This window comes from Gracilinanus agilis, chromosome 1 (genome assembly GCF_016433145.1).
Source record: "Gracilinanus agilis isolate LMUSP501 chromosome 1, AgileGrace, whole genome shotgun sequence".
Lineage (NCBI taxonomy): Eukaryota > Metazoa > Chordata > Mammalia > Didelphimorphia > Didelphidae > Gracilinanus > Gracilinanus agilis.
In genome coordinates, this window is record NC_058130.1 from 36029174 (window position 1) to 36101262 (window position 72089).

Here is a 72089-nt window from a genome sequence, read left to right on the forward strand (position 1 = left end):
TACACTATTTTATAGGGTGGAAACTTCTCAGAGGAGCTTAACAAAGGACAAATAAGAGCCATATTTGAGGTAGTTAAAAATTTGGCAACATGATCCTGAAATACTCTTCTGTTGTATATGTGTTAGGAGTTAGCACTATGTCTACATGCCAGAGGGAAATGGAAGAAAGAAATTCAGAATTTTAGAAATGAGTACCAAATCATATACATTGAAAATCCAGATAATTAATGGTTGAAAGGGTCAAAATCACCATCCTATTTGGGTGTCATATAGATATAGTTGTTTTCAGCCTTGTTTCATGTTATCACCATTTACACCCTATCCCTCCAGCCCAACTAATCTGCAAACTGTCCTCCATGCGTGGAATTCTCTCTCCTTCCTCCTTGCTTTGGCACAAGGTATCTCTAATGTCTGAGACGCCCTCTTTCCTTACGTCTTGCCTCTATGAATTCTTCCATTCAGGCATTGACTTCACTTTGTATGTGTCTAATATATATATATATATATATATATATACATATATATATATATGTATATATATATATATATCACTAACTCCCCTGTCCCAACTGTCTGAAGGCCACATATGTTTATATCTCACCCCTCTCCTAGGGTTCTCTGGAACCCTTAAAGGTTTTTTGAAGTATCTAGGCTCTCTGAAAGTGACTCCAGCCGCCATTAATGTTATTTCCCCAAATGTCAGAGGGTGTCTTCTGTTGCCAGTGCCACTTAACCACTAAACAGTCAAGGTTCATTTTTACAAAGGAATATTTACTTGAAAGGTATAATCATGTATATATAAACCTATTCCCCACAATACATAGAAGGCAAAATCCTCCTCTCCATTACCCATATAGCACCTCAATCTCTGGCCAGAAGAAAAAGGATTAGATTCATATGTTACCTACATTTCTATATAGCACAGTCCCAGTTCCAAGTCCAAAAGCCACTTCAGCTCAACTTCCAAGCCCCTTGGCTTCTCTATGTTTCTCTGATGGGTTGGATCTAGGCTCCAAAGTCGCCATAGTTTAAACTCTGTGTTATAAAAAGGAGGAATATAGGGAATTGGAGGGTAGCTATAATATATTGACATCTAATGATTGCCCTACCTATATGCCACCATTTGCATCTAAAAAGGAGAAGAACAAATAAATTGAAAAAGACAAAAGAACAAGGGAGGGTAGTTATTCCTCCTCTTGGCTCAGTTGATCATGCCTGCTCTAAGAGTGAACTATGATCTTCAGCCCTTGGGCACAGCTGGAAAAAGCTCACAGGAAAGAGAGAGACTGTCCCAGTCCAGCCACTTTTAAAGATGTTTACAATCAATCTGTTTATAATCTGTTTACAATAAATCAAAGAGGCTACTCTCATCTAGATGGTGGGAAAACATAGACTTCAAGGTGTCTCCATATGAGGTGATTCTGAAATCATGCATAGGAGACATTCCATCCTGTGCACAAAAGTCTTGTTTATTTTCCTGTATATATTTGACAGCCTTCCTTGAGGGCAAGGGCCACTTCGTTTTTGTTTTGTTTTTAGTGTATCCTCAACATTTAGTATGATGCTAGGTATATAATAGTAGGTACATAATAAGTATTCATTGAAGTGAATTAAATTGAAAATAAAAGCATAAAAAGATAAAACCACTGCTGGGATGAATAGACATTATATTTCCATTGGTGTTGTTTTCACCTCCTGGATCTGGTGGTAACCTAATTTTTCATAAAGATTAAAATTTATCTCCAGCATATAGAGTCACCATTTTCCAGAATGTCATCTCATTTCATAGTCTTCATTTTCCTTCTTTTCTTCATATTTGGAGAGGAAGGAAAATTAGAGTATATTCTTATTTAAGAAGACCTTAAAATTCTATTGGTGGAGCATCTGGTCCATGACTATAACAGCTTCAGTTGCTTCCAGCAACAGTAGAAGATTTTAGGTACAGAATATAGGAACTAACTGCTGCTAGAAAGCCAACAGAGGGAGCACAAACCATTGGTGGTATTGTTGTTTTGCTTTTTGGCAACTCACAAAAATGTCATTAAAAAAGAGCTTCCTCATTGAGATAGCATAATATTTTTTAAAAATCAAATCCATATATTTTAGATTCTTAAAAGTATTAATCATGTAATAATGACATAGATTTCTATTTTTAAATTTTGATAGATGTAAAGTCATGCTTTAAGAAATAACATTTTCATTATTAGGACAGGGCACGTTGACCTAATAGCTTTTCTAGGCTTATCTGCTCATATTTACTGTGAGCTTCTTGCAAACACACCCTTAGACATTCCTCTTGCTCTTTCCATTCCCATACATGACTTTTCTCTCCTGTGCCCTTGTCATAAACGACAGAATAATCTATTTATATGAAAAAATAATTCTCCACTCACATTCCTTTCTGGCTTAGAGTCTAACCCTGAATTTAGGATGATAGATATTCATAGCTGGAAAAGACCTCAGAGATTATGTAAACCATCTCGCTCATTTTACAGATGATGACACTGAGGCTGAGAATTAAGTGACTTTCCACTGCTCGTGTGGGTAGTTAAGTAGCAGAGTTAGTGTTTGAACCAATGTCTTGAACTCAAAATCCTCTTCTCTTTTCCCTGAACCACTTTATTTATCTGCCCCAAGAATCAAGCAAGGATGTTAGGAGAAATATGAAATTATTTCATTCCCAACCTCAAACTATTATTTGATTTTTGGATTTTTGAAAAATTCACATCTAGCTTTCTCCGGGGAGGTGTAATGTTGCCTTAGTTGCTTATTTAAAGAACTTTGTTGCTTTTAGCTCTTTTTTGATGAGCAATCCAAAATGGACCATCCTAGGCACAAAACAGTTTTCTTCTGTTCATTTTTACCCTCACCAACCTATTGCCAGTTCTCTTTGTCTCCAGTAAATCCTCCCCAGTGACCTATAAAACAATTTAAAAGTTTATACTAACCACAGCAGTAACACTGCTTCAGAGAGGCATGGTAACTGTAGAGGTGGAGATGTGGGAAGATGAGGGAGAAGGATCCTGACCCACCAGATCGATAAACAGAATCAAGACCCAGGTAATCTGATTGTAGTTCAATGGGGTGCCTTTTCTTAGGTATCTTGGTCAAAATGTTCATGATCACCATTAAATGTAGTCAACACATGCTTTCTGACAAAAATGAAAAACAATACAGTGCTGTGAACAGATATTGGTTTTAATATTTCCCCCCTCATTCTGGAATTCCTCTATTGCCTCATGAGTTTGTGAGCAATAGATTCTCAGATACCCTTTCAGATACTTTTTGGTTGTATGTTATTTTTTTTGGTTGGGGGGGGGTGTTTGTTTGTTTTTAATTTGCAGCTGGCATTTTCACTATAGCAAACCTCCTAACACCCTTGATTCATTTTCACAATTACTTTCATTGCAGGATTATTGGCTGTTCAAAAATTTAAAACAAGTGACCAGATGCCAAACTCTACAAAAGCACTATACATTACCAGCTGTGCCATATAAATCCCAGTTGTTGCCTTTTTTTTTTAATCAGCTAGCTGTGGTTGGTTTGTGATGTCTTATTTTTCCACCATCCAGACGTGTCTGTCCATGCTCCCCATTGATTTGTTGGGGATAACTTATAAATATGATCTTATTTATATCTCTCCCTTAATCCAAACCATAAACTCTTTCAGCCACTCATCATGTATCATTTGGGGGTGGAGAAGGAAGGGGCAGAGGGGCACGGGAAGAAAATGCATGTCGTAAAGAACACATCTAAATAATTTGGTGTATGTTGTCACTAGTTGTTCCTTATATAGAAAGAAGTCATTCGAACTGGGTGACTGGTTTGGACCATCTGTTGTTAAAGATAGCCTTTACAGTTGATTCTTAGGATGCTGGGTTCCATTACTTTCCTACCTAACTTCAAAACAATTTTGTGTTTTGACCCCAAGATATCAGCATTAAAGCTTATGCTCATACATATGGCAGCCAGAATGTAGCAAAGGGAAATAGTTAAGTGATTTAAATTCTTTACCATTGAAAGCTCTCAGATCATTGAAGTTCAAGAAGTAGAGGAATCAAGCATGCACTTCTGCGATGCCCCTAAAACAATATGCCATTCACTCATAAAGCACAACGGGCCCATTCTCGGCTCCACCGTCATCAGTGATCAATGGGGTCTTCAGTCTAAAAAGAGAACTCAACTCAGGGTGAGTGCTGTATATCTTCAGATTGCTCATTGGTTAAAACTTTTAAAAAAGGAAGTGGAGTTAATAATTCTTCTTGATTATTTGAGCTATCTAAAAACTATCTAAGGTGGCAGACAAACTGGGGGGAAAAGGCACCTGATGGGTAGACCAATATAAATACACTCCAAGCTTCTTTACCACCCTTTTTCATGAGTCAGTGCCCTGGCATCTGCTCCCAAACTGTTCCCATCCTGTTCAAAAACTGACCTGCATATAGATTGGGCTTAATGACCAAATGTTTAAAAATTCATTGCACAAGAACAGCTGAAAGCAGTTGATTGGTTTGAACTTTATTGTGTGCACCTTGGTTCCCAGACCTGCAGTAAAGGGGAAGGTCAGCTGGTAAACATTTGGGCATTTAAAAATAAAAAGGGATAGATTTCCCAATGCCCATGTCTGTTTCATTTATCCATAGCACTATCCCCAATGAACTGAATACATTGGGGTGGGGGGGGTTTCTTCAGAGTTGGGATTGGGATCAGATCTTTAAGAAATGCTTACTTGGAAACACTCTCTATTCTTTGATATACCCCTGTGTCAAACATTTATTTCTTGGAGCATCATCTTTGGTTGTTTTTGTTTTGTTTTGTTCCTCCCAGTGTCCGGCACTTCCTGGCACATATGAATGAATGAATTGGTTCGTAAATAAATAAATCCATCTCAGTGTAAGGAAAAGCATTTCTTTGGGTAGGAGATGGATTTGCTCTCCATTTCTGTCTTCCAATTTAAGAAGAACATCTAGTAGTTAATATTCTCCAAAACAAAAAAGAAATGACAACAAGAAAATGGATACCACCATATTATCTTTACATCAGAATATAATAATCTTACTTTAACCTCACAAGCATCCTATCAAATAATCCCAACATTTATTACATTCTTCATTTTATAAATAGGAAAACTGAAGCCAATTGACTTGCCCCAGAACATCCATGTTACAAGTGCTGGAGATATTTGAACCCAGGTTTTTCTGATGCTAATTCTAGTTCTCTACCTACTATGCCACATAAATAGGGTATGTGTGGGGCAGCTGGGTAGCTCAGTGGATTGAGATTCAGGCCTAGAGAAGGGAGGTCCTAGGTTCAATTCCGACCTCAGACACTTCCCAGCTGTGTGACCCTGGGCAGGTCACTTGACCCCCATTTCCCACCCTTACCACTCTTCCACCTAGGAGCCAATACGCAGAATTAAGGGTTTAAAAAAATAAAATAATTAAATAAAGAGGGTATATGTGTGTGTACATTTTATGTATAACTAGGTGGTACAATGGATAAAGCATTGGGTCCAGAGTCAGGGAGACCCTAGTTCAAATATGGCCTCAGATACTTCCTAGCTGTTTGATCCTGGGAAAGTCACTTAACTTCTGGTTGCCTCAATTTCTTCTTCTATAAAAATAGTACCTATCTCCCAGAGTTTTTATGAAGCTCTCATGAAATAATAATCATAAATGATTTATTACATATGACACATAATAAAAGTAGAATTTCATCCATTATATATTGTACCCCCCTCCACCAAGATGTTCAAAAGTTTAACCAGATTTCCCTCATTTTCATGATGGCTCTGTGTTATAAAAAGGAGGAATATAGGGAATTGGAGGGTAGCTATAATATATTGACATCTAATTATTGCCTTACCTATATGCTGACAAATACACAAGTGACTTATGAATTGCAAACCATGCTATCATCCTTAAGTGTTTTTTAATTCACTGAAAAGAAATAGTTATTAATTGATCAAATGAAACCATGCAATATTTGTTAAGGAGGAAGGACATAAGAGAAGAGTCTCCAACTCAAATCTTAGGAGAATGATGATGAGTAAGTGTTATTTCATCCATTTCACGTAAAATGTTCTAAAAATTCTTTCTCCTAGGAATCTTGGAAGGCTCACCACCTTCCTAAATAGCATAATGCTTATATCTTCTCTTGTATAGACAAACTCACAGAAGAATCCTTCCTCTTCTGTGCGAGTGGGAGGGAAAAGCTTCCAGAGGACAGGCACTGTCTTTTCTTAAGTGAGTCTATTCCCAGTACCTGCCCCAGAACATAATAAATGATGATGGGTCAATTGGATCTATGTGCATTCATTCTCTATATTTCCACTATAAGGCTCCTGGACCAACACCGGGTATTTATTTGTTCATCTGGTTTGATTAGATCATTAATGATTTAAAAATCACCTAATGAAAATAACACCGTGGGGGAGAGCTGAGAGATGGGAAGGGGAGAAAAATGTCGCCGTTTGGTCTTTCTACATATTAAAGGTACCTGATGCATCTCATCCTGCTTTGGGCATATACTGGCTATATGATTCTAGACCAGTCATGTAAGTTTTCATTAATCAAGGCATCTCTCTAAAATGATAATCTTGGTAGCAACCTCCATTGTTAGATGGAATTTCCAGACCTGGGAGCTCTCTACATTGATGAAATCACAGGTTCCCAGTCCCTAGCCTCCTCCCTGTTCCACACAGACCAGACAGTTTATTAGTTGATATCATTTCCACTACCGATCTCAGATCTGTTAAATAGATGTGTGCTTTGGATCTATTCAAGTCTGAATTGGGGGACTATAGGAATTGGGGTACATACAAGTATCCAGGCATTTATTTAACTCATTATCCCGTTTAACTAATTCCTCCCTTATAATTTTTTCCTTTTCTCACTAGGCAGTCCTTTGTTATTACAATTATAATCATAATAATAGCAGGGATGTAATTTCACATAATGCTAATAGTAACTCTTTGCACATATACACCCAGTTTATTTTTAGATTCATTTACTCATCAACTGGTTCATTTCATCTTAAATACAGAATATGTTTTTCTTCATCCAGAAGTGTTTGTCACCCCCTAGGAGGCAGGTCCTGGGATCTGGGCTTTAAAGAATATAGAATAAAGGATAAGAGATGTCATTTTTTGACATATGATTAGTTTTATATTTTGATTTCTTTAAATGTGTAGAGCTCCAGAACCTTTATGAAAGGTTCATAAAAGGCACCTGAAGTATGCCCTGGTACAAATCTCTAATTTTATAGGTGAAGAAACTGGCAAATGTAGAATCCTACAGAGCTAGGATCAGAATTCAAATCCACCAAACTCTTATCCCGCTCCTGTTTAGCCACAGTTTTGTTTTTGTTTCCTTTTAGCCTCATTTGCGAAGGCACAAAGAATACTCTTCTACAAGAGCAAAAAAGACCATGTAGTTGCCTCAAAACCTGATAATTTCCTCCATTTTGATCCTGCCCTTTGGCATAATACATCAAAAGTGACTGAATGTCTTCCACTGTAATTTCAAATGTAAAAATGAATGGCAACATATAAGCCATTAAGAAATACTGTGTTTTTTCTCTAAGATCTTCAAAGGTTTCATCAGATGTCATGATTAATTTTCATGTTGGTTCTGTGATTACACAGAAGATTGGAATGTAGACATCCATTCATTTAGCAAATAATTGTTAAGTCCCTACTATGTGCTAGACCATGTGCTAGGTTCTAGGAATAAAATGACAAAAAAACAAAAACAACAACAACAACAAAGTCCAGACCTCAAGGAGCTTCTATAAGGCTTACTCCCAAACCAGAACTGGCCCTATATCAATAGAAATGTAAATTACATATTTCAAGATCTTGGTTGCATAGAATATAAGGTTTAAGAGTCAGTTATGTTAAGATCCCTCTTCCCAATCTATTTTGCACAACATTATTGTTGTCTTCTCAAAGTATGAAACACCATACCATATTAAACAGAGGCAGCCGGTGGAGACAAAACTATGTAGAAAAGAAGAGGAATGAAATATGCCCCATCTATATCCTTGTAAAGTCAGGCCAGGTATGCTTAAAACAGTAATTTGTTGCTCAGCTATTCTTCACTCCAATAGCAGTTCTCTTTCTATTGCAATATGCTGTGTCTCATGCAATTTTCATAGAGAAAAGAGAGATGCCTTTAACATGAGAAAGATCTGGCCTTAGTACATACTGACTAGATGACCTTAGGGAAGTCCCTTAACTTCTCAGTGTTTCAGGCAATTCTCTTATTGTAAAAGATTCAGGAAAGATGTCAGTCTAAATTGATAAAGAGTGGTCTTCCCTGGGCACAATTAAATCATATATGTATTCCAAAAAAATTTCCAGAAATCTATACAGAAAAACAAAAAGCATCCAATCAATTTTCCAGATGTCCCTAAATATTTGAATGTCCACATAGCTGAGTTTTAAGCATATATAATCAGATATGTTGGCATTAGTAAGCCTGGCTTTAGAAAATTTATAAAAGTACACAGGTAAAGACTTGGTCATTTGTACCACTGGCAGGTTTTTTGATACTTTAATGGGTATAATCTTATCAATGTGGGAAATAATCTTATCAAGTGACAACCAACCAGTCAATGGCTTTCCAATTAAAAAGGGAGTAGAACAAATAATACCAAATAATAGGACATCTAGGTAGGACAGTGAATAGAGTGCTGGGCTTGGAATTAGGGAGACTTATCTTCATGATTTCAAATCTGGTCTGAAGACATTTACTAGCTGTGTGACCCTGGGCAAGTCACTTAACTCTCTGCCTTAGTTCCTCACCTATAAAAGTGTGATAGAGAAGGTAATGGCAAACCAGTCTGGTATCCTTACCAAGAAAACTCCAATGTGGAGTCAGAGAGAAGTAGGACACAAGGGAAATAATTAAAAGACAGCAAATAATACTCTCAAACAAGAAAAGCTTCACCAAAACATATTTAAAAAGATGGTCCTCCCAGGGGATTAGAAGTTAAATAAAGAATTCCAGCTCAATCCCCAAGATTTCTGCATCAAACCTGGAAGTGGGTTTTATGTTCAAAATGGCAGGATGGAAGAACTGCATTTAATGGTGTGTGTATATTTCCATTTGTACTTTCATCAAGACTCTTCCTCCACCCTCTTACTCATCCTATTGTCCAGTTCTTCCATTAAAGCCAATTCCTGAGGACTTAAGGTCAGGTCTCACAAATGGGAGCTCCAGGATTTATGATTGCAGCCTCCTAGAAAATACATGAAATTCACTTTAGTTCAAACCACCCAAGCGTGACAGCTCTAATAATGATGTTTTAATAGTGTCTACTGTGTTAAAGTTTTCTGAAATCTGATATCTGACACAAGCTAATATAAGCAGTATCACCCCCCTCCTTATTTTTAATAAAACAGTTGCTTAAATGAGGAATCCAGTTGTACTGAACTGATAAAACCTAAATGATTTTTAAAATGATGTTTTACTCCTTTATTTATAATTTCACTGCAAATCAAGATTATGTGCTTGTATTACAGAATATAAGCAGCCACGTGCCTCCTTTTAAGGGAAGCATATTCATCTCTGAAAATTTAGGTAACTAATTATCCAAAACTACTGAAGCAGTTATTGTTTACTTCCAGGATAGTTGCTCTGGACTAGAAGTATATATTTGTGTGAGTATATATATATATATATATATACTCACACAAATATATATATTTATATTTATATATACTCACACAAACATATATATGTTTGTATATTATATATATAAATTATATATCTATTACATATTTTATATATGTGAGTATATATTACATATATGTAAAATATGTACATATATACAATTATATATAATTTATAAATTATTTGTATATCAAATAATGTCTATTATTGTATTTAATTGTATTGTAATTCATTAATGTTAGATAATTATATAGTATTTATTATTATATATTATTATTATATTATATTAATTATATATTATTATATTATTTATATTATACACTTGATTTATATTTATTTATATAGTAAAGTTCTCTACATGATAAAATACAATTATATGTGATATGTACACACATGTATCTAAATATATTTGTATGTAACATATAAATGTAATGTGAATGTATGTATAGATGAATAAAAATTATCCAAATTCTTTGCTCTGGATTCTAACAGACTACTCTTTTTTAATTGCCTGCAAATTTTTGTGTAATGAGTGTGCGGACTCAGCTCAACAAAGTTGACATTGTTGGGGGGTTGGGAATGAGGTTAGAGATGTGTGCTTACATGGTTTTTAATAAAATCAAACCCCAAAGAGGCTCGATAAACAAATGACAATGTTTGGAAAAGAGAGGAACTCATTTCCTTTGATAGGGTGCAGGGAATTCAAGCAACCTGTGTTTATAATGACCGTCTGCTTTGGTTAGTGCTAAAGAATCTACTTGTTACCCACTTACAAATAAACAAAAATGATCCACTCTCCCTTTCGACAGCAGGCCTGGTGAAGTTTATTTTAATTTTTCTATAAAATTGGAATACAGAGCACTTATTCTATATCCAAATTCTATTGTGGCCGTTAAGACATATTTTCCCAGCTGTTTTCTTCTCTCTTTGGGAGACAAGTTGGCACTTTAGTCTGTATTTTAAAATTCCTTTGCTTTGCTCAAAAATGTGAATTTCCTCAAACTTAAAAAAAAACCCTATCTGTTGTCCATGTTTGGATACTTGGTTAAATACCAAAGGTCTCCTGTTTCTTGGCAGTCAATTTTAGAGCAAGTTACTACTACCGAATTAATTGAAAACCCAAGTCAAATTAGCCGTCCTTGCAGGATTGGCTGCTACAAATGTAAAATCTTATGTAATGTCTGAAGTCATTGTTTGGACTTCTGGGGCAGGCACATTCTCTCTGATGAGCAATTCAACATTATTTTCAAACATATAAATAATTCGTGCTGTGGCATTTGGTGAAGTGGAGATGCGGATTAGCCATTTTGAAATCTTCCTTTGGAAATCATTTCATCCATTGTGAAGTAATTTGGGGACCCATGAAAAAAGGGGGAAAAAAACGAAATCAGACCATCAGTAAATTTGCTAGTCTTCTTTCAAAGTCTGTTTCTAGTTAAATGGAGTAGGTAAGTCCATTTGAACTTTGCATTGGCATTACACAGTGTCTTTTCCCTTCATTGTCAACTTAGGAATTAATTGTGCTGACATAAAGATGAGTCTTGAGGAACAAGACACTGTATTTTCATTTCAATCAGAGAATATAAAATTCAAATCTCTCACTATCCAAAGAGCTGCTCCAAAAAGGGACTGCTACTTAAATCTGATTTGGGCCTCATAATTTTTTTAAAAGCTGGATTGTGTTTGCCTTTATTGTAAAGATTACATTAATCCATTGAGAAAGTTTTTAATCAATAAATTCATTTTTATCCCAAAAGATGTGTAAAGCCATGAGCACTTTCCAGATGTGAATGTGGATGTAAGTAAAGAAAACTCCTCTGTTCTGAGAGGAAAAACTGTTGACATTTCTTTGAAGTGTAATCTCTTTTGTTTATTTGGTTTTTAATAGCTTCCAGCAGTTAGCCACATATTTTTTAAGTGATGTTGCGCACATAGTTGATTTTTTTTTTAAATCCTGAGTGACACTCCCTGATTGCCATACATTTAGAAGATTAACCTACAAAATGATGAGCCCTTCACTGAAATAGCTAATTCAGCAATGGATAAGATGCAAAGGTGCGGGCTGTTGTGTTTATATCATCAGGACCAGAAGAATATTTTCTCTCTCTTCTGTGGCTTCACGAGGGAGAATTTGTTTTGAAAGGCTTTCCCTTCAGTTTGCACAAATTTTCATAAGGGATATTCCAGAAAGAAAAAAAAGATGAGAAGATAGAACTGGCCTCAATTTTCTTTTCTCTAGTTAATAAATAGCCATCAATAGCCAGTTTGAAAAAACACAGAAGGGAGTAAAGAGTGTTCACTTTGCCTATGCATTTTTCACCTGCCATGAGGTAGGGGGGAATGGGACATGCGTGTGCTCCTTAAATGAGGAAATTTTAACTATCAAGTGATAAAAAATCATTAAAATTGACTGAGGGGCTGAAAAGTCTTTTGACACTGAAAAATGGAAACTATTTGGAAAGTAAGTGAAAACTTAAAAAAAATAGGTACAAGCTTTTGACATTTCATAATGATTTATATACCACGCTGCCTGAGAATTAATTTGATATCAGATGTAATGTTAGCTGTGGCCAAATGACAGAAAGCAAAACACACTCAAGGTTGAAGAATTTTTTTTAAACAAATGCAACCAGGAACCATTTCTCATCCTGTCCAATCAATGTTTTTAACTATTACTTATAATAACACAACTCTCCACCACGTATGTCTATATGGCACACATGAAATATTTCTGAATGTTGCATTGCTCTTTGGTTGTGATGTCTATGTGTACTCATGGATGGAAAGTATGTTTCCTCTAAACACCCCCCTCCCAATAAAATGTTATTCATTTAACCAATTTTTATACGTGTTAGAAGTATTTAAATATTTTTTTTGCTCTACAATTTCAAGGGAAGTTTTAGGCAAATCAACTTGTTTAATTTTTCACGCACTGCCAAACAATGCCCTTTACACATGAGCAATAAAAGGAGTTTAAGTGATGCTACTTGAACTGCTTTTGCAGCTATATATTAAGATTTGTTCTGTTTTTCATGTGTTTTCCATCAAGGAAGTCTGTGGTTGCCTTCCTGATTCTGCTGGACTGGAAAAACATAGCTAATATGGTGTGATCTGGAGAAAGCTTTGATGCTGAGGCTTTACAAATAAACCTCCAGATGCCATATGGTTTACATTCATCTCTCAATTTATTTCCTATAAATGTCTATTGAATATTCCATTGAACCAACACATGTGAAACAAGAGCTGGAAAAGAGAGCACTATAGAATACTTTGTGGCAGCATGTGATTATCATATTTCTTTCCCAATATTGCTACCAGCCTTAAATGCATGGTAAATTAGTCAAATGCCAAAGTTCTCAGACTTAGAGTGAAAATAAAGGGAAAAAATATTTCCAACGATCTCAAAACAAACACTCGGTTTCATGTTTGGGAATGTTCCTTGAACACTCGGGCTGGAGAGCTGGGGCACTTGGGAGTAGAACTGAGGACTGGAGATTTTGTGTCACTGAGAAATTAAAGTCCCATATAAAGCCCACGTATGGGAATAAATACTACTAAAACATTGCAAGGGGAAGAAAAGCAAATGGCAGGAGGAGAAATTTACATAAATATGCTTTCTGATGGACTGTTTTTATATCATCCTTCTTGATTTCCTTCTTGTCTGGAATCTAAGCACCCCTCTTCTAAATCCCTGAACCCTGGAGCCACACCAGGAGTACTTCTAAGAATTGTTTACTTAGAGCCTCACCTTGCCCAATATTCATTTTTCCCTTTAAGACTACTTTTTGAAAGATTGATCTCTTGTATAGTTTGGAGAGACTCTAAGACATCTTTCTCCTCTACCCATTCTGTAATAACTCCTTGTGTCTTTCAACAAGGAACAAAAAAAAAATCCTCTCTCTCTCTCTCTCTCTCTCTCTCTCTCTCTCTCTCTCTCTCTCTCTCTCTCTCTCTCTCTCTCTCTCTCTGTCTTCCTCTCCATCTCTCTGTCTCTGTCTCTGTCTTACTCCGTCTCTGTCTGTCTCTCTCTCACACACAATCATACACACACACATACACACACACTAAACCCTACCCTAAAATATTAAAATAGCACCCAAATAAAAAACATTCAAGTTGATTACCAACTTACAAATCTATCAATAAATAATATATGAAAAATCAGGAAAAATAATATTGAGCTACACAACCAGTTTACTTGTAATTTCCCATCAACAATCATCAATTAAATGCCTTCCCTGGAGCAGTCACTGTTTAGCCTTGGTGTTACGAAGCCAAAAGTGTGTGTGTGTGTGTGTGTGTGTGTGTGTGTGTGTGTGTGTGTATCACATCCTCCAAACAGAAAAGATAAAATTTATAGATATATCTATATAGAAATATATATATACAGTATTGTAAGAGAATATTGAGGGAAGGTAACTTGTGATACTTCAAATACTTAAACTCATATTCCAGCTTTGGTGATATAAAAGCCATATATAGAAGAAAAATGTCATTAGATTAAATATTTCCTAATTGGCTACTTACAATTTAATTTTTTGTGGCTTTAGAATCACAGTTAAATATTTTGTCATTTCATAAAACAAATCTGTGTCCAGGAAGGAAAGAAGGAGGGAAGAAAGGAAGGAAAGGATAGAGGGAAGGATTAAAGGAGGAAGGGAGGAAGGAAGATGCATAGGAGAGAAGAAAACAAAGAGAAAGAGTCAAGAGGGAAGAAGGGAGGAAAAGGAGAGAAGGAGCAAAAAAAGAAGGAAGATGACTCATTAAAAATGAAAACAGAGAAGAAAAAATGGTCCTTTACATAACTAATTTTGATCTAAATCTTTAGGATTAGAATGAAGATCCTGAGATTAAAAATTCTACGTTACTATTTTAACATCACTAATTTTATTTATTTTCTTAACAACAACAAAAAAAGAGGCCATTCAACTGAAAAACATTTCCTCAGTCAAAAGAGTCATATGCTGATGACCCAAAAAAGGTTCTACCATACTACTGCCAGTAACATAAAATAGTTCTGAAGACAAATAAAACTAAAAAGAGGTGGAGGAGGGGACAGAAATGCAATAAAGTAAGGTAACTGAATGGTTTTCTGCTCCATGCATCATCCTTCCTTGTGCCACTAAGGCTAGGATTCAGTATCCTATATTTAACTTGCCGGACTTTGATGTCAAACACAAGGACATTATTCAGATATGTTATTTTGAATAGATGAATGGGTGAAAAAAAATCTCTTCTTGTTTATTCTTAACCATAAAAGATGTTTGAGGCACTTTGCATGTATTTTTCCATTTATTTTTATTATTACTAAATAGAAGCTGCCAGATGCTCCTAAGCAGAAAGTTTAACAGTTTCCTTCAAAAATAAGGTGCTTGGACTAGCTCAATTGGGGTGTGGGGGAGAGAACTGAAGTTTTATAATGGCTATACTAAGTGAGCTTTTTATATGGGAATATTATATTATTTGTAGGATTCTTTCCAAATAAAGTTCACTTTGGACAAAAAAAAATAAATAAACTGCTGGCAAAAAAAAATTACATTAGATACAAAGATGAAATATCTAATATTTTCCATTCAATTCTAAGTGTAACACAAAGAGATTTTTTTACTGTTCGCTAATTTTGTACATTTTTTTTCAAAATGTCATTCAAGTTTGATTTCCTCAATGACTCACCCTCTTGGAGCCCTCCAAGGCCCTTTCTTGTGTCTAGCCTGGCTCTGTACTTCATTGCTTGAGCTTAAGAAGGTGAAAATGCTGAGGCAAACAGCAGAGGCTTCCAAAAGAAGGAAAGTTCCTTCAGACAAAATACTTCAGCCCTAAAAAAAGAATACAATAACATTTGAAAAATGCAAGCGAAAACTCTCTATAGACAAGTTTCCTACTGTCTATTATTAAGATGTTATTTTAATATATACATATACACAAGATATTATTATTAAAATACTTTTATTATGATTTGTAAAGTTTGAGGATAACATTTTAAGAGGCTATTCCAAGTCTTTCCAGGTCAACTCAGGAATTGCTTCAAAAGTCCCTAATACATTGTGCTAGACACCAAGGATATGAAGAGAAAAAAAAAAAAAAAAAAAAAACCTTTCCCTTGAGGAATTTACATTCTCCTTGAGGACAAATAATCATAATATTTTTTAAGAATATAGTGTGAATAATTAATTAGACATGGCTAGAGTTGGAGATCATATACATAGATAGATGTGGATAATAATATAGACATAAAATAGATATGGTATACACATAATAATGTATGATATGGCACATCATATCCCTAGAGGACTGAGACTTTCTTTTGTCTATTTTCATATTCCCAGGATTTTGCACAGTTCCTGGCAAGGACAGTTTAGCTGTCTCTAAAAGTAAGTGCTTAATAAATGCTTATTGATTATTTCTTTTTTGACAGATAGCAGTGATAGAAAGATTATGTCTTTCTGCCTATCTATTTCTTTATCTGTATACATGTAGAAGTATGTATAGATATTGATGATATATTAATTATAGATTAAGATATAATTATAGGTATAGACGGAGTTATTTCTCATTTGTTCTCCTCTCAATTTTAAGAAGGGAAACAGATTCCAACTTCTTCTCTCTCAATAAATATAATACTGATCTCTTTCTCTCTGGCCAATATCTTTATCAACTAGTCTTTCCATGCCCAAGTGTGAACCAACTGCGTTAGCTGGAGCAGCACTCACATGCTAGCCCTCATTCCCTTGGAGTGCTTCAATGAACTCAGCTATGAATTCTACTGCATTATTGTAGCCCATGGAAAATTATATAAAATTTTATTAACTTTCAAAATTAACTTTGCAAGAATACTTTGAAGTCAATTAATTTTCAGACTTAACCTACATATTTCTGAATGACTAGAAAGTGCTCTTTAGATTATAGTTCAGCATTTCCAATCATCCATTGATATTTACAGATGTGCATGCTTTGATGCACATGTTATAAGAGAGCACTTTTTTACTGTGCTTTAAGATTTGCAAAATCTGTTGGGTATATTATTTTCCTCATCTTACAAAAGTGGAAACTGAGGTTCAGAAGGATTGGCTTGCTCTGATCATATGGTTAATAATATAACTTGAGCCTCTCAGAAAGACATGCTTAAAAATGAAAGTCTTCTGCTCTTTCTCCTGGGACCTATTGTTGTAGACAAAATAAGTAGTTGCTATTTCATTTCTACCTTCCATAATTTTCAGAAGTGACTGATATCCAGCTAGAGATAGGTAGTCCAGGGGTAGTGGGAAATTTCAGAAGGGCATTGGATATGAAGAACCAAGAATCAGGGCTCAAAGGAGAAGAGTCTTAAGCCATTTCATGTCCATGTGTCCTGGGAGAATGTTCTTATCTTCTGAGTTTCGTAAAATCACAGAATGACATATAACAATCCAGCAAGTCCTTGAATAGAATATTCGGGCTTCCAATTTAATGTTCCCTCTACTCTTACCATCCTGTTAAAATGAAGTTTAAATGATATCTAAGTTAAAATGAAGTTAATTTAGACAGTTTCTATGGTTTCTGCCAGTTTTAAGTATCTTCAAGTACATTAAAAATGTAGGGATACTATAATATGCCAGTGATTAGAATTGTATACATTTAAATATTGCCTCTAACATTTCTCTTTGCAACCCCTCCATGCTTATTGCTGACTCTGGTCCTTGGCTTCCCATTAGTCTGCCCTCAGGGAGGTATACCCAATGTTTCACATACTCCTACTCCAATGTCTCACTGAAATGAACCTCAATTCTCCAGGGCTAGGCAAGTAGAACACAAGTCCTAGGAAGCTTCTACCAGGCTAGAAAGACTTCAAGAATTTCCCGGGTAACAGATAATGTAGACCTTCTTTGGTCCAGCCTGGTTAAATGTGGACCTTTTCTGTTCCAAAAAGATGTCTATCAAGTCTTGAAATCTTGGCAATTTACCAAAAAAAAGTTAAAGTTAAATATTCAAGGTAACGAATGCAAACATATGGACTAGGTATTTACTACATGCCAAGCACTAGTCTAAGTATTGGGGAGACAAATACAAGAGCAAAGAAAGTTCTTGCCCTCACATATTTTATGTGTGATGCAAATATATTTAAAATGTCTCGCCCTTTGCTTTTGTGATAAAGCATCTATAATTAGAATTCATTTTACCTGATGGTTAACAATTTCTATCACATTTGGAATCAAATATCCATATCAGTTGATTTGTCTTCTCCATGAATGAATCCCAGTACATTAATGGTTTTTATTCCAGTTAACTTGGGACCTTGCAATAAGATTAAATGGTATCAATATAAAACCTATAATTAGTTCTATCTTATTGGGTTTTAATTACGGAGGCAGCTTATTATGAGACTTGTAAGCTGAGTTCTTGGGCTTTGGGACCTTAATGTTTTCTTGGGATTTCAATATATTTCCTTTCTCACTAATGAGCAAAATGCCCTCAATATAGTTTATGTTCTAGTGGTGGATGCGGCATATATAGGGGACTGGTATATTGGCACTTTGATTGGGATCGTAGACCTACCCAACCCGGGAAGATGGCAGTTGATTTAATTTTGGTAACAACTGATAGGTTGCAGAAGGTATGACTATGAAGGCAACAAAACTGTTCTAGAGGTTGGCACTCTGTCTACTGTACTACCAAGCTGTCTCCAAAAGTAAGGAATGAGGTAAAATTAGGTGGTGCAGTAGATAGAATGCCAGGCCAGGAGTCAGAAATACTCACCTTCATGAGTTCAAATCTGGCCTCAGGTATTTACTAGCTGCATGATCCTGGGAAAACCATTAAACCCCGTTTTCCTTAGTTTCCTCATCTATAAAATGAGCTGGAGAAAGAAATGGGAAACCACTTCAATTCCTTTGCCAAGAAAAATTCAAATGGTGTCACAGTCATATGTGACTCAAAAATGACTGAAAAAGAAGCATGGTAGGGGCAGCCTGAAAGAGTGGGCAAGTGAGGCAGATGCCTCTCAGGACTGCTAGGCTTCTCAAGATGAAAGGGCTAACCCAAAGAGATCATAAGGAAAAATACTTCTATAAAAATATTTATAGCCATGTTCTTTGGGGTGGCAAAAATTTGGAAAACGAGGGTATGTCCTTCAATTGGGGAACGGCTGAACAAAGTGTGGTATCTTTTGGTGATGGAATACTATTGTGCTGAAAGGAATAATTAACTGGAGGAATTCCATGTGAACTGGAAAGACCTCCAGGAATTGATGCAGAGTGAAAGGAGCAGAACCAGGAGGACATTGTACACAGAGACTGATACACTGTGGTACAATCGAACATAACAGACTTCTCTACTAGCAGTGATGCAATGATCCAGGACAATTCTGAGGGACTTATGAGAAAGAACGCTATCAACATTCAGAGAAAGAACTGTGGGAGAGAAAAACAGAAGAAAAACAATTGCTTAATCACATGAGTTGATGGGGATATGATTGTGAATGTAGACTCTAAATGATCACCCTAATGCAAATATCAATAATATGGAAATAGATCTTGATCAATGAAACATGTAAAACCCAGTGGAATTTTGCATCTGCTACAGGGAGGGGATTAGAGGGAGGGGAGGGAAAGAACGTGAATCCTGTAACCATGGGAAAATGTTCTAAATTAATTAAATAAATAATTTAAAAAAAAATGAAGATCATAGCCAAAAAAAAAAAAAATGAAAGGGCTAAGACATGAAGACCATAGCATCTGCTAGGAACAGCAAAGCAGTTGAGAAAATGACCAAGGAGGAGCAAATAAAATAAGAGATTACTGACACTAGCCCAAAAAAGTGGGCCAAGTATTATCAATTACTCATCCATGGTCATTTTGTCATTATGAAAATTAAAAAAGGGGCCAATACTTTCCCCATGTCTCACTTGTATTCATTTTGCCATTAATTAGTATGTAAGAATTAAAGGACGAGATGTAGTATGGCAGCCAGGAAGGCCTGGAACTTTACTGGATGAGTGGCTTCAGATAAGACTCTTAAATTGTCATATCACAACGCAATTCTTCAAAATTTGAAATTTTGTGAAATAACCAAACAAATTCCATAAGCTCCATAATGAATCGCAACACCAATATCGTAAAAAAGAGATAATGAGCTTGGAGTAGAAATTTAGACATTTGTTTTTTAGACATGACTTTGAAGAAATTAATTTTGCTTAATTATCCATGTTTTCTAGAATAATTGTTTTCTTTTTAATAAATGGTATTGGAAAAAAAGATAATAAAATGGATTTTTTCATTGAAAAAAATTTGAACTTTTAAAAAAGACTTTAAGTTACATAGTGGGTCTTAATCTGCATTGGTAGAAGGCATTCCTTTATGATATAATCTATGTGTGTTAAAAACAACAACCTTAGAGCATATGATGATTCCTCCTCTGTTCATAAATTCACAGAAGATCACAAGTCTACTATCATCCTCTGATCAGAACCCCTGTTGATAGCAATGGGAGCTGCCAAGGGAATGAGAATAAAATATAAACCCACATTAGGAATGTTTGGTCATCTCAACAATATTGGCTGGGGGAGGGGAGAAACTTAGCTGCTTTGTAATAAACTCGTTGAAAGCTTCAAAATATTTTATTTTCATTTATTCAAAATGTTGAAGCCAAAGTGTTTCTGATCTGAATTTTCTGGTTGGCCTTTGAAGGGATAGTTGGAGAAAGGCTTTCCAATTCGAAAACAATCTAAAGTGAAATGTGTCATTCTTTCTGTATTATCTCCTAAATCATTTATTTAGTCCAGAAAATAGATGGGTAAGGTTGGGGAAGGAAGGAGAGATTCCCCATGTAATGTGATCGCTTTCTCCTCGTAAATTTTTGTGGTGGTGTTTTTGTTTTTATTTTATTTTATTTTATATCATTTTTCTCTCTCTCCACTCCCAGTGGAGGATGCCATTTTCCTGTCATCTCTAACACTACATGGAAGATTACCTGGCTATAATTTAATAGGGAAATGGATGAAAAATGCTTTCATTTATCTGATTAACATTTAATTAACATTGTTAATTAACATTGATTTTTAACTTTTTTCAGCTGAAGTGTAACACTTAACATTGACCTTAACTTTTAAAATAAAAAGCTAGGTGTTCAGAAAGCTTGGGGAAAGTCATGATTGATAACACGCATTATAATCTAGCTGTATGTGATCTGTGTTGAAGTTATGAAGTAATGTGCATTGTACCATATAAAATCCTAATGATAGTTAATGTTAGTTAATTAAGATGAACATTGAATAGCTCTGGCCCGTCTCATCTGGGTATTAACACCATATTAGAGTCTAACAAAATATTATTTTAGTTAAAACTCATATATAGTGAATCATTTCAGATTTTCTGAGAAATACATTTTAAATCAAATATGATGCTAACACCACATACAAGTCACAGTTACTAGCTCCCAAAATATTAAACACCTTCTTGAATTTTAGGCAATACCATGGCATTTTTTTGCTTAACCTCAAAAGGACTTTTCAGGCTCTGAATACAGACTCACACCTTCTTGAATTTAATGTGATACAGTGGTATGTTTGTTTTATTTTATTTTTTAAAACTCCAAACTATTTCTCATGCCTACCTAGGATATATAATCCATCTGAGTCTCTGTAGAATATTTAGGGAACTTACACATAGAGTTGCTTCCATTGGATGCTAAAGACTTCAATCTGCTTTTATCTATATGTGTTTCATGTTTTTAATTCCATTCAATGACAATTTCTTAAGCTCTGAATATCTTGCAGGTGCTGTATCAGACAGTAAGAATACAAAGAATAAATATATATTAAATCCTCAAGATAAAATATCTGGTCCAAACAACAAAGGACAAGTAGAGAAGATGATCAATGACTAGGAAATTAAGTGAGATATTCATGGGAACCAAGCTAAAAAAGTCAGCTAGTTGTTAACAAATGTTCAACCCTGCTCTCAAGGAACTTTTTTTCTAATTATGAGAGGCAACGTATACCCAACATAGAGTAATACAAAATCTTTATTGAAAAATGAAGTAATGTCCTTAGGGATCAGCACTAACAATTATGGAGATCCAAAAAAATATTATGAGTTGAGTCTTGAAGACAACTAGGACCCTTGGTCTTGTGGAGATTAGTCTTATTAAAGCCATTTCAATAGAAATAGCTTGTCATCTAAAGATCTCAGTTTTCTCATCTATAATATGGGTAGGATTAGACTAAGTTACCTCTAAGATTCCTTCCAAGTAGATCATTGGATAAAGTCCCCAGCCTAAAGTCAGAAATACTCATCTCCCTGAGTACAAATCTTGTCTTAGACATTAGTTGTGTGACCCTGGGAAAGTCACCTAACCTTATTAGCCTTGGTTTCCCCATCTGTAAAAGAGGCTGGAGAAGGAAATAGCAAAACACTACAGTATCTTTAACAAAAAAAATACCAAATGGAGTCATGAAGAGTTGGACAATACTGAAAATGGCTCAACAACAAGCAACTAGGGATTTTAGGAGCTGGAAGAGATCAGAGGAAGATCTGTCCAAGTACAAGGCTAAGCCTGTGCAAAGGCATGACAATAAGATGTAATGGGGGCCAAGAAGTAATTCAGTCAAACCTCAAACATTTGTCCTGTGTCCTGTCCCCTATTTCAAAAGAAATAGCTGAGGGATCTAAAGAACTCGGTTTTCTCATCCATAATATGGGTAGGGGTTGGACTAAGTTATATCTAAGTTTCCTTCAAGAAGATCAGTTTTACAATGCAACGGGTAATCTCCACCTGATGCCTATCACGAATGACCAGCAGCAATGGGTTTACTTTCTGTTCCTTGGCTGTGCTGAGTCAGGAGAAGGGACATCTCTGGACACTGGCAAGTGTCAGATCTCAGAAAAAAATGCTTGTAGATGGGAACAAGTTGAGCATCTACTTCAGAGACCAATAGTAGCAGTAAAGCCCTTCACAACCTGACCCTCTTCCTATGTCTCCAGACTCCTTGCACCCTACTCTCTACCATGCATCCTGCTATCTCTGTGTACTGGTCAACTCACTGTTTTTCACAATTGTAAAATTTAAATCAATATCCAATGACTCCAAGTATTATATTTTATAAGGTTTATTAACAATCACTTGAAGTAGAAAGAAAATAAACTAAAAGAAATAGAAGTTCAAACCTAATTATCTAACGAAAAGTAAACCCTCGTGTGTAGAGTCTCCTGCCTGGCATAAAGCCTGCTTGCCCAGCCGCGATTAGGGGAAAAGAGAGTGCGAGGGAGGAGCTACACAAAACTTATATCTTCCCTACATTAGTATATAACATGAGAAGGAACATGGGAAGCTGGGATTTAGAGTTCTGATGTTTAAATGCTAATTATACACAATGGATTCCTCATCTCCAAACTCCGTACATTTCTACTAGCTGTCCCCTATACTTTTTTAGCTACAGTATAACACTTAACATTGACCTTTTCAAATAAAATAACTTTTCAAATAAAAGCTGGATATTGGGGAAAGTCATGATTAATAACACATTATAATCTACCAATATGAAATCTATTTTTAATATATACACACATACATAGGTGTACATACATATGGATTTATTTGTGTGTGTGTATATATATATATATACAGATATCTATAGATATGGATATATATTTCACTGATGATGTAATGGCTATATATAGTATATGTTTAGTGGGAGGGGGAACACATTCAGATTGCTCAAGATCCCCTGACATATCTCAGCATCCTGTACAACTGCTACTTTTCCAATGATTCTCTCCCTGCCCAATCTCCCACTCTGTATGAGAACACAGATAATTTATCAGACTAGTGGTAGATGTTTGATTTGTGCTGATAATCACTGATGATAACAGACTTCAATGTTTTCAAAGAAGTTGCCCTAAATGAAGTCATCTGAACCTCCCCAAAGCTCTATATTGCAGATCTTACTCGTCCTCATTAGAGAGATGAGCAAACAGGTTCAGAGAACTTCAGTGATTTTCCATCCAACAAATTTCAGAGAAAATTTTCAACCTAGTGCTTCCTCACTCCACATCCCAAATTCCATCATCTATACCAGGCAACTCAGCGGGGCAACAGATAGAGTAATAGATATGCAGATTTAAGTAGAAATGTCAACTCACACATTTATTAGATTGTGAGCCTGGAAAGCCATTTAAACTCTATTTGACTCAGTTTCCTCAATTGTAAAACTGGGATAATAACAGCCCCTACCTTGCAGGGTAGCTATTAGAATCAAATAAAAGAATATTTTGTAGGTGCTTAGCATAGTACCTGGCATACAGTAGAAGCTATAGAAATGCTGATTCCATCTCCCCTCTCACCCCTACCATGATGCCTAGTGTTAAAATTAAGAGTAACACAAGAGGTAAAAATCACCTATTAATGATTCCAAGTCCTGGATCTGCTCTACTATGCTTTTGTGAACAAAAGGATATGGCATTCAACCTTCTCTCAATCTTTAAAATAGGGTTAATGATTGACCAACTCTTTTGAGGGTCTTTGAAATTATGAGTCTAGAGACTAGGATCTGCTTGTCTGGTGGCCCATTTAGTCCATCATGCAAATAAATAGGAACTTCAGAAATTCTCTTTCTGCTAATGCTAATAATGCATCATTTTAATTTCTTGTTGCTAGATACTCCCTAAATATTTATTGAGCAGATGAGATTAATCAGAAGAAAGATGTTGCATCCATTTGCAATCATCATTTTTAATATTTTTTTATGAAGAAAGGGGTTGGGGAGGTAAATTTTAAAAGGATTACATTTTCCTTTAATTAATTTTTGAAGTCCAAGAAATAAAATGATTAGTATTTTTAGAATTAGCTTGAGACCTAGGAATAATTTCTTTCCTCCCCTGAGCCCACCATCAGTGAGCTGAAGTTTTAGAGAACTCATAATGGTGTTTACTTCACATGGTACCTCAAAGTCCAGGTCCCAGATGCCCAGGGAACAAAGATGATATTCTCTGACCCTTCTGGCAGGCCCCAATCACAATTCACCACCAAGAAAGGAATGCTATTTTTGCCTATGGGTCTATCCAATAATTAGGTTGTTCAAGAGCTGTGGGCTGACTCCTTTACTTGTAAAGGTGGCTGCTGGAATTTTTTTCTCTATGTTTTTTTTTTCTGGTTTCCTTTGGTTTTCCCCCAGTTGAGAGTTTGATAAATCTTTGCTTCTTCTGAATTCCTGCCATTGGACTGACTCCAGAAAGTAGATGCCTTTCTTTGTCAGATCTCCACTATAGGTGTGTGTTTACCTCCTGGGATAGGCCCCGAGCTCTGTATTTGTTTTTCTGTTCTATATACACACTGGCCTTTCCGTCAGCTCACATCCGAGAGGGGCTCACGCAGAAGTGACTGACAGTGAATCAAAATTAAAAACACCGGTCGGCATTAAAGGTCATGCTTTATTAGAATTATTCATTCAAATACAATTAACTTACACCCTACTCTGGGAAAAGAGGAAGAGCATACACCAGGGAAGGAGATGGATCTAAGGGGTTCTCCATTTTTATCCTTTCTCTCCTTTGAATTCATTTACAACAACTTTATTGGCCTGACAGGCAGCTTGAGACAAAGAAAGGATCAGCTCCTTACAGTAGAATGTGGGAGATGGGTTGGTTTTCCTTAGATTGGTCACAAGAGATGCCCCGGAAAGGGATGATTGGGAAGCAAAAATTTTATTCTTTTGATAATATATGTCGCCCAGGTTGGAATGCCTTTTGGTTTTATTCCCATTAATGGATTATAATGCCACCAAAAGGCAGTAGTCGTGTGACAGAATCACAGAGTGTCTGAACTGGAAAAGAACTAAGTGTCCCGCAAGGGAAATAGGGCTAAATTCAGAGCAAGAGGGTATGAGGCAGAATTTGGGTAAAAAAAAAACCTCAGGCAACTCATTTACCTTCTCTCTTTAATTTTTATTTATTAATTTTTATTTTATTTTTATTTTATTTTATTTAGGGCTCTTTAATTTTAATTAAGTTTATTTTTTGTCAAAAATTTTGTTTAATTCTCAGCCAAATGTGAGATTTGGGCCAGATGACTTTTAATATTACCTCCAGCCCTAGAACTACTCTAGCCCATCTTTGAAAGTGTATCCTCCCACCATTCTCCCACTTTGGCTTTATCATAGTCAATGAGTTGTCATTCCCTTGGCTTAAAGACCTCTACTAAAATAAGCAGGGTACATGAGACTGAATCATTGTTTTTCTCTCTGTACAATCCAAAATTTGTTACCTCTCTACTTGAAGACCTCTATCTAAGACACAAGGAGGTAGAGCAGTGTATGAGAAGTAACTTCAGTGAATAATGATTTTATTTACATGGATTTCCTCCCACAACTAAAATGGTACCTGTACATAATTGGTGCAGACCTCCAGTTTCATCTGCATGAAGAAATTCAAATATGGAAATTCCCCACCCAATACAAACCTGTAACTAAAAAAAAATTAATACAAATCTGTAACTTAAGAGTTTTAAAGAGTTACCTGGGACACTGAGATTTAAATTACTTATCCAAGGACATCTAGCCAATATTCGGCAGAGGTAATTCTAGAAAACAGATCATCCTAACAACATAACTCCTATATCCACTATGTTGAGACAACTCTGATACATCAACATTACATAAATATTCTTTATATCAAATATGTCTATGTATAAACCTGAACTCCCCAACTTATATAAGGCAGATCCCTCGGTACCACAAATAGGATCATAAATTTAGAGCTGGAAGGAACCTTGGAGATCACCTAGTCCAACCCTTTCATTTTACAGTTGAGAAACTCAGACCCAGAGAGGTTGTGGCATTGCCCATTTTATATAGGTAGCAAGTGGCAAAGCTAGAATTGCCCAAGATCCTCTTTGCCCTCTGACTTTCAATTGAATTATCTTTTGTTCTGTCTGTAACTCACATCCCAGGTTGAAAACATGGTGGGATGCATACCTGACTGTTGGCTTGCTGTTTCCATTTCTAATCACAGGACTGAGTTTTACAGTCTAATGGATCTGTGCTTTAATCCCACTAAAGGAAGAGCGTTCAGAACAGAACAATACTGATACATACGGCCAATGATTTTTTTTTTCTTGCATGATCTAAAATATCTTTGTTTGACATTGCAAAGCTTTATTCTCCTTTGTGTTAAGCGGAACCTGTGTTGGGTTCAGCAGTGGCAATGGGACTATGGTTGAAAAGGACCGTTCTTGTCATGAGAATGACCAGATGGGTTCTACAAATGAGAACTGGAAGGAAAATAAGTTAGACTTTACATCAAAAACAATAACAACAATAACTTTCGAGTACATTTCTACAGCAGGACCCAAGAAGTATAGTGGCAAATGTGTAATTTTTTTTTTTGTCCTTGAGATTTAAGTCCATGTTTCCAGGCCTCTGCTTCCACACTGTTATTCCTTATTGTCTGTAGGACTTCATTCTTCTGACCACAGGGCTCTGAAATGATGCAATCCCCAGAACTGAGTGCACACATGATATGCCTGCAAATTCACAGAAACTACATTCTCCTTGGTGCACACCATGCTGATAGAAACAACAATTGTTCCCCCCTTCCTAACCTGCCTTTAGAAAGTGGGGGCTGCTTTTTAAAAAAAATGGTTTTTACTTTTTCTTTCAGGCCCCCAGATGATGGCAGAATTCAGCTAGAGAAGTAGACTCTCTATGTAATACAAATAATCAGAAAGCAAAATATGTTTGACTTTCTTTTACTCAGATCGTAGCCCTAAAGTCAGAGAGGGTCACGTCTGGTGTCAAATAAACAACTTGGCTGTTTTGAATTTTTTAAAGGTTGAAGCTCCAGATAAAACAAGGACCTCTTGCACACAATATGCCCTGTGATCACATGACATGATTGATGACAAATCAAAACAAATCATGTTTATTCAGCTTTAAAGTGAATATGGTTTTCAGGTTTCAGGGATCTCTTAATGTTATTAGATAAACAAGACCCACAAACATGGCAAAGGTAAAGATCTGTTTTATCAATAAGGAATGTTTCCTTTCCATACCTCTTGAGTCAGTTTCAATAGGAAATTCGTGACAAATGTCATTCAATATTTAGGTTGGAGTTTTTTAATTTAAAAAACTTATACAGCAATCAATACTCTGAGCTAATTTAATTTTTTTATGGTCCGCACATAGTGTTTTGAGAACACAAAGAAGAAGCAAATGGTCTCATTGATGAACTGAAATGATTACCAAAAAAAATATCATCCCTGATGTTGACAACAGAAATTACAGCATTTGTGATAATTGTGATCTCTTAAACGAACAAACAAACAAAAGTTAGCCATGACCCTGTAAGAGAAAGCAAAGAATTTATAGTAACTGTGCTAATCCCAAATTGAAAGAGAAATTCACATTTTTCATATGGGTAGTTCAGAGTTCTCTTCGGATATATAGTCATTCAGTTCCACTGAAAGAAACAATTGTCTTCCATTGCTCTTACAGGAAATATACCAATTCAATGGGAAAATGCAAGTGAGGTCATTTTTTTTTCTCTCTCCTGATTCAACATTCCCTAGAGAAATTTCAGTCATTTCCTCACACCACTGTAGTTTATCCTTGGCCTTCCTTAAGCATATTTTGAGAAATTCTTTGCATATTCTTCTTCATTGAGGCCGCTGGTGTTATAATGAGGCATTTGTTATAAACATTAGTGCCTCTAATCGTATTTGAGTTTGAAACCTTATATCGGCAAACTTATGTAAGAAAGAGCTGAACTAGCACATGGGGCTACTGAAGAAAGAGTTAATGTAATTTAAATAAAAAGGTTTATGGCTAATTTCAACTCATTTAGTGTATTGTAATTATATGATTACCTATAGAACCTCCATAGTATAGTATTTGAAAGATCAAAGTTAGTGAAAAGTCAGCATGTAATTAGTTTCTTGCTTTGGAGCATTAGGTAGAATTACTGCAAAGAGGCAAAACTATCATTTTATAGAGACCCTTAGGAGATTTATAATGATGGTAGACAAATATATGCATACAATATCAGTTGGTGTGCGAAAATTTAATTTTCGTGAGGAAATGTAGTTGAAGATGATCACAATACATGGGGATGTGCTTATTTTAATATTGGTGGATGTTATTATTAGAGAATCATATCAAAAGATATGTCACCAGGGAGAAAATATCATTTATAAATCACTAATGAGTAGCAAACAGTGTTTAGCTTGGAGGTATAAGACATCCTTTCACAATGTGCATTTATGATCAAACACAAAAGATCAAGTGAAGAAAGAATAGGGGATCTATATTTTATCTCACTCTGCTACAGAAAAAAAATTAATAGTTAAATGGGAAGGTTCAGCACATGCATTACATTTTCTTCTCTTAAGGCTTTTTGCAATGAATAATAACATTTTTAAAGCTACCTTTATTTTGTTCTAATTTGAAAGTTATTCCTTTATATAAGATCCCTTTCCAGGTGTATTTGACATAAGTTCCCTTCATTCCCTTTCCTTCTAGACGAATTGTTCAAATATGATTCTCCCAGTGTCATCACACTGTTCTGCCTCCCTCCATGAATGCATAAATACCTTCACTCATGCCTCAATGTACTCATTCCATATGTGTGTCCCTTGTAAACATTTTCAATTGTTATGGCAAATGACTCCACCTCCACAAGGAAGCTTTCCATAATAGCCTTAAGTGTAAGTGGTCTTTTCTATATCAAACTCTTTTAAAGCACTTTGCCAAAATGTCTCTTATCAATGTTGACCTTGCATCATGCTTACTTGCATAAATGACATCTTCCCTACCCCCATTAGACAGTAAACATTTTGAAGACAGATTTTCCTTGCCTATTCAACTCAAAGTTTAGAATCTTGTATAAAGTATAAGAAATATGTAATAAAAGTTTGTTGGAGTTTAAATGTAATATTCTGTGCTAACATACAAAATGCCCAATCAGTGGAGAAATATTAATTGTTCATGACTAGGCCGAGCCAATATAACAAAAATGACAATGCTGCCTAAATTAACTCTTATTTAGAGCCATATTAATCAAAATTACTAAGAGATTACTCTATAGAACAAGTTAAAAAAAAGTAATACATATGGAAGGAAAAAAAAAGACCTCGAATTTCAAAGGAAATTAATAAGAAAAGGTAGGAAGGAAGGGGATCCAGCATTATCATGTCTCAAACTAACAAGGCAATAATCATCAGAATAATTTGATACTGTCTAAAAAATAAAGAGATCAAACAGAGGAATAACTTAGGCACCCAATATAGAGCAGCAAACTAACATAGTAGCCAAAGATCCTGGCTACTGAGGTGAGGATTAACTCTTCAACAAAAACTGCTATGAAAATTGGAAAGCAGTCTGGCAGAAATTAAGTTTAGTATAGTTCCTCATCCCATATGCTAAGACAGTTTTCCAAATGAATACATGACTTAGATATAAAAGGTCACATCATAACCAAATTAGAGTAGTAAGAAAGAAATTATGTTTCACATCAATGGAAGGGGAAAAGAGTTCACAACTAAATTAGGGATAGCAATGATCACAAAAGACAAACATAGACAACTCAGATTACATAAAATGAAAACAAATTTACACAGCTAAGTCCAGCTAAGATTAGAAGGGAAACAGTTAACTTGGGAGGGAGAAGTTTCTTCCAGCAAGTTTTATTCCTGATAATGGTTTTATTGCCATGATATAGAAGAAAGTGGTTAAAATTCATAAGAGTAAGTATCATTCCTTAACTGATAATTGCTGAAAAAAGTGCATAGGCAGTCTTCAAGGGAAGAAATCCAAGCTGTAGGTAGTCATTTGAAAAAAAATTCTAAATCATTAATAATTAGAGAACCTCAAATTAAAACAAATTTAATATTCTATCTCAAACCTCTCCTACTTGTAAAGGAGGAGAATGAGGAATGTTGGGGCCCTCATCTTTCCTCCTCATCAAATATGTTTTAAATGCCATCTACCACATCTCTACTTCTATCCCTTGTCTTATGAGGAAAACTATTTATCCTTGCCAAAGCTGACTTATGTACACAAATGATCCTCTTCCATCTCATCTTCTCCAGAAAATTGCTTGTCTTATCATCCCCACTTTCACTTATCTTCAGTCTCTCCCTATTTACAGGCTACCCTCTACTCTCTACAAACATTGCCATATCTCCCTCATTCACAAAAATCCCTCAATTGATTTGCCCATCTCTGCTACTTACTGTCCCACACTACTACTCTCTTCTAGGGCTAAACTTCTTGAGAAGGTTATCTCCAATTGATGCCTCTACTCCCTTTCCTCTTACTCTCTTCTTAGCTCTCTACAGTTTCATTTCCAACCTCATCATTCAACTGAAACTTCTCTCTCTGGTTACTAATGATCTCTTCTAACATTTTCCCAAACCTCATCCTTCTTGACCTCTCCGCAGTCTTTGACACTGTCAATCACTCTTTTTTCCTTAATATTCTTTTTTTTAGGTTTCCAAAGGAAAAATATTAGATAGATAGATAGATAGATAGATAGATAGATAGATAGATAGATAGATAGATAGATAGATAGATAGATAGATGTGTGGATGGATAGATGGGTTTAAATTTGATGACTCCTCATTTTACTTTTGAGATTTTCATTTAGGCTACACCTGTTAATCTTATGTTTCTACTAAGCCTCTGTAATGGGCCATTTTTATCTTCTCCCTCAAACAATGCAGTTACTGAGAGATTAAATGTTGTGTTCCTGAGTTATTCATTGTTCAAGTGCCTTGTTTAAGGTCCTGGGCAATATTTATTCAAGTTAGTATGCAAATTCAAGTTTTCTATCTCTGAATTCAGCTTTCTATCATTACATCAAGCTTCCTCTCTCTACATAAGTATATACAGAAGAAAAACAAAGAGAAGAATGCAAAGAAATATGAGGTACTTTGGGAAGAAATATAGATTAGTGGAGGTGTTATGGATTATATTTATGTATTTAGCAATAACATCATCTTGGTTTTGTTAGGACACTTGGATTGAATAGAACTAAACTATGAGATGCTTCTTAATATTTTGTGAATTTCATCATTACCAATTTAGCTTAGAATGGTGATGTGTAAGCAAAAGAAATAATTTCAGCAATGCAAGGCTGTAGGACAATTCCAAGGGACTCATAACAAAAAAAGGCTATCCACTTGCCATAGCATAAACTGTTAGAATGTGAATGAAGAATGAAATATACCATTCTTTACTGCCTTCTGAACTTTTCTTCAGTGTAAACAACACGTGTCTTCTTTTATTAAATGCCGAATATGGTAACATATATTGTCTGATAACACATGTACAGCCTTTATCCTATTTCCTGCCCATCTGTGTGAGGAAGGTCTACCAGAATGTAGAAAAAGAACATAGGTCTCAAAATTTCAGAAAGAAATTATTAAAATCTTTATCATCATGTTAAAAAAAGAGAAGAAAAAAGAAATAAATGATTACACAATTAAGCAAATTAACATTTATTTGTTGAAAAGAATAATAATTTATTCATTATTTAAATTACATACTCTTTATACTTACAGATATTACATTGAACTGGAAATACAACCTATAGGAAGGTATGAAAAATTAAAGAGGGAAAGAACTAGAACAACTAGGGTTGAGAGGATATAGGGATGTTTCAACCAGGAGTTGGGTGGTACTATCTTGGATACCTATTGATTATGAGATCCTAATTAGAATAAAGCTGAGGTTTAAATAAATATTGAGATTTCAAAGGGTAGAGAAGAGAGGACAGAGGACTCTGAGCATGGGGCTCATTTTGTAGAAGTAGGAGGAGGGTTGAAGTACAGGGAAAATATAGAGTTCATGAAAAGGAATACTATAAAACAGTGATTCCCAAAGTGGGGACTACCACCCCCTGGTGGGTGCTACAGTGATTCAGGGAAGCAGTGATGGCCACAGGTGCATTTATCTTTCCTATTAATTGCTATTAAAATTTTTAAAAAATTAATTTCCAGGGGGCTAAGTAATATTTTTTCTGGAAAGGGGGCGGGAGGCCAAAAAAGTTTGGGAACCACTGCTATAAAATGATGCTATGAGGGTAGGAGGAAGATAGATTTTGAAGGTGTTTCAATGACAGGCTAAGGAGACTGAATTGGGCAAAAGAGAACCCTGAACGCTTTTGAGCAAAGGAGTTATAAGTATAAATCTACAACCACAAGAAGATTATATTGGAGGCTGAGGTGTGGGAGGGGGATTGAAAAAGGAAAAGACTAAAGAGTGGAGAGATCATAATCTAGAAGACTAATTAGAAAACATTAAGGGGAGAAGGGGTGAATGGCAGTTAGGCTCAATGTACTGAAAGCCAGACCTAGAGATAGGATGTCTTAGGTTCAAAATTGACCTCAGATACTCCTAGCTGTGTAACTCTGGTCAAGTCACTTAACACCCATTTCCTAGCCTTTACACTCTTCTGGCTTGGGAACCAATACATAGCATTGATTCTAGTACAAAAATGAAGTATTATATAAAAATCATTAGGTGTTTCTCTCTCTTACAATAATATGGACAAGATGTGTTGATAGCCTTAAATGGAGTAGTGAAATAATCAGGGAGAGAAGGCCACGAACACAAGAGATGCATTATAACAGTAGAGTTGGCAGCTGAATGTATTGGGGAGGGGGCTGCAAAGGGAGAGGCAGAGAGTGTGTGGCACTAAAACAAACTCAAGTTATGAATATGGGTGAGTCAAAGGATGATACTGGTAGCACTTAACAGAAATCAGGAAATCTGAAGAAGGAGCAGGTTTGGGGGTGAAGATTCTGAGCCCTATTTTGATCATGTTGCATTTGAGATCCCTACCAGGTTTCTAGGAGAAGAGACAGTTTCCCACTTAATAAGAAGACAAAAATAAATAAATAAATAAAAGGAGCAGGAATTCATGGGAGAAAAAACAAATTATGTTAATCTAGAAATAAATAGTTGATTGAATTAGATTTATTAAAGAGATCATAATGAATAGAGAGAGATTTGTTTACTGTATATTGTGGCCTTCCAAGGTTCAAACGATAGGCTTTTGCTTCTTCCAGTCTACACAAAATGAGTGGGTAGAGCTATTATCCTCAATTTCCATCTAAAATGAACAGTATAAGCAAGAAATGGGCATCTTGAGGCAGGACCCCTCTCATTTTATTGGCCTTTCCTCTATCCTGCTAAAAGGAGCAACTGGATATCTGGCTTGGGGTAGTGAGAGAGGGAAAAGGGAAAAGGCATTCCTATAGTACCTACTGTGTTCCAGACACAGTACTAAGTGCTTTACAACTATTTCATGTAATCATCTCAATAACTCTAAAAGAAAGGTGCTGTTATTCTGTCCATTTTTATGGTTGTGGAAACTGAGGCAAATAGAAGTTACGTTCACAGGATAGTAAGTATTTTAGGTCACATTTGAACTCAAGTCTTCCTGACTCAAGGAAAAACATGATTTATCCACTGTGCCACCCTCGCTACCTCAAAAAGTAGGAGATATATAGTAAAGTTTCTTTTACTCCAGTGGAGAGGAAGAGAAACCCAAAGCAACAATGTTGACATTCCCTTACCATGGAAAATGAGAGTGCATTCATATTTGGCTCAGGCACTTAACTGGCTGTCTTACTGTCTCTTACGACACTTTCTGTCCCTGAGAAAATCACATAATTGTTTGCCTCAGTTTCCTTTTCTGTAATAATAATAATACTTACCTCCCAGGGTTTTGTAATGATCAAATAAGATAATATTTGTAAAATATTTAGCACAATATCTGGCACTTATTAAATACTATATAAAAATGATGACTATTATTATGATTAATTAATTATGTCTATTCATCCTGTTCCATGAAAGAGGAGTGAAGTCAGAGTTGAGTGCCAAGACAAAACAAAATCAAGAGTAGAGGAATCAAAAAATCATTTTGAGATCTACTTTGCACCAAGTGCTGAGTTCTCCATTGCCCTAGCCAGAGCCTCAGCTACAGAGTTCATCCACATTTCTGACTTTGCTGCTGATGATTATTTCCACTAGAAGGATGAGTAAAAAGTCTGGTGGAAATTGTGTTGTTTACATGGCTTTGCTCACTCACAGAGGACACCCTACATGTCTCAGAAGTCCTGGATCAAAATCAATCCGATGCATGGGAGCACTTTCTAGGTTTAGGGATATAATACTAGAATTACAGACTTCCAGTTGAACCATAGATATGTAATTGTTTTTATTATGCATTGTATTTTTGTTATCCTATAGTGTTTTTGTTTATCATTTCTTTGCTGAATAAATACTGCAACTGGAATGCAGGTAGCTAAGTGGATAGGGCAGGGGCCTGAAGTCAGGAAGACCTGAGTTTGAGTCCTACCTACAACACTTACTGGCTGACTAACCATGGGCAAGTCACTTATTTCTTTCTGCCTCAGTTTCTTCATCTTTAAATAAGAATAATAATGGCCATGTATTCCACAGGGTTGGTGTGAGGACCAAATAAGTTAACATACACAAATCACCTTGGAAATCTTAAAATGCGACATATAGATGATAATGATGATGATGATGATGATGATGATGATGATGATGATGACGCTTATTTGTGTCTGTGAGATCCACTCCATTATATCAAGGTCATGTGACTACAACTGGCTGAAATAGGATCAGTTCAGAAAGGGGGTATTGTTCACCAGTGGGTATGAATTCTGAGCTGAGTTCCGCTCGATGTAATGATATGAGATTATATATAATATAATAATTGCAAAAAGAGTCCTGATTCACCGGTATGTTTGAATTTGGAGCTAAATTCCATCCAACATAATGACATAATATTATATATAATATAATTCCAAAAAGAGGAATGGTCCACCAGTGGGTATGAATTCAGAGCCAAGTTCAACTCAATATAATGACATAATATTGTATCTAATATTATAATTCTAAAAAGGAGAATAGTTCACTAGTGAGTATGAATTCAGGGCTAAGTTCCACTCAATATAATGATATGTTATCTAAAATAATTCCCAAAAGACTAGATTCAGAGGTAAGTGCCTATCAATAGGCCAACGTATCTGAATACCTGTTGATAAATTAATACAGTCTTGCAAAGAGAGATCAAACTGAAAAACAGAAAGAAGTCCACTGATTCTCCAAGAACCACAGAGAACACAACAAAGACTCAGTATTTGTACTTTATTTGTGCAAATGTAAAATGCCAGGATGTCCAATCCATGGTCTAATGCCCGCTGATGCTTAAACTCTTTTTATTAAACAATGAAGCATTTTTGACATCTCTGTGCTAGATGATAACCAAAGGGCATCAAGCCTACATTCTAGAATCAGGAGACAGAAAGCCTAGTCTGAGTTCTGGCCCTTCTCCTTCCTATCTGGTCACATAACTTCCCATCTGGGTATTAGTTTCCTCGTCTATAAAATGAGACAGTACTGGAATATTTTTTGGCAAGTGAAATCACAACATATTACAGATCCCTTATACACAATTAATTCCTTTTTTTTAACCCTTAGCTTCCATCTTTGAATCAACACTGTGTATTGATTCCAAGACAGAAGAGTGTGAAGAGCTAGATAATGGGGGTTAAGTGACTTACCCAGAGTCATATACCTAGGAAATATCTAAGACAAGATTTGAACCCAGGACCATCCATCTTCAGACCTGCCCCTCAATCCAGGCTGTCTAGTTGGCCCTATGCGATTAATTTCTAATGTGATTTCCACTATGGTGGAGTCTTTGAAATCCTTGGACTAAATTATTTCCAAAATCTCTTTTAACCCTATATTTATGAACCAATGTTATACAGGGACACTCTAAGTCAGTGATTCCCAAAGTGGGTGCCACCGCCCCCTGGTGGGTGCTGCAGCAATCCAAGGCGGCGGTGATGACCACAGGTGCATTTATCTTTCCTATTAATTGCCTTTAAAATTTTTTTTAATTAATTTCCAGGAGGCTAAGTAATATTTTTTTCTGGAAAGGTAGGCCAAAAAAGATTGGGAAACATTGCTCTAAGTCAATAGACTAGCTCACATTTCTATAACCTTTAAGGTTTGCAAAGTATTTTACAAGTCTTATCTCAGGCGATCCTCAAACTCTGAGTAGTAGGTAGTGCTATTAATATCTCCAGCTTACAAATGAATTAACTGAGGGTCAGGAACTATAACTGATTTACCCAGGGTTACAAACCTAATAAATGTGTGAAGTAAGATTTGAACTCAAGTCTCCCTGACTCTAAGTCCAATATTCATTATCTTTGTACTCTATTTTTCTCTCTATCTTTTGTTAAGATCAAGTCTTTAGTTCCGTCAGGGATAAGATAGACTAGAGAAAAGATCACTGGACTAGAAGTCAGAAGAAGAAGGTCTGAGTCCTGCTCCAGAACTTTCTAACTATGTGCCTGTGGATTCATTTAATTTCTTCTTTCCTCATTTATTTCATCAATAAAAATAGAGTGAACCATACTTACACTGTAATACTGTAGCAAAACATCATATTGCTGAGAATAAACCTTAAAGCACAGTGTAAGTAAGAATTGTTCTTCATATTACCCTTCGCCATAGTGGTCAGAATTAGAAAGAGCAGCTGTTGGGTGACCTGATCAATTAAATGCTTCAAAGGATTAAAAAAAAATTCTTCCCGGAATGAAACGTAATCTTCTTCTTTGTTTCCCATTTCTTGCCCTTCATCACCTCCTCTCCTCTCACCTTCCTCCCCTCCCTCTACTGTCTAGTTCAGCATTCCAAAAAGTTTTATCAGAAACTCCACATTTAAGGATTTATATTCCTGCTGCAGCTGCCCTCCCACCCCAATAAAAAGCTCCGTGACCTTTTTTTCCAAAATCCTTCCCTTTTCCATCTCTCCTAACCATCTCTGCAGTCTGTTTTCTGTAGAAGGGAACCAGTGAGAGGCTTTGGGGCCCAGCAGGACACCGGAGAATACATGCATATACATTGCATCTGAGGAGAGCACAATGGGTTTGCCATCCTAGTGAGTGAGAGTCTTAAACTAAGATTAACCTTGAAGCTCAAATTAGATAAAAACAAATAGAAATTTCTCCACAGGAATAAGAGCTTAATATAAAGGAAAGTATTTCATAACTCACATAACTTTAATTAAGATGAAAGGTTTTTCAGGATATCTCCTTTCTTGACAATCGTAAGTTTAAATATGTGGTTCAACATGGCCTGCAAGAACCAGTTCACATGGCTCATTAGTAAGAAAGAAAGATTTTCCCCATGTTTTCTTTGAAAACTGAAAGCCCCCTCTCTCGTGCTCATTCCCTTTGTCTTTCTCTGTCCCTCTGTCTGTCTTACTTTCCCTGTGTGTCTCTCTCTTTCTTTCTATGTATCGGTCTATCCTATATTCTCTGTGTCTCATCTCTCTGTCTGTTTCTCATTTTTTCCCTCTTTGTCTTTCTACTTTTTTTCTCTCTGTATATGGATCTGTCTTCTCTCTCTCTCCCCACTCCGTATTTTGTTTTTCTTTGTCTCTCTATCTCTGTATCAGTGTGTCCCAGTCTCTTTATCTCTCTGACTTTTGCTAAATTTCCTGTCTCTCACTCAACCTATCTCTGCCTCTCTGTCTCTCTGTTTTTGTCTTTGCTTCTCTCTGGGTGTATCTCTCCATCCCTGTCTTTCTATCTCTCTCTGACTTCTCAGTAATATAGTAGAATTGTTAGGGGAGAGATAGTAAAAAGTCTCAGATGACTATTTTGAATATTAATGAAGGTTTCTGATTAAAACGTTGCAAAAAACAATGTGTTAGGAAGATTTGTAATACTGTAGAAGAGGACCCAGAAACTAGAAGTGGCAAGGCTCATGAGGAGACTGTCAGAGTAGTCCGTGTTGGTGGCAATAGGAAAGGGAGAGAAAGCATTCAAGAGAAATTGAAATAGAAGAATCCAAATGATCACATAATCATAGACTTGGAGTCAGGAAGGACCTTAGAATTTATTTACTCATAGATCATAAGAGTATTTATTAAGCACTTACTAAGTGCTAGGCACTGTGGTAAGTGATGGAGAAAGACATCTAAGCAAGAAAGATAGTTCCTGCCTCCCCAAAGCTTACATTCTAATGGGCAAGATGGCAGACAAAGGAGTGCTAGAAAAGAAAGGGGAGGAGAGAGGAAATTACTCATATGGAAGTATGGTAAATTGGCAGCTGGAAAATAATGTGAAGACCTGAGTTTTAGTAATTTAAAGGAAGAGCTCATTTATGAGACACAGGGATAAAGTAATCATAGCATCACATGTCTAGAATTAAAAGTGTTTTTAAGGGCAGCTAGGTGGCTCAGTAGCTAGAAAGCCAGGTCTGAAGATGGGAAGTCCTGGGTCCAAATCTGGTCTCAGACACTTACTAACTATGTTATCCTGAGCTTTAATCCCAGGAAGGAAGGAAGGAAGGAAGGAAGGAAGGAAGGAAGGAAGGAAGGAAGGAAGGAAAGAAAGAAGNAGGAAGGAAGGAAGGAAGGAAGGAAGGAAGGAAGGAAGGAAGGAAGGAAGGAAGGATCTTAGAGGTGATCAGGTTCAACCTCTCACTTTAAAGTTGAGGAAACTAGAATTGACTTGCCCAAGGTACCCTAGGAAAATCCTATATTTGAATTTGGGTCCTTTAGTTCCAAATCCAGGATCTCTTGGCCACTCAATTTAGGGAGAAGAGTCAAAGGTGATTTTAAGATTTGTGGACTTCAGGTCCTCCTAGTTCTGTGGTAGGAAGCCTTGGAAGATTCAGGCCGTAATGAGCTAAATAATTTAGTCTAATATTTTGGTGTCTCCCCCCTACAACCCCTGCCATTTTGGCTCGTAGACAGTTCTTTGTATGTGTTATCTTCTCCCATTAGAATGTGTGTTCCTTGAGTGTAAAGTCTCTCTTTCTTTTTTCTTGTCTTTGCTTTCCTAGCACTTAGCCTTGTACCTAAGATATGTTGTTGTTCAGTCTTCAATCATGCCCAACTCTTCATGACCCTATTTGGGGTTTTCCTGGCAAAGTTACTGAAGTGATTTGCCATTTTCTTTTCTAGCTCATTTTATAGATGAGGAAATTGAGGAAAACAGGATTAAATTACTAGCGCAGGGTCACACAACTAGTGCCTGAGACCAAATTTGAACTTCTTGATTCCAAGCCCAGCACTCTAAGTACCACTTAGTACAAAGTAAGCACTTAATAAATTCTTGATTGACTGCTTACAAATTGAATCCTCTTGTCTAAAACTAAGGAATGATGTCAGACTAGAAGAACACTACACACCTGCTACAGGGTTGTTTCCTATGCCTTAACACCTCCTATTAAATCTCTTTTATCATGATCATCATCATCTCAGCATCCTCCATACAACCCCTCCACCATTTGGCTCCAAAATTACACATTTAAACATTTTTAATCCTGCAAGAGTTGTCTCCCTTCACCAACATTATTTTTTATGCTCTTTTTTTTCATAATCTGTATTTCTCCTTACCAAATTCACTGCTTTTTAAAAAAATATAGGAATAAATGGATGATGTTGCCATGGGGAAAAAAATAGGGAAATGGGCAGCTAAGTGGCTCAGTAGTTAGAGAGCTGGGCCTGGAGACAGAAAGTCCTAGGTTCTAATCTGGTCTCATATACTTCCTATCTGTGTGATCCTGAGCAAGTCACTTAATTCCTGTTGCTTAGCTCTTACTGTTCTTCTGCTTTAGAATCAATAAATAGTTTTCTTTTTTTTTAATTCTTTTTTTATTTAGAATATTTTTCCATGGATACATGATTCATGCTCTTTCCCTCTCTCCCAACACCCCTGTAGCCAACAACAATTCCACTGGGTTTTACATGCATCATTGATCAAGATCTAATTCCATATTATTGATAGTTGCATTGGGGTGCTCATTTAGCATCTACATTCCCAATAATATCCCCATCAACCCAAATACATAGTTTTCTAAGATGGAAAGTAAGGGTTTTAAAAAATAGGGAAGTCTAAAAAGGGAGCTAGTTTCAGAAGGAAGACATACTGAAATGATATGATGAATACTTCTGGTCAGTTAATTGTATTTATTAGTGATAGAACCTCATTAACTTTTTACTCTGCTTCACTATGGTATAAAAGTGACCTAGATTTTTTAAAGGTCTTGTCATCAGGGTACAATTCCTAAAGCATCTTATCCAAATTTTAAAAGGCTTGACTTATAGACTGTACATCTATCCCTGGAAATTTGAAATTTGAGTATTTATACTCAATATATAACCAGATTAGCCATGAAGAGATTAATTTTTCAGCTACAGGAACTCTCGTAGACTGTTTATTTAGGCATAGATTGAATGGGCACAGAATACTTACCAAGACCTGTGAAATAACAGATCACTAAAATACTGAAGAAATGATGAGAATTAACTGACTGGTTCCTATCAGTCTTCTTTTTTCCTGAAAGAAATTATCCAAAGATTTTTAAAATTATACAATTGTTTTTGTTGCTACCGTTATTGTTTCTTGCATAAAGGAACATTTATCAGATTTTCATTTGATCAAAATATTACATAAGAATTCCCTAAAAAATGGTCTTCAATAAAAGTTATCTAAGAAAGGCTATAGTAAGAGTGATATTTTGGCAATAGATGGCAAAACTCACAAGCTTCACCCACCCTATCCACAATATTAAAAAATAAAATATAATTTTAAAGAAATCACACAAATGAAGCTCTAGAGAAAATTGCTAGACTCCAAGACTCATTAGCATGAGCATAGGAATTGAAATGAATGTACTCACCATAACTGAAATATCAAACAGTCCTGAAAAAAGTATGGCAAAGAAAGTGACTCAGTAAAAAAGATAGAGCTGACCTGAGGGTAATTTGAAAAGGGTATTACTAGCTCTTGGGAGATCTCAGAGCAAATGGCCCCTGATTTTTTATTTTAAGGAAGATCAGAGCAGAAGTGAAGGAGGAGGACATTGTAGAAGGATAAATGGTAGGGACAGGGGGCAGCTGGGTGGCTGGGTGGCTCAGTGGATTGAGAGCCAGGCCTAGAGACAGGAAGAGGTCCTAGTTGTTCAAGTCTAGCCTCAGGCTCTTCTCGGCTGTGTGACCCTGGGCAAGTCACTTGACCCCCATTGCCTACCTTTACCATTGACTCCAAGAAGGAAGGTAAGGGTTTAAAAAAATACAATAAAAATAAAAAAGGCAAACCAAGAAAAGAATAATTTAATAAATAAATAAAATTTTAAAGAAATGGTAAGGACAACCTGAGAATAGGCATGGTCAAAAGAATTGAAATGTTGCAGAAAAACATGGATAAAAATTATATAAGATAAAGACATTGATGATTACCTCATCAATTCAGATACTTATAAGAGAGTTTAGTTTTTGCCTTTTCTCCTACACTGTTTAGCTTCAAAGCATTGACTTACTATGGAACCTAACACTGAACACTGGAAGGAAATTTCCAGAAGACATTATTTCTATAGCAATTATATATTAATAGGTAAAGAAGCCTTCAGAGACCAACCAGGTTAACCCCACCCTCTTTGACAGATAAGGTTAGGGACATCAAGCACTAATTCATAGAATAATACTTGTCAGATAGAAATAGATTTGCATTCTAGTCCTCTGAATACAGTATTCTTTCCTCTATCCATTGCTATCCCACATCTCCTGACCTGTTAGACTTTACCTTTTCTACACCTTCCTCCCTCCCTTCCTTCCTTCCTTCCTTCCTCCCTCCCTCTCTTCCTTCCTTTTTTTCTCCCTTCCTTCTTCCCTCCCTGCCTCTCTTCCTGCCTCCCTTCCTCTTTTCCTTCCTCTCTCCCTCCCTCCCTTACTTCCTTACTTCTTTCCTTCTTTCCTTTCTTCCATCCTTCCTTTCCCTTCTCTTCCCTTCCCTTCCCTCTAAGATTCCTTCCCATTTGCATGGTATATATCTTGTCCATGCAAAGTGATTTGGACTATGAGTGCTTGAAGGCAGGTACCATGTTTTTGCTTTTTCACTGTATCCCCAGGGCTTGGCTAAAAGTTGTATTTAATAAATGTTTGTTGACTGACTGACTGACTGGCTTAGGGTGCTAGGGAAAGATTGCTTCAAAATAACAAGAGCTAATCCAAAAACCATTTCTCTCCAGGTCTACTTTGTACAAACACACACACACACACACACACACACACACACACACACACACGGAGAAGAAAAACATTCAAATGCACCTTGGCTTCTAAAGTGAACAGCGGAAACTGAGTACACAACTGAACAGGGAAGGAATCTTAGCTATTTCCATTACTTTTCCTTTGGAACCATTTTTTCCAAAACTTTTCTCCTGCCCATCTCTCATCTCTCTCCAGATCCCTCTGTTGTTAATAAGTAGCTAGAGGAATTTAAAAGTGCCAAGTGCTAAGTGTTAGTAATAATTAGCAGCCGATGTGCTGAGTAGGAAGCATTTAAGGGTTGTTGGGGTGGGGGGGGGTTCTTGTGGAGGGAGGGAAGGGACTTAATGCCAATTGAACTTATTCCTTCACCTCCCTGGGTGGGTCCCAGCTTCACTGACTCTAAAACAGAGGTAATCCAACTGGTTATCTGTTTTCCTCCCTTCTCAACATATTCATCAGAAATTGTGTGAATAATGTTTTCAAAGTTTTTAGAGATCCTTACCCTGAAAGGCTTCCTAAAAATATAAGGTGTTGTTATTTGCAGCCTGCAGCCTATGGAAATGTGTTGCAATCAGAAGAATTTGCCTCCAGAGCAAAGAGCAGAATGGACGTTTTATTCTCTTTGTGCAAAATGCCAAAATTAACATCTTTTAGCTTTTCCTTTACATGTGGAATTTCTTACACAGCCCAGGGTGAGAATTTTTAGGGGATTTTTTCTCCCTAAATCATTTATTTGACCAAGGGCTTCAGTACTCCTGAAAAATCTATCATGTCATAGTATTAGATACAGCTTTTCATTTAATTAATTTTAATACAGTAATTTATTTTTATATTTTCCCCTAATCTTGTCAACCCAATGTGGATTTTGCTTTTAATAAAATGCAGTGTAAGCTACTTAAAATAGACTAATTGGGCAAAGCCTGACTTGTCCATCTGCTCAGAATGGACATTTCCAAAGGGAGGGGGCTGAGAAAAAGTTCTGGTGGATGAGACTCAGAGACATGAATCTAGAAGTGCTGCTGTAGAGGCAGAGGACTTGCTAAGCAGGCAACAGAGGGTGTGGTTGGGAGTTTGGTAAAAATCCAAAAAGTGTCCAGAAAACTGATTTCCTGTATGGCTTAAGCAAAAGCAATAGTTGTGATTAAAAAATATATATGCTATTTTGGGTTCCTGAAACTGGCTTCATTTTCAGTTGTGCAGACCATCTGTGTTGTTTAAGGCAGCAGCCCCACACCCCAACTTTCACTGGGCTCCTAATTTTAGTCACTAACCTGTGGACAAACTGCTGTGAAAGTCTGTTTCCAAAGCATTCTGCCTTTGGAGTGAAAGCCCTTGGAAACTGCTCTGGATCTGGTTGGGTGGGTCCAGACTAGAAAAGTCCAAGAGAAGAGGAAAATCGTCATAATTACATTAGCAATAGAAGGGCAGGAGGGATGGGAGTCTATGGCCACTCTTCTGGCCCAGAGAAGTATTGGGGAAAATGGTATGAATGAATGAATGAAAGTTTTAATCACATCCAGAGCATTTCTGCTAGGAACTAAGAATACAAATAGAAAAGCAAGATATTCTCAGTCCTTGAGGACCTCAAAATACAATAGGAGATGACCAGACATAAAGGAAGTTTCAGCAGCACATCAAATGGAAAGGCCAACATGGTCCTTAGGGTACAGGCAGGAGTAAGTGACAATTCATCCTCTTTAATGTTATGCCAATTGTTAAAACCAGATCCATTTCTGGTCCTGAACCATTTGATAGTGCCAAATACTTGAGGGGGCAGGAGGGCTTTCCTTTCTGGTCTGCAGTACCTGTGACCACTGAGAAAGTGGCAAGTATAACACCTAGAGAGGAAGTGGCCATATCCCACTTCCACAAGAGTTGATTCCCTGGACTATGATATCAGGAGCTGAGCAAGAAGCAGGGCAGGTAGTCTGGGGGTGCTTTTCCTCCTCTCTTATGGAAGTTAATCTAGCAGCTCTATAAATATTTAAGGAGATCCTATAATCAAAAGATCATCCTGAGCATTAGGGTACAAACAATGTTCTTAAACAATGGCCTTTGCTTTCAAGGAGCTTAAGTTCTAGCCTACATTTTCTAGGAAATTTTTTAAACCTCGAATTTTTAAAACTTCTATTTTCCCTGGGAAAGTAAGATAAATTATTAACATTTTGGCAAAGAATCAAATACGGTAAGTAACTTCAAAAAGATCAACTTCGCTACTTATCAAAACTTTTTCTTTAAAATGTCTTTTTTGAACACCTTTATAGAATGACTCTAAGACAATGATGGGCAAACTACGGCCCTTGGACCAGATGTAGCCCCCCTGAAATGTTCTATCGGGCTGCCTGACATTATTCCTAATCTGACGAATACAATGAGTAGGATATAATACAATGAAACTTCAAAAGAGTTGCCTTAGAAACAGACTGACAGATGAGCATTTCCTTTCCTTTGGCCCCCCTCTTTAAAAAGTTTGTCCATCACTGCTCTAAGGGGTATTCTGAACCTGTGGAATACTAGTATACCTCCCTGCCAATCTCTTCTAGAGAGGAGGAATGCCACACTTGACTCTGGATAAGATACAAGCTCACCAATCAGAAAAGTTGGTTCTAAATCTAGGCACTGCCACTTGGTACCGATGACACCATAGGAAAGTCTTTTAATTTTTCTATACTTTAATTTCATCATCTATAAAAATAGGGGTGTTGCTTTCAATGAACTCTAAGGCTTATGACCTTTTGACAATGTCCCTTCCAAATAAAAAGCATTAGAAGAAAGGCTGATTGAACACTACTGATGCCATCCAGTTAACACACTGTTGATTTTTACCAAGTAAACTTTCTCTCGGGGAAGTCCTAAATTTTGGCCCATGTTGTGCCTTGTGTGGGAATTAACCAAAGTTTAAGAAGGATCATATTCCTGTATTTAAGCATGAGTTGTCATCAAGTGGAAGAAATGCCATGGCTTTTCTAACCTTCAGCAAATATTTCCCTGTCAGTTGATTTGTACTTTCTCTAGACTTTGCCCATCTCCTTCAGTTCTGAACCACTGCTCTTTGGACATTTCTCTTGATATCTAACAAGCTTTCTGCATCTTCCTGTGACAGACCTCACTGGGATCACAGCTTTTGTCCCTAATAAGGCAACTCTGAAGAGGGTGTGGGCCATCATTCAGTGCTGTCAACATTCATTCTTCCATGCTTTTAACTATTCACAGAAAATGGAAACTCCCTAATTCATAAGCATCTATGTGTTGAAACACAGAATGGCAACAAAATTGGACACGACTGATGTTTACTCAGGTAAAGTGAAACAAAAGATAGATACATTTATAAACAGTAAAAGAAATGTCAAGCAAAGAAAATATTTAATCCCCAGAGTAATATATACTCAAAGAAATGGGAGAGTAATGTGATATATGAATTACTCAGACACACTCCCTGGGCGTGAGCCACATGTGTGGGCATTTAGAAATAAGATTTGATGATGGAAATACACAATTATGAGAAAGCTACTTTTTTAAAATCTGATTTTTCCCTTTATATCTAGCACTTTTTAAAAAATCATTTGACACAGCACAATGTAGTAGAATGTCTGGAATAGGATTGCTTCCTCACCTACTCTCATTCCTATTCAAATCAGCTCTCCTCTCTTCCAGGTCTACTGCAACCTGTTTGGCTCATTGCCTCTGCTCTTTGAGATCCCTTGATCTATGACCAATAAACTCTCATACCTTCTCAAACATGGTAAATGACGTTCCTTCCACTTACTCATTTTATTATATGTTTTTTCCCATTAAAATAAAACATCCCCTACTGTCTTTTCTTTTGGAATTCACTCCTCTAACTCCAGATAATTTGGAGAGTGAGGAGGAGGAGACAAAGGAGCTAAATTCCTCATTCTCCACTGCCACTTTCAGGCAGTTATTCAATTACCTCAATACATTTCTTGATTTGAGATTCATGCACTTCACATATGCTATGTGGTGTGGTTGATGTCACCTGTACCAAATTTCTTGATGACTCAAAACAGGAAGGGATAACCGCCACACTGGATGATACAATCAGAAACCCCTTGACAAGCTAAAACTCTTGACCAAATCTAATAAGATGAAATTTAGAGATAAATATGATGTATTATGTCTGGGTTCACAAAATCAACTTTATAACTATAAGACATAGAAGGCATGGTAAAACAATGCTTTGCTTGCAAAAAGATGTGTAATTTTTAGTGTAGATGATGTGATCTGCAACCTCCTTCCCCCCAAAAAAAAATACACCCTAATGTGATCTTGTACAACATTGAGAAATCTGGCTCCTGGGGTATGTAGGTGAAAATCTATCTATTATTTTTTGTGCTTATCAGACTACACCTGGAGTTAAGTATGGGATGCTTCATTTTGAAGACATTAATGTTCTGGAGACTGTCCAGAGGAGAAAGACCAGAATTGTAAAGGCTTGAAACACTATGATACATAAAATATAGCTATTCAAAAGCTAAACAGGCTGTCTTGACACAGAGAGGATTTTCCCTCATTGAAGGTCTTTAATCAAAATAACAATAAAAATAATTTATTTATATTTTATTGGCATATATGGCACTTACTATGTACCAGACACTGATAAATGCTTTTGTTTTTCTTTTTTCTTTTTTAAACTCTTATGTTCCATATTAGAATCAATACTACGTATTGGTTCCAGGGAAGAAGAGTGGTAAGGACTAGGCAAAAGGGATTAAATGACTTGCCCTGGGTTATATAGCTAGGAAATATCTGAGGTCAGATTTGAACCTAGGACCTCCCATCTCTAGGCCTGGCTCTCAATCCACTGAGCCACCCAGCTACCCTAGTAAGTGGTATTAAATTGTTATTTCATTTGATTTTCACAACAGCCTTACAATGTTGGTGCTATTATTATCCCCATTTTATAAATGAGAAAACTGAGGCAAATAGAGGTTAAGTGACTTTCCCAGGATCACATAGCTACTGAATGTCTGAGATAAGATTTAAACTCAGGTTTTCCTATCTCTAGGTCCTGAGCTCTATCTATGTATGAATCTTTTTCTTCTTTATTTCTCCTTCAACCACAATTTTATGTGTCCAGCCTAAGAATAAACAACATAGCTTCCTGTCTCATCAAGGGCAATGAAAATTTATTTCATGAACCCATTTACCTCCTATTCTCCACTCCTCAAAACTATCTTTATTCTTGTGTAAGACTAATTGCTCTCTCTGTTCCAATAATTCATTTCTTTCTATCTTTTCCAGCTCGTTCTACTATTTGGTGCCTATTTCTCTCTCCTTTTATTGACTCCTTCCCATCTATCTACCAATATCCATAGGTCTCTTGAATCTTAAACATTCATGGCGGGAAACTTCAACATTCTATTTCATCCAGCTACCATCCCCTCACTCTCTAACCTTCATTGATAAAAATAAAACAAACACACCAAAAATGAAGCCAAGAGCTCAACAAGCAACAAATACTGAGTGAACCAGACAGATTTCAGAGTATATTTTTAATTATAATCAATAGATCTTCTGGATACTCAGAATCAGAAATTATGGTACTCAAATGAGGTTTGCTTGCTGCTTTTTGGAAACAATTTATACATTGCTGCTACTTTTCCTCACCAATCTCTTCCTGACCCATATCAATCTGGCCTGACTGCTCTATGCAACTTTTCTTTCAAAGATCATCAGTGACTTCATTTTTCTAAATTTCTATTCGTATGATTGTTTTTCCATCACCTATATTTGTAATTATAGTTAGTCCCTTCCCCTCCCCAGAGAGCTAGCCCTTGTAACAAAAAAATTTAAAAAGGAAGAGAAGAGGAGAGAGGAGAGGAGAGTAGGGGAATAAGAAGAGAATTCAACAGAAGGGGTCATCCACAAGAGACAGTATATATATTTATATTTTTCATTCTCTTATTCTTCCATTTCTGCCAAAAACGGAGAATGTATATCTTCTCATCTCTACTTCAAGGTCAGCCTTTGTCACTACTGCTCTACAGGATCTGTTTTATTTGTTTATTTTTGTGTTTTGTTTCCATTTGCATTATGTTGTAGTCATTGTGTATATTGTTTTCCTGATTCTTTTCACTACACTTTATCAGTTCAGATAAGAATTCCCTTGTTTCTCTTTTTTTATATTCATTATTTTTATATTCATTATTTCATAGAGCACAGACATGTTTTGTTGCATTTATATAACAAAATTTGTTTTGCCATTCCATAATCAAAGGACATCTAATTTGTCTCCATTTCATTGATAATATGTAAAAAGCATTACTCTAAGTATATTGGTGTATTTGTGATGTCTCTATCTTCAAAATTCTTGGGTTATCAATGGAATTGTGTGTTGGCTATGGGAGGGGGTTAGGAGGAGGAGAGGGAAAGAACATGGATCATGTAACCATGGAAAAATTTTCTTAATTAATGAATCAATCAATCAATCAATAAATGAAATTCTTGGGTTATATAGCTTGCAGTAAGATCTCCGGTTTGAAGGATATGGCCATTTAAATCACTAATAACCGCCTAATCAAATGGCTTACTCTCCACATATATCTTTCTTTTTAATTTAAATTTCTTTATTATTATAGTAAAATACCAAGGTAATTCACTCCCTCTCTCCTCTCCCTTCTTCATGTTTCTTCACATAATGGGGAACTGGCCAATGAACAGAGTTCCTATATACCAGCACAGGGTATATTAGCACACTGAGCTATGACAAATCTCCACATGGAAGGGGTTGGAGATCCTGATTCTAGGTGAATCCTGGAGATAGTTCATAAAAAGTGCCTTAGAGAGATGTGGGTACATGTTTTGAAAGTCTGTAACTGGTTGCGGTCTTAATTAACGTTTAGGCCAACATGCTCTTTGATTGACTGAATTTGCATCATAAAAACTGGAGTCGCCCTAAAAAAGGCTTCATTGCTTCATTTCTCCAATTCCTGGAAGTTTAGACACTTGAACAGCTCCCCCCACTGATTTTTCAGAATTCACAAGATCATAGGTTCAAGTTCTGCTACCTAAAATTGAAAAAAAAAAAAAAAGCCAAGTCAAAAGACCAAAGCCTGTATGGGGTGTTTTTGTTTTGTTTTGTAGTGTCAGCCATCAGCTTCTGAGGGAAAGAGGACTGGGGTGGGTGGAGGAAAATATGGATCCTTCATAAATTGAAGAAGTGTATAAGAGAAATAAGAAATGCTGAGTAAATGTTATTTTTCCCATGCTTGATTGATGTCACCTTTTCATTCATCCTCTTCCAACCATTGCTCTAGGTCAGGTCCTTCACACTTTGCTTTATATTTTCTTACTCCTCAGAATTATTCTATATACCATTTAAACTAAACTGCTCATTTTTTCCAAGTAAACCTATACTGATAGATTTCCCTATGACCAAAGTGTTCTCACCAACCCAATTTCCACACGTCAAAATTAGAACTATCCTTTGAGGCTCAACTCAGATGCTACCTACTTTTCAGAACATTTCTTTATCTCTCTAATCAGATTGGATTATTCTTTCTTCTGAAACTATATCAGACTTTGTGGGAACCTTTGTTCTTATACCCATCAAATTCTGGTTGTACCAAGCCTCAGAGAAGTTTGCCAGCTACTTGTTCAATTCTGAATGACTCTTCATGAGCCCATTTGATGTTTTCTTGGCAAAGATCCTGAAGTGATTTGCTATTTGCTTCTCTGGCTCATTTTACAGACGAGGAAACTGAGGTAAACGGATTTAAGTGACTTGCTTATGGTCACATACACACACCCCTATAAATGTCTGAGGTCAGATTTGAAATTGCTAAGATCTGTCTTCTTGACTCTAGGCCCAGCAAACTGTCTGCTGGACCACCTAAATGCCCTGCAAACTACTCTAACTCTATCTTAATCATTTCTGAATTCTCATAGTATCAAACTTGGCAACTTGCACAGAGAAGAGAAAACAAGCTTTTTTAAGGCAGATACCATATTATTTTTTATCTTTCTTTCCCCGGCACCAGCATAGCTCCAGGCAGATAGTAGGCAACTGACAAGTGCTTATTGGTGGATTGATTTTTTAATTGCTCAAAGGCATTCAATAAATAAATGAATAAATATGAATGATTCCAAGGAGGATGAGATTATTTCTTTAAATAGCCCATCTTACCTAGTATGGGAGTGGTATAGTTTTCTTTTTATTCATCAAAGTTTAAAGAAATGATGGAAAAGTTGGCTGACTCTACCAATCTCAAACTTTTTGAAGCTTGTCTTTGAGTGCACATATGCCCACAAAGAGAAACATAAAGACTTGTGACAGCTTATTTTGAATGGGCTGCCTTACCACAGCATCCAGACATCTCTATGTCCCTAGAACACAGGCTAGTATCATCATTTCTTATATTAAATAACCAAAAGTAAACCAGTTTGTACAAATAGTGGTCAAGTTTCTATCCAAGAGAAAGCTGCCGACATTTCCTGGAAATGTAACTGACCTGGACCCAGTCAACATAGTCCTAGTCTCAACATCCAAAAGGGTTATAATTGGAAATCACCCACAGACTGCTGAGTACCTATAATTAAGTGAAATTTAATTTTAATGGAAATTTTTCCTTGGGAAAAATAAGTATCTTTAATGTTTTTCAGTCTTCCTATTCTGTTATGGAAACAATTATAGGATCCATGTTGTTTTTTTTTAAAGGCAATGTTTTCAAAACAAATATATCATCCTAAAATAAAGACTAATAAATCCTTTATATTAATGCTGAAAAGAAGCTCTTGCAGAATTTATGGAAGCTCAACAGCATCAGATATATTTCCCATAGATGAATGCCTCCACCCAACATATGTTTTAAATAATAATCAGGTTAAGTTTAGCCTTTGCAATTATATTTTTTGTCTTAATACTCTTGTATGTTAATGGCTCTTTTATCCCTATTTTATCTCCATACTTTATGTCTGACTGTACTATCCATATCTAGGGATGTGAGACCCTGATAAGTGTAAGAGGATTAATATAGAGAAAATGTGCTTTATTAGTTTGGATTTGTTTTATTAGTATTTCACATTTTAGATTAGACCTGGGAAGTTGATAGAGAATTGTTTGCTGAGGCAGAGGTAAAAACACCACATAAGATGAAAAAGATAGCATGCACCTCAACATATTATCGGTAGATTTCAAAAGAGATGGATTTTCTAAGTATTTTTGGAAGTATTCATGTATTCATGTGGGACAATAGAGAAGAACGAAAGCACTTTTACCTTTGATGTGTATGTTACATGTATGCATGGTATTATAAAGATATTTTTCAGTCATTTAGAGAGCATTTTATTTCTTTCAAAAGAGAATGTGGTCAAAATAAATCAGAGAAATATGTAGAAATATAGGCAGTGCCCAATTTATGAAGTGGTTGTATCATAAAATCTTTTAAATCAGTTGTTTGGACATCAAAACATATTTTTCCATGGGAACAATGTTATCCATAGTGGTTAGGTTCCAAGCCAGCTCACAAAACTCTGATTTTATTATGACATGGAATTTTATGGATAAGAATCACACAGGATGAGAAGGCATGAATGAATGGGGATATGTACCTATGGAAGGAACACCTATAACTATGAGATCACATACAAGTAATCTAACCTATAGCTAATGATTATGGTAAGGGCAAAGGATAACAGGTAGACATTTCAAAATGTTACTCTATTTATCCATAAAATGCTAAAAGTTCTAGAGATATGTAGGTCTTGGGTAACATGTTAGGTAAGTCTTCTATAAAGAATTCATGCAAGATATCATTTTTCTCTTTATTTCCTTCATAAAGTTGTCTTGTATCTGCTATATGTGTCTTCCTCCATGGCACAGGGAATATGAAAATATGCATTGTATAATAGCACTGGTATAGCCCATACCAGGTGATTTACCTTTTCAGGAAGGAGAGAGTGGAGGAGAAAGAGGGAGAGAATCTGGATTGCAAAATACCAGCAAGCAATTGTTAGAAATTTTTTCTACATGTAATTTGAAAAAATAAAATATTTTTAAAAGAATTTAGGCAGGGACATGGACAAGAATTTGATAGGATAAAACTTTGATAATTTCAGCTATTTCATTAATAAAAGTGCTATTGGCATCCCTGGAAATGTTATCAATCAGGGACAAGTCTGATCCTCATTGATAGAGATGAGAAAACACACAAAAATATGCACACACACACGCATACCACACACACATAAAGTAAAGATATTCTGCATTACCTCATGATCTATTAAGTAATATAGTTAAGTCAACAAGTAGTTGTGTCCTTATCGTATACTGGGTACTGTGATAAGAAAGAGGGGAAAAAAAAAAAACATTTTCAGACCTCAGGACGAATTCATTCTACTAGAAGATACAACATCAAAACAACTAAGTTCATACAAAATGTATATAGAAAAAAGGCTATTGTATATCTTCTCCATGCATGTGAATATTTCTCCCAATAGGATGGGTGGATGAGATCAGTAGTTCTAATGTCCACAGAGGTGGCTGAAGCAAGCACTATGGAATGCTTAGAGCTTGGTCAGACATCAAAGAAAACAAGGTTATCCACTACATCCTGGGTCATCACCAGTTGTTCTTTGTCTTGCCACTGGAGGACTTTAGTGACTACAGAAGAGTGAAGCTAATTGTTGTGTGCAGCAATGCCTCACTTAAAGCCACTTCATCAACAAGTCACAACATCAACCCATTATGTCAATGGTCCTCTTCAAAAATAAAGGACTAACAACAACAATACGGTGTAAACAAAGGTAATCTGAAAGGGAAAGGCATTGAGGAGTGGAGAGTAGCACTGGGAAAGACCTCCTGAAAATGGTGAGATTTCACCTGTCTTGAAGGAAGTCAGGTAAGCCAAGAGGCATAGATAAAGAGGAGAGCATTCAGGCCTGAAGGACAGACACTATGGGGCACTGAGATGGAGTTTCTTATTCCAAAAACCAACCGTAAGTAGACCAACAACACAGATTTTAAAAGTGGGTGGAGTGAAGAGTGATAAAAGTATTGAAATTTAAAAAGAGGTCATGTCATGACGGATTTTAAATGCTCTTCTAGAGCCTTTCCTATTGGTCCTGGAGGTAACAGAGAACCAACAGAGTTTATTGATCAAAAGGTGGGATTGGTGGAGGAGGACTGATATGATCAGATCTATGCTTTTTTTCCCCAGATGACATGTAGATACAATTTTAGTAACATATTTTTTAAGATTTTGAAACCCATGTTTTTTCTCCCTCTCATACCTTTCCCTCTTCCCTGAGATGGCAGATAATACAATTTAGGTTGTACATGTACTATCATACAATACATAATTAGATGTTCATCTTGTGAAAGAAGATACATCTTAAAATTAATGGAAGTAATAAAGAGAAGAATGGTATGCTTCAATCTGCATTCATGTTCCATCTGTTCCTTCTATGGCAGTAGAGAGCTTTTTTTCATCATGAGTTCCTTGGAACTGTCTTAGTTCCTTGCATTGCTTACAATATAGTTAGGACATTCACTGTTGATCATCATACTTTATTGCTCTTGCTGTGTACATTGTTTTCCTGTTTCTACTCACTTCATTTTGAATCACTTCAGATAAGTTTTTAGAGGTTTTTCTTCAATAATCATCTTGTTCATCCTTTCTTATGGCACAATAGTATTCCATTATGATCATAAACAACAACTTGTTCAGCTATACCAATTGATGGGCCTCCCTTTAGTTTCCAGTTCAATGCCACCACAAAAAGAGCTACTCTAAATATTTTTGTGCAAATAGGTTCTTTCTCCTGTCTTTGACCTCTTTGGCATACAAAACTAGTAGTGATATTGCTGGGTCAAAGGGTATAGAGTTTCATGGCCCCTTGGTAATTATTCCAGATTGCTCTCCAGAATGTTTGTATGACACAGTAACTAAAACATTGTAGGTTGATCAAATGTGATAGACTCTGCTACTAATAGCAAAGCAATGATCCAAGATAATTCTGAGGAATTTATGAAAAGGAATGCTATTCACATCTAGAGAAAGAACTGTTGGAGTAGAAATGCAGAAGAACAACATATGATCAATCACGTGTTTGTTTGGGTATATGATTTGGGATTTTGGTTTTATAAGATTTCTCTGTTACAAAAATGAATAATATGGAAATAGGTTGTGAGTGATAATACATATATAACCCAGTGTAATTGCTTGTCAGCTCTGGGAAAGGGTCAAGAAGAGGGGAAAGAGATAACATGAATCATATAACCTTGAAAAACTTGTGTAAATTTGTTACTGGAACAAAATAAAGACAATTTAAAAAAAAAAAAACCAGAATGGTTGTATTTGTTCACAACTTGAGCAACAGTGAATATATGTCCCAATTTTCCCACATTTTCTCCAATGTTTATAATTTTCCTCTTTTATCATATTATCCAGTCTAATAGATATAAAGTAGAACTTTAGGATGCTCAGGTAAACACATTTTTTGGATTTCTTGTTTAGATTTATTAACAATTAATTAAAAACACTCTTGCTAGTATGCTTTCAGTTACTGAATTTTTTTACAGAGTCAAGTTTCAGGATCCCCAGAGAGATGTTCACATAATTTTTGGTTCTCTAACTAATAGTATTTTAGTGCATTTTTTCATATGACTAAAGTAGCTTGAATTTCTTCACTTGAAAATTGTATATTCACATCTTTTAACCATTTGTCAATTGCAGAGTGATTTGTATTCTTTTTTTCATCTCTAATGAAAATTTTATTTAGAAATTTAAGTTCACCAATTCAGCAAACATGTATTAAGTGCCTACTACAAAGAAAAAGAACAACATAATCTCTATTCCAAAATAATTTTATAATATTGAGAAAGAGGAAATGTTATTTAAATTAAATTTGATATATTCCATCTTGAAAATATGCTATACTTTACAAAATAAACTGCTTTGCCTGATTTTAGTAGAAAGATTAAATGATTCTTCTTAAAGTTTATGTAAATGTTTTTGCTCAAAGTCTATGTAAACCAAGTACATACAGGAATCAACAGAAAGAAAATAAAAAGGAAACATTGCCTTTTCATGTTTTTATATTACCTAGTAGTCATTAATATGTATATATAATATATTTCATGTTTTTTTTTTTATTTTTCAGTTCATTGTCTGGAGCTGACATTCAAAGTTTATACTTCAAGTACAAAATGTGTAGTTGTGTATGTTGTTTTGTTTGTTCTTCTCATTTCACTGTTTATTGTCCCATGTAGTTCTTTCCAAGTTTTTTTAAATTAGCCTGCTCATCACTTCTTATGGTACAGTAGAATTCCATCAATATCATAAACCACAGTTTGTTTAGCCATTCCCCAATTAATGGTCATCCACTTAATTTCAAGTTCGCTGTCACCACAAAGAGAACTACTATAAATATTTTGGAACATGTAGGTTCTTTGCCTTTTTCCCTGATCTCTGGGAAATAGACCCAATTGTTAGTTCTAAGGGCATACAAAATTTTATAATTCTCTGTGTGTATTTCCAAATTACTCTCCAAAATGCTTAGATCAGTTCCCAGTTCTACCATAGTACATTGGTGTCCTGTTGTTCCAGAACTACTCTAATATTTGTCATTTTTGCCAATTGGATGGGTGTGAGATAATTTCTCCAAATCATTTTTATTTAATGATTTATGTTCTTATACATTTGACTCTCTTCTCTATATATTTGTAATATAAGGCTTTATCAGGGACACTTGCATAATATTTTCCCAAGTTTTTTGTTTTCCTTCTAATATTGGCTGAATTGGTTTTGTTTATACAAAATCTTTTACATTTATTGTAGTCACAATTATCTATTTTACATTTTTTAATGTTTTATGTTTTGTTTGATCATAAATTTTCCCTTATCTATAGATTTGATAGACAAACATTTTTGTGTTCTTCTAATTTGTTTATGGTGTTACCACTTATTTCAGGCCTTTGCTTTTAAAAAAAAATCATATTGATAGCCATGTGGAGGATGAATTAGAGAAAAAGATGAGTCATGGAGGTTAGAAAACAATTACAATAGGGACAACTAAGTAAAGACTTCTTAACTGTGTGACCCTAGGAAGTCATTTTGAGCTAGTTGCCTAGCCTATACTATTCTTCTGCCTTGCAACCAATATTTACTATTGATACTAAGCCAGAAGGTAAGATTTTTTTTAAAGTAAAGAAAGCTATTCAAATAGTCTAGGCATAATGTAATAAGGGCCTAACCTAACTTTGTGGCTGTCAGAGTAAAAAGAGATATAAAAGTTACTATGAAGTGTAAGATATAAATTAATGTCCTACAACTCCAAATATTATATTTTATAAAGTTTTTTTAATAATCACTTGAAGTAGAAGGAATAAAAAGGAAATAGAAGTATAAAAACCTAATTATCTTACAGAAATAAGACCATGTGAGTAAGTTCTCCTGCCAGCTCACCTCATACCACCTCCACCAAACATGATCACAGGAAGAGAGAGAGAAAAAGATGGGGCTACCTAAAATTTATATCCTCTCTACTTTAGCATGTAATGTGAGAAGGAACATAGGATGCTGGGAATTGTGGTTCTAATGTTCAAATTGTAATTACACAGAAGATAGAAACATGATTTAGATAAGTGAGGGTGGTGAGGGCAAGAAGTCAAGGAAGATACTGAAGTTTCATGATTATGTGACTGAGTACCCTGGAGAACAGCAAATAACTTTGGAATGGGGAAGAGATAATGGATTCTAATTGGGACATGTTGAGTGTGAAATATTTATAGGCCATTTAAGTTGAGGTGTCTAAGAAGCAGTTAGACCTTCATTCACTATAGTTTAGCAGGGACACTAAGGCCAGATCTATAGATTTGTTATCCATCTACATGGAATTGATATTTGAACCTGTAGAATTCAAAAAAGATAGTATAAAATGAGATACAAGGACGGTGCCATTACTTGTGAATGTGCCACAAGTAAAAAAAAAAACAAGAAGGAAACTCAGAAGACATGAGACAAAAAAGAAATAGATCCAATGTTATTATTGGGGAAAATCTATAGGAAAAAAAGCATCCAGAATAAATTGAATGATCAGGTCAAAGGCAAAGAGGATGTCAAGGAGGTTGTGGATGTAGAAAGACCATTACATTTGATAAGTAAGAGCTCACTGGAAATTATGGAGAGCTTTGGTTGAATGAGGTGGTCAGAAGCCAGATTAGAGAAGGTTTAAAAGAGATAGCTGAATCATCAAAAATGGCACTTAGACTCATCTATTAATAACAAAAGTGGCTAAACTACTATCTGTTTCAAAATACACAGGTAGCCACAGTTATAACATCATAGGTCTTGAAATTTCTAAACATGGACTTTAAAATGATAGAAGCCACTTCTGGGGGCAGAACCAAGATGGACAAGTAAACTAAAGCAGCTCTGTGTCACCATGAGAATCCTCTGTGACCAAAATTAAAATATTGCCACAAAACAAATACAGGAGTGAAAGAACCAACAAGGAGACAGAGTAAAAAACAATTGAAAAAGAAAAACCCAAAAGTTAGGCAGAGAACATCTGGGGCACTGGGATGAGAGGAAAGCAGAGCCAACAAGAGACTGTAGCACAGAGGGAAGAACAAGTCAAAAGCAAGCCACACACTCCCATCCCACATTTGCTATCCCAGTTTTGGAACCTAAGCCCAAACCAACATTCAGAGCCTGAGATCTTGCCTCTGGCAAATAGTGATCTAAGCCAATCCACACCCACTAAAATTTCAAAACTGTGGAGAACTCTGGAGTCCTACCACAGGGCAATCTGGGCTGAAGTAGGCTGATCTACATGGGCCCAGAGCAAAGCCAAGAATCCCAGTCTTGGTATGAGGACATAGTTCACACTTTGGGATGAAGACACAGTTCACAGAGCCCCCCACCCCCTGATATTTTTTAAACCCTTAACTTCGGTGTATTGTCTCATAGGTGGAAGAGTGGTAAGGGTGGGCAATGGGGGTCAAGGGACTTGCCCAGGGTCACACAGCTGGGAAGTGGCTGAGGCCAGGTTTGAACCTAGGACCTCCTGTCTCTAGGCCTGACTCTCACTCCACTGAGCTACCCAGCTGTCCCTCCCCCTGATATTTTTGCCCAAAACTAAGGGTAGAGCTCTAGGAGAGGGAAATCAAGGGTGTTCCTGATTGAATCACGTACACAGTGAGACCAAAAAATTGAGCCTAAGCATGTGGCTATAATTTGATCAGCCCCTAACTGTTTCAAGTTCAGAGTGAGATCAAAAATTCATGCCCAATCCAAAGACAAGTCCTTAAGCCATAAGCAACTCAAAAATCAGTTGAATCAGTAGGGGGAGGTGACTTTCAGAGCTCTTAGTCTTCAGACCATCACATCATTGTCCATGAACTGAAACTGGTAAAAACCCTGAAAAATAATATCAAGGAAGTAGTGAAGTTTAAGAGGGTACCCCAACTTCCCAGAAAATAGAGCCTACCTATAATTAGATAGGAAAAATGAGCAAACAAAAAAAAGAGCACCTAAGTCTAAAGAATATTTTTTTAATTTTTAAACCCTTTACTTCTGTGTATTGACTTATAGGTGGAAGATTGGTAAGGGTAGGCAATGAGGGCCAAGTGACTTGCCTAGGGTCACACAGCTGGGAAGTGTCTGCGGCCGGATTTGAACCTAGGACCTCCTGTCCCTAGGCCTGGCTCTCAATCCACTGAGCTACCCAGCTGCCCCCCTAAAGAATTTTTATAGAGACAAAGAGCAAGGTACAGACAGAGAAGGGGACAGTGAAAGCAAAGGAAACACACACACACACACACACACACACACACACACACACACACAAAGTCTAAAAGAAAACTATGGATTGGACACAGATTCTGGAAGAGATAAAAAAAGACTTCAAAAACAAATTGAGAAAGCAGAGGAAAAGTGGTGAAGAGAAATGAAAATGATGCAAAAGGAAAGGAAAGTGATACAAGAAGAAATGAAAATGATACAGGAAGACATGAACCAATTGAAAAAGGAGAACCAAAAACTGAGAGAGGAAAATCAGTTGTTAAAAATCAGAATTGAAAAACTAGAAACTAATGATTTAATGAGAAATCAAGAAATAATCAAGCAGAATCAAAGGAATGGAAAAACAGAGGAAAACATGAAATATCTTATTGAAAAGACAACTAGCCTAGAAAACAGGTCTAGGAGAAAAAATTTAGAATTATTGGACTACCTGAAAGCCATGATCAAGAAAAAACTTTTGACATCATATTACAAGAAATTATTGGAGATAACTGCCAGAAATAATCGAACAAGAAGATAAAATGGAAACTGAATGAGGAGATAACTGCCAGAAATAATCGAACAAGAAAATAAAATGGAAACTGAATGAATTTGCAGATCACCCACGGATGACCAATTCCAGGAATGTAATAGCTAAATTCAAGAGCCACCAAGCCAAGAAGAAAATACTTTAAACAGCCAGAAAGAAACCATTAAAATATCATGGAGCTACTATCAGGATCACACAGGACCTAGCAGCTTCTATATTAGAGGACTGAAAGGCATAGAATATGATAGTCAGGAAGACAAATGATTTGGTTTTACAACTCAAAGTCAACTATCCAGCAAAACTGAGTATATTCTTTCAGGGGGGAAAATGGATATTCAATAAAATAAAAGATTTCCAAACATTCCTGAGGAATAAGCCAGACCTAAAGAAAAAATTGAAATCCAAACATAAGACACAAGGGAAACCCAAAAAGGTAAATAAAAAATGGAAAAATTAAGGGAATCATTATGGTCAAAATGTTTATATGTCTACATGGAGAAAGGATTTCTGTAATTCTCAAAAAATTACTCTTAGTAGTAGAGAAGAAAGAGGGAATTTTCTTGGGAAAAAGGTGGAGAAGTAAGCTGATTATGATGAAATGATATATATGATGATATGATGTATATGTAAATGTGATAATATGGAATGATATGTATGTATCATACATGTATGTATATGAATGATACGTAAAAATCAATCAAGGGCTGAAAGAAAGGATTGCAGCAAGAGAAAACGGAAGGGAAAGATAGAATGGGGTAAATGATACAACATAAAGAGCGTGAAAAATCATTATAGAGAGGGGACAACAAGGATGGTGATTGGCAATGCTTAAACTTTACTCTCATTGTAACTAGCTCAGAGAGGGAAAAACAAGCATACCCAGTGGAGCATAGAACTCTATCTTACCCTACAGAGAAGTGGAAGGGAATAAGACAAAAGAAGAGGGAGGTAATTGGAGTGAGGGGAAAGTCTGTGTGTGTGTTTGGGGGGAGGGTTGACAATAAGCAAAATATTGGAGAAAAGGAACAGAGAGAAAAGGAATAGAGCAGAAGCTAAAGGGGATAATATGATGTAAGGCAACATACAGTAATCGTAATTATGACAGTGAATGAACTCACCCATAAAACAGAAATGAATAACAGAATGGATTATAAACCAAAATCCTACTATATGTTGTTTACAAGAAACATATTTGAGGCAGGATGGCACACACACATTAAAGGCAAAAGGCTAGGGAAGAATTTATTATGCACCATGTAAAGTTAAAAAAAAAGGAGAAGAATCAAACACAATACCAGACAAAACTAAAGTAGAAATTGATCTGATTAAAAGAAGTAAGGAAGGAAATTACATTTTGCTAAAAGGTACCATAAACAATGAAGAAATAAAATCACTAAACATGTATGCACCAAATTGTAAGCATCTGGATTTCTAAAGGAGAAATTAAAAGAGCATAAGGAGGAAATAGATAATAAGACCATATTAGTGGGGGATCTCAACCCTCCCCTTTCAGAACTAGATAAATTGAACTGAAGAATAAATAATAAAGAAGTAAGGGAAGTGAATGAAATGTTAGAAAAATTAGAGTTGATGGATATCTGGAGAAAATTAAACAGGGATAAAAAGGAATATACTTTCTTCACCGCAGTATATGGTACAAATAAAAAGATAGACTATCTAATAGAGCATAGAAATATTGCAAAAAATTTCAGAAAAGCAGAAATAATAAATGCAACTTTTTCAGATCATAATGTGATAAAAAATATACTTTAAAAGGGTCCTTAAAAAGGAAAATATAAAATTAATTGGAAACTAAATAATATAATTCTTCAAAACTAGTGGGTCAAAAAATAAATCATAGAAACAATTACAGACTTCATTAAAGAGAATGACAATGAGGAAACCACATATAAAATCTATGAGATACATCCAAAGCAGTACTCAGGAGGAGAAAATTTATATCTCTGAGTGCCTATATCAACAAAATAGAGAACGAAGAGATCAATGAATCGGGTTTGCAACTTAAAAAATTAGAAAAAAGAACAAATTAAAAACCATGAGATAAAAACTAAATTGTAAATCCTAAAAATTAAAGGAGAAAATAATAAAATTGAAAGTAAAATAGCTATTGAACTAATAAATAAGACTAAGACCTGGTACTTTAAAAAAACAAATAAAATAAAGTACTAGTTAATCTAATCAACTTAACAGTATCAAAGTTGAAAAGGGTGATCTCTCCTTTAATGAAGAGGAAATTAAGGTAATTATTAAGAATTATTTTGCCCAATTATATGACAATCAATATGACAATCTAGGTGAAATGGGTGAATATTTACAAAAATATAAATTACCTAGATTAACAAAAGAAGAAATAGTATATTTAGATAATCCCATCTCAGAAAAAGAAATTAAACAAGGTATCAAGGAACTTCCAAAGAAAAAAATCCCAAGGGCTAGATGAATTCACAAGTGAATTCTATCAAATATTTAAAGAACAACTAATCCTAATACTATACAAATTATTTGACAAAATGAGCAAAGAAGTCTTACCAAATTCTTTTTATGAGACAAATATGGTACTGATTTCAAAGCCATCCAGACCAATAACAGAGAAAGAAAACTACAGACCAGTCTCCTTAATGAACATAGATACAAAAATCTTGAATAAAATACTAGTAAAAGAAACTACAGAAAGTTATCACAAAGGTTATTCACTATGACCAGGTGGGATTTATGCCAGGAATGCAAGGATGTTTTAATATTAGGAAAACCATCCACATAATTGACCATATCAATAATCAAACCAGCATAAATCACATGATTATCTCAATAGATGCATAAAAAGACTTTGACAAAATACAACACCCATTCCTATTGTAAACACTAGGAAGTATAAGAACAGAAGGGCCCTTCCTCAAAATAGAAACAGTATATGTTTAAAACCATCAGCAAATATCATCTGCAATGGGGACAACTTACAAGCCTTCCCAATAAGATTAAGAGTGAAGCAGGGATTCCCGTTATCACCTCTATTATTTAATATTGTACTAGAAACACTAGTGGTAGCAATTAGAGAAGAAGAAAAAGAAATGAAAGGGATTAAAGTAGGCAATGAAGAAACTAAACTATCACTCTTTGTAGATGATATTATGGTATATGTAAAGATTCCTAGAAAATCAACTAAAAGGATAGTGGAAATAATTAACAACTTTAGCAAAGTTTCAGGGTACAAAATAAACCCACATAAATCATCACCATTTCCATACATTTCCAAAAAAACTCAGCAGTAGGAATTAGAAAGAAAAACTATTTAAAATCACTCTGATTAATATAAAATATTTAGGTATCTTCCTGCAAAACAAACACAGGAATTATATGAACATAAGTACAAAACACTTTTCATACAATTAAAACTAGATCTAAATAATTGGAAAAACATCAACTGCTCATAGGTAGGATGAGATAATATAATAAAAATTACAACTCTACTCAAATGAATCTACTTCTTCAGTGCCATACCTTTCAAACTACCAAAAAAAAACCTTTTTTATAGAATTAGAAAAAATTATAACAAAGTTCATCTGGAAGAACAAAAGATCAAGAATATCAAGGGAAATAATGAAAAAAATGTGAACGATGGGGACCTAGTAATACCAGATCTTATACTTTATTATAAAGCAGTGGTCACCAAAACAATATGGCACTGGCTAAGAGATAGAAAGCTGGATCAGTGGAATAGGCAAGGGGTAAGTGACCTCAGCAAGCTAGTGTTCATCACATGGTTTGATGGGGATATTATTAGGGTTTTGATATTAAAAGTTCATTCTACTGCAAATATGAACAATATGGAAATAGGTTTTGAACAATGATACATGTATAACCCAGTGGAATTGTTTGCCAGCTCTGGGAGGGGGATGAAAGAGGGAGTGGGAAATCATGAATCATGTAACCATGGAAAAATATTCTAAATAAATAAATATTTTTTAAATGATAGAGGCCTACAGTAGTTTAAATGCACTGATCTCTATCTACTCTTACCAGAATATGAAGACTTTCTAAATTTTAACTAATAAGGGATACAAGAATGCATCCTTTTGATTACATGTTTATGGCAAACCGTTTCTGAACTCTATCCTTCCCATGTTATCTTTCATCCAATAAGAACCATATTGGCCAACAGGTGAAGGAAGGAGAGAGGGACAGAAAAGCAGAGACAGAGAAAAACAGACTCACGGATATTTACCCAGAAACAGAGACAAAGAGATAGGACAAAACAATTTGGAAATATTTGTCTTCTGCTGACCAAGACAAATAATATTCCTAATCATCAAAACTCAATAATGTTTTCCAAAGAGATAATTTGATCTAGAAATACATTTGAAAGGTCCAATCAGTTATTGTATTTTACATTTTATATGCAATATGACCATTTTTCTAAGTTATTTTTAAAAATCAGCTTTTGTCAATTTTGGAAATGCAAGATTAAATAAAAGCATATTTTGGTTCAATCCATGGATCTGTGACCTCAAAATTGTGGGTATTCTCTCTATGGGTCCCTAGCACAGCTTATTCATGACTCCTCAGATTGTGCAATTATTACCTATAAAATTTCATACACCTTCCAAAAAAGAACTACTGAGGCACTGAAGGTCTTCTTTGTGTAGCAAATATTTCACAACTACATGGATGTGATATTTATGCAATCCATCTGTTTTGTTTCCTTCAATCTACCTTCCTCCTCTTGTGTCTGCACCCGTCTTTATGATTTCTCTTATACTACTTTTTCCTTTAAGTCCTTATTAGTAATATGTTACAACCTACTTATGCTCACTGTGCACAAAAATAAGGAATTTAAATAAATTCAAATCTCATTAATGCAGACCCCATTAATTTGGAATTTACAATGATTCAAGGAGAGTTAGGCTAAAGTTTGCTTTTATACTATCGATCAGGAAAGGGATTATTAAGAAAATGAATAGTGCAAATAAGATCGTGGTGGGAAATGTTTAATCTATCTAGGGGAATAAAAAGTTTTTAACATTTTAAGACCAGTCTTTTGCCTACCAACAAACTGCTGCTTACAAATCAAGTCATTCCCTATATATCTAAGTGTTTATTTTGTACAAAGCAACGATGAAAATATTCAACACCTAGACAAGATCTAATATTTGCTATCAAGACAGTAGTGTCTAGAAGAGAAATGAGACAAACACAGGTAATGAATACACAATTCGATGTAACTAACATATCTGGAAAAATATATAAAACAAGGTGCCATGTAAAGTATGAGGGCCTAAGACATAACTAAAGTTGGAAGAGGGATTGGTAGGGCCATTGTAGGGGAGGAAGCATTGGATTTGGGTTCAAAAGTAGGAATTATTCAGATGCAAAAGGAAAGAAGATCATGCAAGGCATAGCAAATGGTGTCTATGAAGAGAGGGAGTAAAGGAGGAGAAAGAGTTATAGGCACCAAGAAACAATCAAACTTAAATAAAAAGCAAAGCATACGAAGGTGAGTAATAAGTTATATTTAAAGTAGGATAGCACCTAGTTTTGAGAGTCTAAAGGACATTAAGGCATTAGGAAGTCATTAATAATTTGGGGACAGAGAATGGATATGATCATATCTAAGTATATGAAGTATAGAGAATGGAGCTATTTTTGTTGGTGTAGGAATGTTCTTTGAGGAATTCCCTATATTAATCCAGGTCAATATTTTCTCTGAAGTTAGAGGCTTAAAATGCTACCTAGAACATGAATAAATTCAGTTATATGTCTGAGATCACACAGACAGTATATGTCATAAATAAGCCTTCTGAACCCAGGTCTAGCTGTCTAACTGGTTTCAAAACCAGCCTTCTATCCAACAAAACATTGTGTGTCAAAAATATTATTATATATAAACATACCTATAGATCTATATCTAGATAGACATATATATAGTATGTAGTATAGTATTAGTATAGTATAGTAAATAATCCCAATTGCTATTGGGATTAGTTGTTCTTTGAATGTTTGATAGAATTCATTTGTGAATCCATCAGGCCCTGACAATTTTTTCTTAGGGAATTCTTTGATGGCTTGTTCAATTTCTTTTTCTGATATTGGATTATTTAAGTATTCAATTTCTTCTGTTGTTAATCTAGGCAATTTATATTTTTGTAAATATTCATACATATCACCTAGATTGCTATATTTGTTGCCATATAATTGGCAAAATAGTTTTTAATTTTTAATTAAGCCTTAATTTTCTCTTCATTAGACGTGAGGTCTCCTTTTTCATCTTTGATACTGTTAATTTGGTTTTCTTCTTTCCTTTTTTTATTAGATTTACCAGTTCTTTCTCTATTTTATCTGTTTTTTTCAAAGAACCAGCTTCTAGTGTGTTATTTGGAATTTGGGGGGTTCTTTCGAGGGTTATTTAGGGTTCATTTGAGTTTTAAATATTTAGATATATGACAAACTTCCTGTGGATGTTTAGGGCACTTGGAAACTACATTTCCCATGATTCCTCTTTTAATGCAGGTAGACAGGAAGTGTGCTTCAGTAAAAGAACAGTATAAGACTCCTGAGGTGATTAGAGGTGGGCTCTTTTTGGTACGAGGGAGCCAGGTGAGCAGTGTATGCCAGGAAATTTGAATTAGATCTTAGCAGGCATGTGGTCATCTTTATTTTTTCAAACATGGCCTTAATTAAAATATTAATACTTCTTTTAATATCCATCTATATCAATTTTAATCATAACACTAATCTAATTTATTAATTCAATAGTTCTTTTACTTTTGATTTTATTAATTTCTCCTTTGATTTTTAGTACAACTTTTGGGACAAAAGTCCACTATTTGACAGAAACTGCTGGGAAAATTGGAAAACAATATGGGAAAGATTAGGTTTTGGTAAACATCTCACACCCTACACCAAGATAAATTCAGAATGGGTAAATGACTTGAATATAAAGAAGGAAACTATAAATAAATTAGGCAAACACAAAATAGTATACATGTCAGATCACTGGGAAAGGAAAGATTTTAAAACCAATCAAGAGTTAGAAAAAAATTACTAAATGTAAAATAAATAATTTTGATTACATTAAATTAAAAAAAATTGTACAAACAAAAACAATGCAACCAAAATCACAAGGGAAACAATAAACTGGGAAAAAATCCTTATAACAAAAACTCTGACAAAGGTCTAATTACTCAAATATACAAGAAGCTAATTTAATTGTATGAAAAATCAAGCCATTCCCCAATTGATAAATGGGCAAGGGACATGAATAGGCAATTTTCAGGTAAAGATATCAAAAGTATCAATAAGCACATGAGAAAGTGTTCCAAATCTCTAATAATTAGAGAAATGCAAATCAAAACAACTCTGAGGTATCACCTCATAACTAGCAGATTGGCTAAAATGACAGCAAGGGAGAGCAATGAATGTTGGAGGGGATGTGGCAAAATTGGAGCATTGCTGGTGGAGTCGTGACTTGATCCAATCATTCTGGATGGCAATTTGCAAGTATGCCCAAAGAGTGCTAAAAGATTGCCTGCCCTTTGATCCAGCCATACCACTACTGGATTTGTACCCCAAAGAGATCATAGGGAAAAAGCATGTACAAAAATATTTATAGCCACACTCTTTGTAGTGGCAAAAAACTGGAAAACGAGGGTATGCCCTTCAGTTGGGGAATGGCTGAATAAATTATGATATCTGTTGGTGAGGGAATACTATTGTGCTCAAAGGAATAAAGAACTCGAGGAATTTTATGTGAACTGGAAAGACCTCCAGGAATTGATGCAGCGTGAACAGAGCAGAACCAGGAGAACATTGTATACAGAGACTGATACACTGTGGTAAAATCGAATATAATGGACTTCTGTACTAATAACAATGCAATGATCCAGGACAACTCTGAGAGATTTATGGAAAATAATACTACCCACATTCAGAGGAAGAACTATATGAGTGGAAACGCAGAAGAGAAACAACTGCTTGAACACATGGGTTGATGCAGACATGATTTGGGATGTAGACTCAAAACGACCATCCCAATGCAATTATCAATAATATGGAAATAAGTCTTGATTGATGACACATGAAGAAAACAGTGGAAATGTGCATCAGCTAAGGGGGTTCGGGGATTGGGGGTTGAGGGGAGAGTAAGAACATGAATCACGTAACCATGAAAAAATTTTTTCTAAAAAATAAAATAATGGGTTTCCCTCGTATGCATAATTTTCAGCTTACACACAGGGTGTTACAACTTACTAGTTGCATAAAACGGGGTCCTATTGAATTTTAAAATATTTTTCCAATTAATTCTCATAAGAACCTTGGGAGATAGGTACTATTATTATCTCAATTTTAACAATGAGGAAACTGAGATAAACAGAAGTTAAATAATTGGCCCAGGATCACATAGCTAGTAAGAGTATAAGGCTAGTTTTGAACTCAGGACTTACTAATTCTGAAGCCAGGACTCTATAACCTTGCTACTTAATGAGGACCTCTGTGTGTTTAATACTTGGCTAGTATTTAGTTTATGATATGTCCTAGATGCATGGAGTCATCAAATTTCAGAGCTAAAAAAGCATCATGAGGTAGACAGCTTAGAGGCCAGGCCTAGAAAAGGGATTCCACTCATGGGGTCAAATCTGACGTCAGACACTTCCTAACTACATGACCCTGAGCAAGTTGCTTAATCCCCATTGCCTAGCCCTTATCACTCTTCTGCCTGGGAATCAACACACAGTATTGATTTTAAATTCCTTCCTCTCATTTTAGTAATAGAGAAACTGAGCCTCAAGGAATTTAAATCATACAGTCACTAAATGTCAGAGAAAAGACTTTTATTCTTATCCTCCAGTTCCAAATCTAGCTTCTTTGCTTTAGCACTGAGGATGCTAAGATCTAGACAACTGAATGGATATGATCAGGGTCAAATAGTGAGTTTATGACAGCTAGAACTTGATAGTTCAATGTTCATTTTTATTTATAACTAGCTTTTACAGACATTTCACAATTTTAAATTATTTTTGTGCCCTCACCAAAGCTCCTCTTTCCTTCCCTACATACATACACATATACACAATAACATTGTTTTTTTTTGATTGACAGCAAAACTGAACCCTCTCCTGCAACTTGGCTTGAACACCAAATACTCCTTTGTGAGATGGCTGAGTAACCAAATGTGGGTGTGGCTGAATAAATACAGATCTGTTTAAAAATTCTGTTTTGTTTTATTGCAGAGAAATTAATCTCTCCATTCCCATTTGGATTAGGTACGTGATTTATTTACCAAAATATCAGCTGCGTAGTGTTCCCTTCCCATCATAAAACAAAAGAACAAACCTGTGGTTTGACATATAACCCAGAGTTTGCTTTATATTAATTCATTTGTAAATCCCTTTCTGTGTAGTTCTTTCTTTCTGTCAGGTATGATAGGTCATAATTAGAAAAAGGAAGAGGAAACTAAACCAGATTAGAGAGTAAGTGAATAGCTCACCCAGTGCAAGGTAAAGACTTTCCCACTCAGGCTTATTATCTCAGGCAGAAAGCAATGAAGCCCTGTGTGCCCTGAAAGAAATCATGGGAGTCTGAAAGTACTGAATTTACACTAGAGAATTGATTGGGCCAATTGGATTCACGTTTAGCTAACGGTAACATCTTTCTTTTTTAGGTACCATTTATAAAGCCAGTAAGAAGCATTGAATTAAATTAAATAGTCTCTTTAGAATCAGGGTGGGGTGGGGGGAAGAGACCAGGAACAAGATGGAAGTGGCTTTAATAGTCAAAACTAAATTTTAATAGAAAAAAATTAAGGCAACCTTTCTTGCTCTTAGAATTTTGTTTACACCTTCTCTAAAGGTTGAATATGTCCTAATACAGGAAGACTTCCAGAAGGGGCAGATGAAAACAATGTATTCCAACAGCCATAAAAAGCAGTGGAAGTAGGTACTATGGAATATTTAGAGCTTCATTAGCCATGGAAGAGGCCAAGGTCATCCACTGCATCCTGAGTCATGAACAATCATCTTGACTTTTGCCTTGCCACTGGACTTCGATTACTCTGGGAGGAAGAATGAGACTGATGACTTTGTGCAACTCTGCCCCACTTAATTCCCTTTTAGTTTATGCATGAGTCAAAAGACATCACCAGGGATGGCATTTTGTTCCTCTTGGAGTAGAAAGGACAACAACCAGTCAACATCTTAATATTAATAAACCATGTACTACATACTTGAAGCAATGAAAAGTTTAGCACTTGCCCACCAAAAAGCAAATGAGTAGTATAAGGATTGTTATCCCTATTTTACAGATGAGAAATCTGAGGCTCTGAGGAGTGAAGAGACTCATCCTGTCGATATACAATTCTTAAGCACCTGCCACATGCTAACAATTAGACATACAAAGAAAGACCCCAAAGTAACCAGGTATCTCTAGGACACATAAATAATAAATTATCTGAGTTGGGATTGAAATCAAATCTCCTGCCTCTAAGTTCATCACATTGCAGCATCTAGTTGGGACTTTGGTGTCAAGAAAATCTGAGTTCAAATCCTGTCTTAGACTTGTATGTGTTCTTAAACCCTAGACAATCCATATAATCCTTTTCTGCTTCCTCATCTGTAGGATAACAACAGCAACATCCTTATAGATGTATTATGAGAATCAAATGAGATAATATATTTAATATGTATGTTTTATAAGTTGTATATATTATATCATATATAATAGGAATGATGCAATTTGCAAACATTAAAATAGATGATGATCATTGTTATTAAGTGAAATTATCATTTATACTTTGTAGGTTCTAAATATTAAATATCCTATAATATGTATGATAATATTAAGTTTTGGCTGGGTACTATCACTTACTGGGTACAGAAAGAAGACATGTTACATATACTTGGTTTCAAACAAGTTACAAATTTAATAGAGGAAACAATCCAGGCCAGTGCCATAATATTCCAAAATAACTATAATTTCCCTTCACCATTCAAGAAGGTTCAATAACTCCTTCTCACTTTGTAGGGTCAAATAAAACCTCCCTGCCTGACATTTAAAGCCTTTCAGAATTAGGTGCCAAGCTCCAATATTCATTTCCAACATCATCATATATTATTCACCTTCCTGCACCCTCTGCTCCAACCAGCTTGGTTTTCTTGCTCTATATCTTTGGTGTGGTCCTATCTGATGCCTAGAATGTATTTCCCACCTCACCTGCATATCTTAAAATCCCCAGTTTCCTTCAAAGATCAGATCAAGTAGCTCATTCTAAGTGAAATTTCAATATCACCAACATCATCATCAACCATAACAAATATGCACCCGTCTATTTGGCTTAGAAAATTCTACATGATTTGGTCCTAATCTATATTTCCAGAATTACTGAATGTAACCACCACACCCCCACGTACTCTGTAGTCCAGCTGGATAGATCTACTCTTTTTTCTTCATATTGTTATATTGGTAATAACAGATATATTGGGAAAGCAGATAGGCCAGGGCCAGTAATCTTCAGGACACTCTGCTCCCATCTTCAATAATACAATATATAATACTCCATCTCTCATCTCTGTGCCTTTGTATTGTCTTTTCGCTGTGCCTGTAAAGTACTCCTTCCTTATCTCTACCTCTTCGAGTCTTTATTTTCCTTTAAGATTCAGTTCAGCACCATCTTCTACATGATACCTTTTCTGATTTCCCCAAGTGTTAATGTATTCTGTCTTAAACTATACTCTATCTAAATTCTTTATATACCTCTACATGTATATAAAGTATATATATATGTATATAGAAAGAATATATATATATATGTTTATATTCACTTTATACTGTATCTGATTCATACAGACTGGTTGTCTTATCCATTAAAATATAAAGGCCAATTCAGTAAAGAAGTTTTTTGGTAGCTTGATAGGTATGGCACTAAATAGGTAAATTAATTTGGGTAGAATTATCATTTTTATTATGTTAGCTCATCCTACCCATGCGCAATCAATGGCTTTCCAATTGTTTAGATCCAGTTTTATTT